Source organism: Schistocerca serialis, chromosome 5, assembly GCF_023864345.2.
Source record: "Schistocerca serialis cubense isolate TAMUIC-IGC-003099 chromosome 5, iqSchSeri2.2, whole genome shotgun sequence".
NCBI classification, from domain to species: domain Eukaryota; kingdom Metazoa; phylum Arthropoda; class Insecta; order Orthoptera; family Acrididae; genus Schistocerca; species Schistocerca serialis.
Genome location: NC_064642.1, coordinates 789,751,546 through 789,823,634, shown reverse-complemented (window position 1 = coordinate 789,823,634; position 72,089 = coordinate 789,751,546).

Below are 72,089 nucleotides of genomic sequence, written 5' to 3'. Positions count from 1 at the left end.
GAATTAATTTTTGATTCATCTTGTGCAGAATTTTATGTGAGTAAATTGCTGTAGGCTATATTTGTAGAACTATTTATATAACATGTAGACAGTTAAACCGTACTTAAAACTCCTCCCGAACAGGCCACGAAGGCCCAACAGTACTGAACGGCAGCCGTCTCATCCTCAGCGTATAGGCGTCACTGGATGCGGATATGGAGGGGCATGTGGTCAGCACACCGCTCTCCCAGTCGTATGTCAGTTTCCCAGACCGGAGCCGCTACTTTTCAATCAAGTAGCTCCTCAGTTTACCTGACAATGGCTGAGTGCACCCCGCTTGCCAACAGCACTCGGCAGATGCGGACGGTGCCCCAACCAAGTGCTAGCCAAGGCCGACAGTGCTTAACTTCGGTGATCTGACGGGAACATGTGTTACCACTGCGGCGAGGCCATTGGCTTAAACCTTGCTTTGTCGGTCGTAATATCAGTAAGCGGCTCTAAATCATCTATTCAGTCACTTAGTGACCTTACCGACACCGTAACGGAAGATAACAGAGGGAAGGCCGAGATACTGAATTCGATTGTTTGATTGTGAAAGATCCTAATACGGTTCCTTCTTTCAAACATCATACGAATCTCGAATTGGCAGACATGGAGAAATCCGGTCGCGAAATAGGAAAGCAACTACAATCGCTTAGTAGCGGAAAGGCATTAGGACCAGACGATACACCTGTAAGACTTTACTAAGATTTTCTCCCCATCTAGCAGCAGATTATCGTAGTTCATTGAAGGAACGAAGAGTACCTAGAACTGAAAAAAAACGCATCTCTTTTCGGTTTTCAAGCAGGGTCGTACGGCAGAAGGACATAATTATAGGCCTACACATCGTTGACGTCAATCTGTTGTAGAACTATGGAACATGTTTTATGCTCAACGGCCGGCCGGAGTGGCCGATCGGTTCTAGGCGCTACAGTCTGAAACCGCGCGACCGCTACGGTCGCAGGTTTGAATCCGGCCTCGGGCATGGATGTGTGTCATGTTCTTAGGCTATTTATATTTAAGTAATTCTAAGTTCTAGGGGACTGACGTCCTCAGCAATTAAGTCCCATAGTGCTCTGAGCCATTTGAACCATTTTATGCTCATCGATTACGATTTTCTTGGAGAACAGTGGCATTCTCTGTAAAACAGAGATTTTATGAAACTTGTCTCGCTCAGTTACTGCATGAGATCCATCAACTCAGATTCATTCCGTGTACCTTGACTTCAGGAAGGCATTTGACACCATCGCATTGCCTTTTAATGAAAAGAACACGAGCTTATCGAGTATCGGAACAAATTTGTGACTGGATTGACGACTTCCCTGCAGACAGAACTGAACACGTCGGTCTTGACAGAAGTAAATCGATAGACGTGGAGGTAACTGAGCCGTGCACGCCTTGCGTTTATCCCATTTATTGTTTGTCATCTTCTATTACGGTACTGCCGCCTCGTTTTCTTATTACATTTACTGGCATCACTGACTTCCTGCCTTACTTACCCGTGAGCCGCAGCAGCAGCGCGTATCGATAAGTGCACTATCGTACCATCTCTGGACCGACAGATAGTATTTCCGGGTCGTCGTGTGTCTGGTAGTCAGTTCGGTACGGACCAGCAGTGCAGTCAGGACGCAGCAGCAGTGAAGTCGGGGAGGGAGCGACGGTGAGGCGTCGACAGGCAGTGCTCGCCGACCGCTGCCGACACACATGAACTGTCCGACGGAGGGAGATTGGAGCGGCACGACCGTTCGTTGGTCGTCACATTGGCCGACGTATGCTTGGTCCTTTCTCCGTTTCCGGGCCTGGGCGGTTGGTCGGTTGGCGTGGAGCAGCGAGGAAAACTCCGCGGCGCGTAATTTGGCCGGGCCCGCTAGCAGCCTCTATGCGGTGTCGGAGTGTGACGTGCTGTTCCCATTGCTGCGAGCTTCGTGGCTCACCGATCCTGGACGCGAAAGTCGAGTTTTGACTTAATCTACCATAAAGCCAGTACTGTTCACATTGCCGCGCGGGATTAGCCGAGTGGTCTAGGGCGCTGCAGTCGTGGACTGTGTGGCTGGTCCCGGCGGAGGTTCGAGTCCTCTCTCGGGCATGGGAGTGTGTGTTTGTCTTTAGGATAATTTAGGTTAAGTGGTGTGTAAGCTTAGCACTTAAGTCCCATAAGATTTCACACACATTTGAACATTTGAACTGTTCACATTGTGTCGTTTGGGGTTCGTTGTCGGCTGTTGGGATATTCGCGCGAGCAACAGCAAGTGTTTTCAAGTTGGCAAATTTTAGCCACCTTCCGGTGGAATTTAGCTGTACTTGGTTATTTGAACTGAAGTGCACCAGCGGAATCTTCTTCCTTGTGGCCGTTAACGTTCCAGTTACCTGCCCTGGCTGTTGACGTAAATTCAGGCAGTGTATTTTCCTCATCCTGTTGTCGCTGTCCAACACGGTGTGTGGTTTGACAGCACAGTGTACCGTATAACTGGTTGTGGGAGCAAATACCTTGTACGTTTGTTCCATCGAACTTCCTGTTGTGTGCTGGTCAGGTGAAGCGGAGGTTAACTTGTCGGTGGGATCGTTGACTGACTGTCGGTTGGGTTGTCGTCGGATCGACAATGGTTGGGCCGACTGCCTGTCTCACCTAAGCGAGCGTTAGTGTTTGAATTCCAGGCCGACCCTAAGAAATTCTGAGCGCCGTTGGGTGTACTGCCTTTTCTTGTTTTTTCTTGTTGTTTGTACTTGTATGGCTTCTTGCCGATTTTTAGATTAAGGCTGTTTTGCCCTTAACGCGTCAGATGGTTTGGGCCTTCAGCCTAATTTAAGGCTGTTTTGAGTAAAGCCTTTGGCATTTTTAAAATTAATGTTATTGAGTCTTAAGTGTTGGGCCTTCAGCCGATTTTGAATTTAAGTTGTTTGCTCTTAAAGTGTCAGATTCTTTGGGTATTCAGCCTAATTAAGGAACTGTTTTAAGATAAGACTTTGCTTTTTAAATTTCTGATTTTGGTTGACCTTTAAGTTATTGGCTTTCAGCCATTTTTAAATTAAAGTGGTCTTGCCCTTAAAGCATGAGATTGTACGGCGCATTCAGCCGCTAATTAAGTTCCAAAACTAAAGCTTTGTTTTTTTTAAATATATGACAATTCTAATAATAAATACACCACATTCTTTGGTCATGACAGTAGCGTGGCTAGGCCAGTTCGATTCTAGAATGTACTGTTGCCAGATTTCCCCCTCTTCCCTGTTACATATGACCGCTGATGACCACGCAGTTGAGCGCCCTAGGAATCAAACATCATCATCATCATCATCCTATGACATGCTGCGCTTTTGCAAATTTTTCTCACTTTCTCTCCCCTCCCCCTCTCACATCACAGCCAATTGCCATATGTATGAAATGGCTGAAAATTCAAAAATGGTGGTACTTTCAAAATAACCATTTTCCTTATGTAGCCAAGTGTGGGAATTTCAAATAATGTCGTAAATTTTAAACAGATCAAGTGTACTAAGTGGAAAATAGTGAGAAACTAAAAAATTCAAAATTGGCAATTATCCTACTGCTTAAAAATCTAAGTAGATCACTTGTGCTAAGTATAGAATCCCATATGGTTGACCTGGGGTTATAAGAACAGCCTACATGGTATTCAGATTTCCTCAGCTCTGTGACATCAAAATCCAAGATGGTCGACGTGAGGGATAGTAGCCGTGGCTTCATGGTTCGTGATTTCCCAGCCGTATGACATGAGAATCCATTATGGCCATCCTATATGGCCACTGTGTTTCCCCCCATCCCATGTCATCTGAATCCAAGATGGTAGACCAGGTGATATCGGCCCAGTATGTATGGTTGTCAGACTCCACATACCTTCTAATATCAGAATCCTACCCCAAATACAACGTGTCAGGAAATTGAAAGTCTTTGATTTTCACTCCCTCGTACAACATTATGGATGTTGTAAGAATTCATTTGTTCTTAAGTCTTAAACAAACACAGCTTTCATGTTAAACAGTTATCACCTTCAGTTTGGAGCTGACTTTTCCTAAGCCCACTTGTCTAATGCCCATATTTAACATTTAAAATAATTCCTCCTCTGCTAGGCTGTTACAGGAGTATTTGTGTCTTTATTTAAACAACAACGTCGGACGGTCACTTGCCGATCTCCATATCCACTGATCATGAAGTATGCCTCTAGACAGCACAGTGCTTGCATGCATTACCCACTACAACACTGTGCCACCGCTGGTCACATGATATCCTTTATTTCCAATTACTGTTAATTTCATTCAATTAAGACTGTCATACACTCTGACAATACCCATAGATACTATACATAATTTTTATAAGTTGATCCTAATGTGGTAATCTCAGATAGTCTGTAACTCAGTGGCCTAAATCGTCGACACCCCTCTGTGTTTGCTTGTATTATGTACATTTGCTCCCAAATGTTTAATGTAAGTGTAACAGAGGTTGAGGATTGTGTATCGAGTAGCATATAGTCTTTGAGTCGTTGATAAAAATGAAAGATTCATGCAGTAAGTTAAAGCTAGTGCTGAAGCAGTCTACTATTCTGAAGGTGCACCATTGATCCAGCGAGCTTAACGTCCCAAACTGATAGGCATTGACCAACGACCATATCACTCACCATCCCAATAAGCTTTGCAATTCAACCAAAGACATTTGCACTAGATGTGATAATCACGAAGCTTTTCCCCTCCACACTACGTTCATCAAATAGTGGAGGTAAAATATTCTTCTATGACCAGGATTGTAATCAGATATCACCTTGTCTAACGCCGCTACTGAAGGGTATGTTAAAGAAATCGGTTGAAGAGAAGGATTTTTTAACTTTCCTGGCTCAGGAAACAATACTCTTGACTCCCAAACTTCACTTCAATACTGAATGGTAAATTTTAGCTGAAGTTTGACATAAGATGTGGAGTGACATGCAGGTATTTCCTTCTATCATTAATATTTTCTTTGTAGATAATTCTTATTTGATTGACAGTTATCACAATGACCCTCAGTAGTAAGCTGCCATACACATTACGGAAATTTATTTATTTACCTTGCACTTCGATATCTTTAGTATGAAGAATTGCAGATGAGGAATTTCGGCATTTTCCACTCACACCAACAACGCACACTGATCAAACTGTTTCCCGCTGACTACATTTTAACGAAGAATCAAGTGAGCAGAAAGTGACCCAACAGTGAGGCTGCTCGGTACATTCGCAGGCAGCAGGCCACACAATCAAAATGTTTTATGTGTGAAATCAATTTAATTGTATTAACTAATCATGACCGTCAAAGCAATGGACAGTGGGGTGTAAATAGGAAGTCTGTTTTCATATGCGATTTTAACTCATGCCAAATTTTTTACGTAAGTCGTAATTATTAGAAACTGACATTGTGAAAAGCTTCATGCATCTGGCATGTTCTCTTTCATTCAACCGAGCGAGGTGGCGCAGTGGTTAGACACTGGACTCGCATTCGGGAGGACGACGGTTCAATCCCGCGTCCGGCCATCCTGATTTAGGTTTTCCGTGATTTCCCTAAATCGCTCCAGGCAAATGCCGGGATGGTTCCTTTCAAAGGGCATGGGCGACTTCCTTCCCCGTCCTTCCCTAATCCGATGAGACCGATGACCTCGCTGTCTGGTTTCCTTCCCCAAAACAACCAACCAACCAATCTTTCATTCAATATGGGAATAACATTTTACTTGGAGGATAATGAGAGTACGGAATATGTTAGTATTTATAAAAGGGAACTGCACCTTAGTAACTGTACATAATGGCTTCTAACTAATTTCAGATGTTACTTTCAGCGTAGTTTGGGTCATTCTTTCTTTTTTTGTTCTCCTGAGAGTGTATGTGACGAGGGCACAACGTTGGATATGGGACATGCACAGCAGTGTCTGATGTAAGGAAAAGGAAAGAGTTCATGGATTCTATACAGGCAGGCGGCATCAGGAGCTGTCTCTGTGAAATTCACGTCACTGGTCTAGCTCCAAAGCGTCGGAGCTATTGTGCATTTATGAACCCCCCCAGCCCTGTGACCAAGCAGAGGCTACGGAAGGAAATTTATCAGTTCGAAGGCCGCCGCCACTTTAGCATTTTCTGAAGAGTGCCTTGAGCAGATAACAAACTTACACATCCCTAAAGAAACACGGCTTGCAAAAAAATAAGAGCTAAGTTTCGGGCGCCGTTATTGGCATTGTGACGTCATGAAGACGGACCACAATCGGTACCTTTTCTGAGAAAGGAGGACAAATCGGAAAGTCGTTGGCGTTTTAACTTGACACGCTTTCTTAGTGGGATTCGTGTGCAACAATGAATCACGCCATTGGCCAGCTGAGTGCTCTTACGCAGTGTTTGGTGGGCATGTACTGTTTGGCAGGAAGAGGAGGCTGTACAATTTAGCTAGAATACATGGAGTTGGTTGTTCGTCAGGGGCGTGGATGGATCGAGGAGTTCATACAGAGCCCGAGAGGCGTGGATCTGATACAAATCTTAGCAGACGATCGGGATCCACTGTTCAAGCTCGCAGAATCATTCTACTGGAAAGACAAAGGCACGACAGCATCGTTCTGCATACCTCATGCTGAATATTTACGGTGAGCATTATTAACAGCACTAGCATCACAGGACAAATCTTGGTCAGCTTTTGCAGAGATCGCTGTGGTTATCTGTCTCAGAGCCAACATGGCTCTAGTATATGAATGCGTTGCAAAATCTGTTAGATCAACAGTCACTGTACTCGTTGTAATAAAAGCTCGTGACTAATTTTAGAACATCATCTGTATCTAAAGGACCTTCAAGTAATGCTGAAGACCAGCAAGTTTGATTACAATCACTCACCTGCCGCACAGTTTGTAAAATCAGCTGAGGTTGTTTCATAGTCATATGCGTTTAATATGTGTTTTTAACTGAATAAACTAATGTGTTCATTTAAAACTCATTTTTATGAACATTTTCCATTAATACGAAATTTAAAACTATGCAGTTCTCTACTTTACTATCTACAGTTGGGGCCATATATTCTTCGCGTGAGTCATTCCGTTGTGTACAATAATTTCATCTTGGGCCTTGAACGTACAGCCAGCTCTTGATTAACTTACTGTGACAGGACAAACATTTTATACACGCACAGGGTGTTACCACTATAGTCGAACGCTGGTTATATTATTCGTTAATGGCTTAAAGCTTTGTTTGCTCTGTCATTTGTTTATTAAGAACGTCGCTGGAATCGCTTGTTTAAGTTCAATTGCTTATTTCGTAGCCTTAGACCACTCAATAGACAGTTTCTTAAGGCCTTACATCTAGAGACATGAGCCAACGAACTGAGTGCTGCTTTGGAGCATTTTTATTTACGTAAGACACCAGATGGACTGACAATTAGAACATGTGTTCTGCGTTGATGTGACAGGGGATAACGCTTTATACGCTCTGCATTTATAATACAAATATGGGCAGGCAGGTGTAATGTGTCGTAGTACAGTGGAGGGAACAGACAGGACATCAGCCGCACTGAACACTGTCTCTTGATTCATTTTGAAAATTTTAATTGTTTTCAGTACAGCGTTCCCTGTCATATAGTTGCGCCGTAATATGTTAAGTGAAATAAACTGTAAAAGTATTTTGATACACACAGAATTAAATTATGTTAGTTAACGTGCTTGAAAATAGAAGTATTTTTTATCACCGCTTATGTTTTGAGTGCAAAACGGGATTTTTAATTACTATTTTTTCTTAACTATTTGTCACACAAATCAATAGATGCTCCACGGAGATCAAAAGACAGGTCTTAAGCAACAAATAATATTTTTCTGGCCAGCTGTCATGTAAGTATTAAATTTGGGAGAGAATTTTTCAGAAGATGTGGCTGCAGTGTTTTGTTATGTAGCTGTGAAACTTAGTTACCAATTAAACAGGATGTAAATGGTTAAAAGTAATTGAGGTGTGGATCTGAAGAAGTATGCAAAAAGTCGGACGATTGTGTCCCCAGATCAGTACTTGAACAAGTGACTTGATCATCACCAGAGCAAAGTGGCCTCACAGCACGTCACACCGGATTCGTGAGCACGATATTGGAAGGAAAGGTTTTAGAGAAGAAATGAACAGTAAGACTACGGAATAATCATCAGTTATCATGTCATTATTTGTGAAAATACGCTAAAATCAAACCATCAGCACAGGACAGTCGAGTATGGTTGCAGCGACAAGGTCTAGCTTTTAGAAGATGATGACAAATGGTTATGCGTAATTATGTTTTCTTTGTTCCTATTAAGGCCTGGTAGTATTTCTATATGTCAAATGAAATTTATTCATAACAATAAACGGATGGTAAGAAATTTGGCGTTTTATTCTTGTTTATCGGTGGGTTTTCTGCGTATCGACTTGCGAGTTAAATAAGGATTATGAGATTTACAGACTCATACTTCAGCAGTTAGGTACCTAAATATGCACACTCTTCGCAATTGATACTTTTGATATCGATAACGGAACCTCACGACAGCCATCGTGGAGATGGTTGGGCGGGAGATACTTGAAGGAGTCGACCCCCTAAGAGGCTGGCGGTTAACTCTGGTAAAGCAGCAGAACTTGTTAATTACGTCTGTCTGGCTGTGTGTGAGTAATAGGCCGGGGCCCAGGAGACCAGGCAACATTGCCTAACGAGTTGCCGGCAGTTGTGACAGCACAGAGGGAGCGGCGGCGCCTAACACTCTGCGCGCTGCCATCCCGCAGAACACACAGCCGCACGGTGGGCGCGGCTCTGGCGTCGGGCGCCGTTTCCAGGCTGCATGCCGAACACGGACGTCGTTAACTAACAAATGTGCTGCAAGTAGTGAGTGAAACAGTCTTTGGGTAGATTTTAGATTACTGAACATTAAACCACATCAAAACGATCGTAACAGAACGCCTTCAGCAGTTAATTATTTGTACTTCAGAATCTAAATATGTTTCCAATATGAAATATAGCCGGCCGGTGTGGCCAAACCGTTCTAGGCGCTTCAGTCTGAAGCCGCACGACCACTACCGTCGCAGGTTCGAATCCTGCGTCGGGCATGGACGTGTGTGTTGTCCTTAGGTTAGTTAGGTTTAAGTAGTTCTAAGTTCTAGGGGGCTAATGACCTCAAATGTTAAGTCCCATAGTGCTCAGAGCCATTTGTACCATTTTTTATGAAATGCATTGATGTGATTTACGTTCTAGTGTTGAAACTGCAAAGTGAATACTCCAAAGCACTTTAATCTAAAATAAGAAGAGTAAAATAATATAAAATTGAAGAGAAACAGAAACGAGTGATTGATTACTTCGTAAGTTAATTTGCGGTGATTTTTGTAGCTGAGGCTTTGTGGCTCAAGTATAACGATTAACTAAGAGGTAGATTTTTGTAACTTAATTCGTATTCTTAAGTATGAATTCTTATAGGCAGCATTTGCACTAAATGCACTAGGGGAATTCAATACATAATGCAACACACTTCCTTTCATCGCCAGTTTCGCTGGAAAAATGTAGAATTTGCTGTGGGACGTGGCGAAATATTCCCGCTTCAGTCCCTATAGTTACAAGAGTATCTGATAGTCGGTGACGCTGTACGTAGCCTTCACAATAGTGTCTTCATCAGGAAGGAAGGAAGATTGGGTTTAATGTCCTGTCGACATTGAAGGCACTAGAGACGGGCGTTTGCAATAGAGGTGCGTTCCAATCTGAGATCTGTCATTGAGTTTCTTTTGGCAGAAAACCACAGCATTGCATATATTCAGAGACGCTTACAGAGTACCTATGAAGAACTGGCAAGGACCAAAAGCACGGTGAGTCGTTGGCTGAAGCGTCTGCCATCATTACAAGGTCACGCAAACCTATGCTATCTGCCGCGAGCCTGCCGGCCGCACACAGTTGTGACTTGTAGAGTTGGAAGGTACGGACACACTCATTCGAGGTGATCGACAGATGACAAACACTTTACTGCTCAAATGGACGTTTGTATTAGTAGTTCTGACACACTCGTTTTCCAATTCGGGTACTGGAAGGTGGGGCCCAATGGGTTCCTCACCACATAACAGAAGAGCTTTATGAGCTCGATGACAATGTTTGGTCTACCCCAGTCACAGGCTATGAAACGTGGGTTCATCACTTCGAACCGGAGACAAAACGGGAATACAAACACTGGTGCCACAGCACCTCCCTTCTGAAGAAAAATTTCGAAGCTTCACCCTCAGCCAGTAAAGCTATGGCGACGGTGTTCTGGGACTCTAAAGGTGTTCTTTTGTTTGATGTCCTCCATTATGGTGCCGACGATGAATTTAGAAGTGTATGGTGCTACCCTCGGGAAACTGAAGAATGGACTTCAGAGTGTCTTGTCGCCACAAAAATGCAAAACGAACTTCTTCTCCACGACACCGCAAGGCTTCACAAGCCTGCGCATATGAGAGGAGCTGGCCAACTTCTTTGGACTGTTCTTCGTCATCCATCCCACAGCTCAGATCTCGCACCTTCAGACTTCCATCCGTTTTCCCTGACGGAGCGTGCAATCTGAGGGATCCTCTACGTGAATGGTTGCGAAGTTATTGGTGTAGCACGACGTTGTCCAGGCCGTCGGCCAGTAGATTAGAACGATGGGGGAATACAGGCCCTACCAGTAAGGTGGTGTAAGACCGTCGCACAGAAAGGAGATTATGTTGCAAACTGTCTTTAGTAGCCGGAAGAGTAGGGAGTAATATGATTACTGGATCGTGAATAAAACCAACATGCTTTCAGAATTTTTTTTTTTAGTTGTTGAACGGCCCTCATACGTTCTGTTTCAGATTATGTTATCAGTTAAATTTCAGGCGAGTTGGTACTGGAGCAGAGAAGTTGACAGTTGGGAAATAATTGGAGGTGGTTACGAGTTCCGTCATTTGCCTTACAAATAACGGAAGTCTGCCGAAAACCATGATCGATTTCGGCTTATTGGAACTATTTTTGATTTGTTTGTAGTACTGATTTGAAACCTGTAGTGTTGTGTAGTGTGGCTTAAGTTCTACTACTGCATAGACTATGACGTGGTGACCACGGACTAAACTGTCGATTTTCGCTGTTTTCTCAGCTCTCATTCGTTGGTCGTAGCATGGTATTACATGCTAGCATTGCCATTCCTTGCCTTTGATAGGCCAAAACAATGAGATAGTGACGCCACTGCAGTTTGACAACAACTGCTGTCGTCAGTAGTCAGTCTTTAGTGAGGAGTCACAGGGGAAAATCACTGAGAGGGAGATCCCGGCCTGAACTGAAGCCTGTCCGCTGCTCAGGATATTTACCTTTACAGCATTAGTTCAAATGACTCTAAGCACTATAGGACTTAAGAGCTGAGGACATCAGTCCCCTAAACTTAGAACAACTTAAACCTAACTACCCTAAAGACATCACACACATCTCTGCCCGAGTCAGGATTCTAACCTGCGACCGTAGCAACAGCGTGGTTCCGGACTGAAGCACCTAGAACCGCTCGGCCACCACGGCCGGCCTTTACAGCATTATTCAGCTATTATTGCATCGGTGTGTTCGTGGTTTGCATTCAGATGATAAGAAAGAATGACCAAGTAATGTGTGTGAATACATAGCATCGGGCAATAGTGCATACGGCATTTTACAATAGTTCACCAGTATTAATGGGAAACTGTCTAGTAGGGTATATTAGTGCTTGTATCAGCAATCACGTAACGCGTAGTATCAAGTACTTCACCGTGGATAAGAAACTGGTGACCCTCAACCCCCGCCAAAAAAATAAATAAATAAATAAAAAATAAAAAAATTACGTACTTGTAAAAACGACGACATGAGATCTTCTGAAAGAAGTGGACATTAGAAGACGCAAGATGAGAAAACTGTGTATTAGTGACGTATGCCCGGTGTTTACATCTCAACCTGCAGCTACCCAGTGAGCAGTTACAACGAGACATTCGCTCACGTGATTGAAATGTTACACAATTTATACAATATTGTTCCACGTCAAATATAAAAATAAAATGTTTGTGTGTGTGTGTGTGTGTGTGTGTGTGTGTGTGGGTGGGTGGGTGGGTGGGTGGGTGTGGATTAAAAAGTGAATCACTACCCATATCAAGGAATATGCTTTGGACTCTTAGTATTAAGAAACTTATCAAATGAATAAATTTTCAGAATGTGGTTGCCCACAGCTCGTGAATCTGTAAAAATCATCGTGTTTACTGTCAAGAGCTTCTGCTAAAATGTCTTCATTGAACTATCAGTGTCGGTCAACAGACAGTCATCAGATTCATAAAAACAATTACATAAATGGAAATACCGTGTGGCTAGGGCCTGCCGTCGGGTAGACCGTTCGCTTGGTGCAAGTCTTTCGAGTTGACGCCACTTCGGTGACTTGCGTGTCGATGGGGATGAAATGATGATAATAAACATAACACCCAGCCCCAGCCGGGAATCTAACCCCGGCCGGTAGGTATGACATTCTGTCGCGCTGACCACCCAGCTACCAGGGTCGGACTAAACATTTACATCAGACTAGGCCTTATAAAATCGACGTTGTCACACAGTAAAATCGTTGAATTCATCGCTGTTGTCACATAGTAACAGAAATTACATCGATAATCATCCAATGTGCGAAAGAGTTCACTTAAACACGCTATATCAATCGTCAGTATTAACGCTGTAAGTGAAGGCATTCTACATATTACCGACAGCGCAGCTGTTCAATAAAGAAATTGTATGAGCAGCTATTGGCGGTGGATCATGACGTTCTTCAAGTATCAGAATCAGGTAGTTTTACGTTTTTCGTGAAATAATTAACAGCCGCCGTTTGTTACGTAGAGAAAGATCTAGTTGGAAACTAACTGGGCGTCAGAGACGTCAAATTGTAAGCAGGCAATAAAACGTATTAGATGTCGGATCCTGCCCAATCGTCTCATATAGGGTGCTTAAAGGATGCTGCTTCGCAGCACATTAATGGTTTTTATTACAACAAAGTAGATTGACAATACTTAACTTTGTTTTACAAGAACGTGTAGGAAGCGATGGGTGACATACAAACCATCAGTGTCCTTTGCTATATACAATGTTCATGCAAGTTTGTCTCACAGTTTGTGGATCACTAATAACGGCTATCGTAGTGCTCCCTTCTAAGGCGTGGTTTCTGCTAGTGTCCGTTTTATACTGCCCATCTAACTGCCCACCCGAGACTGGCAGGAGCTATACGCTCATCTTCTCTTCGTGTATATTGTGCTCCTGTCGTGGTACCGTCCTAGCCAGGGGGCTATCGGGTGACGTCGCCTCACAGCCTTCTCTACTCTTGCGTTCTTCATCTTCGTGCCGTCGCTTGTCGATACGCCGGAATATTAGACCTACCTTCGCACCCAAACCACTCCCCTTAAAGCACTACAAAAAATGGCAATTGGAGTCGATATGAGGATACTTGATTTTGAGTTGAAGATAATTTTATGGTAGAACGTTTCCAGAACAGTGAAGTACGCGTTAGTTTGCTGTTGTCTACAATCTCAGCAGTATTAACAAATGAGTTTTGATTTGCAGGACTAAAAATACTAGCAGTTAACGGAAAGCTGGTCGTGCCCTTTACTATATTTATAAACTACAAGAATAGGCAGAGACATCGTCTACTTGTGCTGCTTTCGATTGCAGGGTGATACTTTGTAGTGGGCGCTGGTGTGTAGGATAGCGAACGTTACTGATACGAGGACAGAAAGCAGCCTGTGACTACATATAACCAATGCCAACCACACTAACGCCTATTCACATAACATAAAAGCCTCTTTTACAGGCGAGCAACACCCACGGTACACCGTTACATTATACAGTGCACTAGCACGAAATGTTAATCCATCTCTGCACATTCACCCTTCAATACGACCTTTATTTTCCAATAACAGGCGACTTAGCGGCGATCTTGATTGTCACCATTTTGGCTATTAGGAAACGTGTTTCATTTCGAAAATCACCTCACTGTTATTCTGAAAATTTATTTACTGCCGTATGTCGTCGATGAGTGGGAGACGAAAAAGGGGTGAGTCCAGCCATTTAATTGGAAATGTTTTACTTTCAGTCGCGTACAATAGTACCTTTCATTCCTGAAGTACAGGATCCGTGTGTTAAGTATGCCTGTTGAGTCACGGTGGCAGTAACGGTCCTGTATATTGCAGTATTATGTTCATGTTGTGTTGGTTGTTGTTGTTGGGAAAAGGGAGAGTGTAGAACCAGTTGCCGGCAGCCCACTCCTCCCGAAGAGCATTAACGGGGCCGCTGAGCTTAACTTCCTCATCGTGATGGACGTATTACCATCGAACAGCATAACATATCCTCCCTTCAGTGGACGCTGTGGAGAGTTCGGAATTTATTCCAGGACACTGGCGCAGAGACTAGTATTTTGGAACTTCAAGGTACCTCCTTTCCTCTCTTTGACGTCAAAATACTGGAGCTGAAAATTTCCTCCGCCACCAGGAAGCGAACCAGCTTACCTCCGAGTCGAGCACCTACCGTACAGGCGTGCGTTACCGATCTTGTTTCTTCATCCGACAAAAGAGGAGGAAGACATTGGCTATCAGTCCAGGAGGATACGAAGGGGGCGAGTAAAATTTCATAGATCAAAGAAGCAGTATATGTGACTTTGTCCTGTTCAGTATAAGAACACGCCTTCGATAGATTTCTTTTATTCTTCGTCGTGACAGCATCAAGAAACCTATTAGGAGTTTTCTCCAGTGACGGTCTGCCCCTTACGAGGAAAATTTACACTGCGCAAGAAAAGTATCACTTTTTCGACGGCCCTTCATTGACTTCCAAAGGGTCGCAGAAATTTCAAATTTGGTCAGAGGGCGATTAAAATGTTTCTCTGTAATGATGAAAAAGCATGACGCCCTTCGAAGTCACCCTACGGCTCGGAGACACTTCAAAGCGAAAGTTCATGTGAGCTGTAAGGTGGTTGATGCTATCACATTGGCGTCAGATCCCACCATAATTCTGACGAACGCCATCGTGGGCGTGTCACACGATGGGAAGGAGTAACGCACCCTCTTACCCACGTTTCAACGCTTCTTTTGACTTCTGTTGCGATGGGGATGTTAACGAGACCTAGCGTTGAAATGACACGGTTTTCTTATGGGTGGCCGAGGAAGCACTACAGACACACCTCCGCTCAGAATCGACATGAAAAGTCGTCAGGAGGTGGCATAAAAGGCGTCAATGAAACCACCCCTCCCCCTGGGGAAAACACATTTCACGATGGGAAATGACAGTTGGCAGTGTGACGAGCCACAGGATGACGTTTCTGACAGCGTTCGAGGCTGCTAACACCCCGAGGACAATTGAAACTTTCTCCAAGGGCACCGTAGGGCTCCAACCCCACTGAATGTGATTTGACCTTTTTGGAGAAGAATGGGACCGCAGTTCTTGCTCTGATACACACGCTGGAACTACTAGGAACCGCTGAAAACCATTTGACGAAATTTAAACGTGTTCCGAATCAGCAAAGTGTGTTTGTACTTTTTCAGCTTTCCTGTTTCGCGACCTCCTACGGAGTGACATGTGCGTGAATGAAAAGGCAAAGTGTTCCACTGTGTCCCCCCAGTTGCTGAACAGTTAAAATTCTCCCAATGACTTTGACACTTATTCAACTGAGTGGTGCCTCACAATTGCCGTAGTGCCTGAGGGGGATTCACTTTTCAGCATGCCCACGTATAATTGATAAAAGTAACACAAAAACATTCCAACACTACGTTGATCGACGCCCAATGTAGGACTCAGGCACTACTCAATCACTACAATATCAATTATAATAGCTTCCTATTCATCTAAGTGCTGGTTGACAGCCTGCCCGGTTAGCCGTGCGGTCTAATGCACGGCTTCCTGGATTGGGAAAGAGCGCCTGATCCGCGGCACGAATCCACCCGGTGGACTTGTGTCGAGGTCCGGTGAGTCGACCAGTCTGTGGATGGATTTCGGCGGTTTTCCATCTGCCTCGACAAATATGAGCTGGTTCCCCTTATTCCGCCTCAGCTACGCTATGTCGGCGATTGCTGCTTAAACACGTTCTCCACGTGCGTGTACACCACCATTACTCCACCACGCAAACATAGGGGTTACACTCGTCTGATGTTCCTGGGGGGGGGGGGGGGGGGGGAGGGGGGGTTCACTGGAGGCTTAACGCACAATAACACTGAAAGACTGGTTCGGTGTGGGGCGGCGGAGGGGTGAAGTGGACTGCGGTAGTCGTTGTGGGGTTGTGGACCACCGCTGTAGCGGCGGGGACGGAGCCTCTCCGTCGTTTCTAGTCCCCCAGTTTACATACAATACAATACCAAACTGACTGATTGAACATTAAGTTGAGCATTCCACATTAACCCTGTCAGAAACGGGCATTAGACAATTAGCTCCAAATTTGTTTGTAGGACAGCCACAGCTGTTTTCTAACACACTCATGGTAAACAAATTGGCCACAGTTGTAAAATGCTGTAATTGACCAAAGTTTTACACTACCACAATTCCAGGGTCTTGGGTCTATCAACAGGTGTATCTGAAGTCTAGCAGTAACAAGACTTCGTTTCCATGCCAAAACAACCAGTATGCAAACATCCACCGCAGGTGGACCGTCATAATAGCATCCCAAACAGTGGATGCTACTATGGCGGTCCACCGGCGGTGGATGTTTGCATACTGGTTGTTTTGGCAATGACATGAGGTCCTGCTACTACTAGATTTCAGATACATCATACGATGGGGCTAAGATTTCTAAACCGTGGTAGCATTTAGCGACTTCTGTCGTGTAAGACTTTGGCCACGAAACACATTTTACAACTGGGTTAGATCTCTTTACCGTGAACATTCATCAACTCCAAACTGTTGAACTTAACACTCCAACACCTCAATCACTGTGACGCGATGCTCTTAACAAGATACAAGTCTGCAATCTATTTGACTCACATTTAAACTAACAGAAGCTAAAAGAAATCTTTAGAGGAAACAGAATATAAGGGTGTACTTCTGCAGCATGAGCCGTGAAAAGAGAACATTAACTCAATGTTTATAGGGAGTCATCTCTTCGGAATATGGGGATGGACTACATTTTGTTCTAGTCTACAGACAAATTCCCCTCTTTCTATTTCTTTTTGTGTGTAGCAAATCAAATGGCTGTAGTGTTTCACTAAAAAACTGCTATTTAATCGTGAGAAATACATGTCTTATAGCGGAAGAGTGAGAAAATGAGACTTTCAGTCGCAGTGAGGTACAACACAGAAGACTTTAAGTATGTTTACCATGAGCTGTCGATATGTCTGATTATTTACTTAATCCTACTAGGGTGTTTATTTTACACATGCGCTTAGGATGTTCGGGTCAAAAAAGACCCTTTTCAGTTTCTGTAGGTATACTCAACAGATTGGTGTACTGAAACCATAAATAAAGTTATGTTTTACATAGTTTAATGTGTTAATCATTCAAACTGCATAACAGGACAGTACAAGAACACAATAATTGAATATCATAATTATCTGTGTGTCGACCTTACTAATCTACCCCAAGCGTTTGCTAACAGTTTTTACACGTGTATGTAAAATGTTCCTTGCAAGTGAATTTCATACCCTCAACATACTTCAATGAACTTGTGTTATGTATTTTTCACATAGACGACAACTGCCTATCTTCTTTATCTCTACAACAACAAAGAGGCACACAACACTTCACAATGAATTCATGACCACCATTTTGGAAGGAAAAGTTTTAAAGAATAGATTAAGCGTAACCATATTTGTCTGTCTTGTGATGATTGTTTGATTTCAGCGTATTATTGCAAATAATCAAAGAATACTGATGACTATTCCGTGGTCTTACTCTTAATCTCTTCTCTAAAACCTTTCGTTTTAACATGGTGGTCATAAATTCGTTGTGAGTGTTGTGTGGCCTCTTTCCTGTGGCAATGATCAAGTCACTTGTTCTTCTTGTTATCTGAAGTTCATGTACCTGTTTGAGGACCTAATCGTTCGACCTTTTATCTCCTCATGTTATTTCCAACACGCTTCTTCATATCCACACCTCAGGTACTTCCAGCCATTATTTACTATTTATTAGTTAAAGCCTAAAAAAACGACTATCCACGTTGGTTTGTAGAATATATGAGTCTGGCGACATACCATCTGACTTTCGGAAAAGCATCATCCACACAATTCGGAAGACGGCAAGAGCTGACAAGTGCGAGAATTATCGCACAATCAGCTTAACAGCTCATGCATCGAAGTTGCTTACAAGAATAATATACAGAAGAATGGAAAAGAAAAATGAGAATGCGCTAGGTGACGATCAGTTTGGCTTTAGGAAAAGTAAGGGGACGAGAGAGGCAATTCTGACGTTACGGGTAATAATGGAAGCAAGGCTAAAGAAAAATCAAGACACTTTCATAGGATTTGTCGACCTGCAAAAAGCGTTCGACAATATAAAATGGTGAGAGCTGTTCGAGATTCTGAAAAAAGTAGGGGTAAGCTATAGGGAGAGACTATGTATACAATATGTACAACAACCAAGAGGGAATAATAAGAGTGGACGATCAAGAACGAAGTGCTCGTATTAAGAAGGGTGTAAGACAAGGCTGTAGCCTTTCGCCCTTACTCTTCAATCTGTACATCGAGGAAGCAATGATGGAAATAAAAGAAAGGTTCAGGAGTGGAATCAAAATACAAGGTGAAAGGATATCAATGATACGATTCGCTGAGGCATTGCTATCCTGAGTGAAAGTGAAGAAGAATTAAATGATCTCCTGAACGGAAAGAACAGTCTAATTAGTACACAGTATGGTTTGAGAGTAAACCGGAGAAAGAGGAAGGTAATGGGAAGTAGTAGAAATGAGAACAGCGAGAAACTTAACATCAGGATTGATGGTCACGAAGTCAATGAAGTTAAGGAATAGGCAGTAAAATAACCAATGATGGACGGAGCAAGGAGGACATCAAAAGCAGACTCGCTATGGCAAAAAAGGCATTTCTGGCCAAGAGAAGTCTACTAATATCAAATACCGGCCTTAATTTGAGGAAGAAATTTCTGAGGATGTACGTCTGGAGTACAGCATTGTGTGGTAGTGAAACATGGACTGTGGGAAAACCGGAACAGAAGAGAATCGAAGTATTTGAGATGTGGTGCTATAGACGAATGTTGAAAATTAGGTAGACTGATAAGGTAAGGAATGAGGAGGTTCTACGCAGAATCGGAGAGGAAAGGAATATGTGGAAAACACTGATAAGGAGAAGGGACAGGATGATAGGACATCTGCTAAGACATGAGGGAATGACTTCCATGGTACTAGAGGGAGCTGTAGAGGGCAAAAACTGTAGAGGAAGACAGAGATTGGAATACGTCAAGCAAACAATTGAGAACGTAGGTTGCAAGTGCTACTCTGAGATGAAGAGGTTTGCACAGGAAAGGAATTCGTGGCGGGCCGCATCAAACCAGTCAGTAGACTGATGACCCAAAAAAAAAAAGTTAAAGCCTGTTCGGCGACGGCAGTTAGTCTTCAGATGACCGTGGTGCATCTGTTCACTTGAGTGACAAGCTGCAGGGAAAAAAAAGTAATTAAAAATCCGGTTCTGCACTCAAAACATAAACTGCGGTTAGCAGGTACTGATATTTTACAACACATTAAATAACATAATTTAGTTCTGTAAATATTAAAATAGTTTTTTAGTCCATTTCATTAAAGATATTACGGCGAAACTATACAATAGGGAGCACTGTCTTGAAAATAACTAACGTTTCCAAACGAATGGAATCAAGAGTCAATGTTCAGTGCTGCTATTGTCCTGTCTGTCCCTCCTCTGTATTACGGCACATTACATCCGCCAGCCCATATTTGTACTACTGATTCCGAACTTGTAATGCGTCTAGCTGTCCTTGCCACATCAATGCAGAACACATATTTCAACTGCCCACCCACATGATATATTATGCAGGTGTCCCTGCACAGAAGCAGCACCCAGTTCATTGATTCATATTTGCAGACGTGAGGCCGTAAGAAACTGTCTAGTGAGTGGGCTAAGGTTCCCCATGCTACAAAATAAGCAGTTGAACTTAAACATGGGATTCTCGTGACTTTCTTAATACCCAAACGACATAACAAACAAAGCTGTTAAGTATTAACGTATGATATAACCAGCTTTCAACTACAATTGCAAAACACTTAGTGTATTTAAAATGCTTACCCTGACACAGGAAGTTATCAAGAGCTGGATATACGTTTAAGATAAAGATGAAATTACTGGACACAACGGAATGAGTAACGCAAAAATTTTGTGGCCCTAGCTGTGGGTCGTAAAATGGAGAAATGTATAATGTTAAATTTCATATATGTGTGACGATGTTCACAAAAATAAGTTTTAAGTGAACATATTAATCTATTCAGTTAAAACTACCCATTAAACGCATCTCGTTATGAAAGAACCTCAACTGATATTACAAAATGTGCAGTAGGTGAATGATACCACATGAATCTGCTGGTTTTCATCATTACGTGAAGGTAAATGAGAACATGTCCTTTAGATGCAACTGATGTTCTAAAATTACTCACAAGCTTTCATTACAAGGAAACTGTTGACCCGTCAGATTTCGGAACGCACACATATACCAGAGCTATGTTGGACTTGAGACAGATAACCATAATGATCTGAGCAAATGCTGACCTAAGTTTGTTCTGTGATGCCAGTGCTGTTATTAATGCTCACCATATGTACGTGCAGCACGAGATCTGCAGAAAGATAATGCCGTGCCTGCATGTTTGAAGTACAGTGATTATGCCAACATGAACTGTGGATCCCGATCGACTGCTAAGATTTGTATCAGACCCACACCTCCCTGTCTCTATATGAGCTCCTGGACCCATCCACGCCTCTGTCCAACAACCAACTCCCTGTATTCTAGGTGAATTGTACAGCCTGCTCTTCTCTTCCTTCCGAACAGAGGATGCCCACCTAAGACTGAATAAGAACACTCAGCTGTCCAATGGCGTGATTCATTGTTGCACAATAATCCCACCAAGAAAGCGTGTCAAGTTAAAATGATAATTACTTTCCGGTTCGGCCTTATTTCTAAAAAATAACTACCGCATCTGGTTCGTCTTCACGATGTCATAAATATTTTTATCAGTCACACATTTTCGTGCCTAACGACTACATCAGACGTCTTTTGAAAGTAAAATAACTGCCCCGAAGCTAGGCTCTTATTTTTATGCAAGCAGTGTTTCTTCAGTAAAGTGTAAGTTTTTTTTTATCAGCTCAAGGCACTCTTCATAAAACGGGAAAGTGGTGGCCGCCCACTGATTTTCCTTCCCTGGCTTCTACTTGGCCACATGGCTGGTGGGTGGTTCATAAATGCACAACAGCTCCAATGCCTTGCAGCTCGCCCAGCGAGGTGTCTCAGCGGACACCACTTGAGGCTGCGTGACTGTGTAGAAGCCAGAATCTGCTTTTCGTCATTACATTACACACTAATCTGCCTGCCCCATATCCTGCGTGCTGCTCTCTTCACACATCAACTCTCAAAGCTGCAAAAAAGAAAAGAAGACCCAAACTATGTTCAATGAAAGATTTGAAGTTAGTTAGAAACCAGTCACTATAGTCCTGTTCCCTTTTATAAATACTAACATATTCGGCCCCCTCATTGTCCTCTAAGTAGAATGTTATTCTCGTATTAAACTGAAGGAACATACCAGATGAGTTGAAGCTTTTCGGAATATCAGTTTCTAATAATTAGGATGTACATAAAATACTTGGTATGAATTACAATCGCATATGAAAACAGATTTCTAATTTACGCTTCAGTCTTAATTGCTCTGAGGGATATGAATAATTAATATAATTACACTGACTGCACACATCAAAAATATTAACTGTGTGTGGTGCTGTCTACCTATGTACCGTGCAGCCACGCTGTTGCGGAACTTCCTGCTAACTCCTCCTTAAAAACTAGTCAGCGGGAAACAGTTTGCTCAGAGTGCATTGTGGGTGTGAGTAAAAAATATCGAAGTTCCTCGTTTGAATATTGTGTAAAGCACATGAGAATTATGTACAGATATGTCGATGATATTTGAGAATGCCACAAAAGGTCATCTGTTTGTCTTCCTCTTTGCTGTGCAGTTCACCATCATCTTGTCTAGTATTCCCACAGATCCTTTCTCAGCGCTGTACTTCGAAGTAATTTGACGTTTTCCCTTGGTACCATTGCTGACTTTCCCATCGTGGTGTAGAATGGTTGCACAATAGCACATTTATTTTTCTTTGAGACATATGATACAAGCCTTGAGTCATTTTCAAAGAAAATGTTGATCTGTGATTACGAATACCTCTGGTCTGCAATAGTTTTAGTGGGGTGGAAGACTTGGTTTTTCGTACAGTTCCAGTCTTTGTGATATTTTTCTTCATCTGCATTTCTTCTACCCCTAGGAGGTGAAAAATCGTCACAGGTAATTTTTATGTCGTTTCAAGTAACAAGACGAGTCAGTTACAGCCCTTAGACCTTGGTTCTTTTCGGGGGCACTACCTAGTTATTTTACAGTATGTTGCTGAATATTCCGTACATAACTTGTTTCATTGTCACAAAATACTCGAAACTTGATGCCATACTTTTCCGGTTTACTTGGCACGTACTGACGGAAAGAATAGTTTCCCCTGAAAGTAACAACTTTCTCGTCTGCTGTAGCAAGCACATCAGGTTTGTATAATTTAGGTAATATCGGTACCTATTTCTCCCACAAATCCCTTATAGTTGAAAACTTCTATTGTTGATGTGTTTGTAGTATACTCTCACGGTCATCACATCACTTAAATCTTTATATCTGTTTTACTGTTTCAGGTGACACTGTAGCTCTGAAAACTGGGCGACCTTTGTATTCATCGCACAGACGTTCATGAGACTCATTATCTGACTTACAAACTCCTGCTAACAACAACAGATCTATGTAAGCATCTATATCAAGAAAATCCAATTTCTCCGTTTATCTGCACACAAACGCGTTCCTTCAGCATTACAATGGGTGATTATAATGTTTTAGATTGATAGAGGAAGGAACAATCTGATAGCTGCGTATTCATTTCTAACGCCAGAAGAAGTTCTGAAGTCAGGTGAAGTATATTACATGCTGCATGCCGTCCCAGCTGAGGTACGAGTTCTGTCTTCCATTCAATTGATTTTTCCTTTGATATAATTGCACTGCTTACCATTTGTTGTTCTGGTGTATCACCTGCACCTTCTAGTGAAGATGAAGAGCTTCATTCCGAAATCTGATCTTCATTCTCTGAAACCACTTCACCAATATCAGATATGTTCTTCAATATGAGTTTCATCAACTTGCACACAGGCCTTTATCTTGTGAGAAAATCCTTGCAAAATATAGGAATGTTAAAGGTAGAACCTAGTGACCTGACTAGAAGTGAATCACTTCACAAACTGATTTGGTTAAAGGAAAAAACAGTGACCCGCACTCCCGCTTTCCTTCCTTCCAAAGAAACAGACATTCCATTGTTCGAAACAACAATGATCTTGCTTCTTCATCCCCACCTTATGGGACCAATGCACGTTCCACACACGGTAAATTCAATATTGTCAGAATTTGGTGTAAGGCCCTAATAGCTTGAGAAGTACTACACTACTGGCCATTAAAATTAGTACGCTGCGAAGATGACGTGCTACATACGCGAAAGTTAACCGACAGGAAGAAGATGCTGTGATATGCAAATGATTAGCTTTTCAGAACATTCACACAAGGTTGGCGCCGGTGGCGACACCTACAACGTGCTGGCATGAGGAAAGTTTCCAACCGATTTCTCACACACAAACAGCAGTTGACCGGCCTTGCCTGGTGAAACGTTGCTGTGATGCCTCGTGTAAGGACGGGAAATGCGTACCATCAAGTTCCCGACTTTGATAAAGGTCGGATTGTAGCCTATCGCGATTGCGGTTTTTCGTATAGACATTACTGCTAGCGTCGGCCGATATCGAATGACTGTTAGCAGAATATGGAATCGGTGGGTTCAGGAGGGTAATACGGAACGCTGTGCTCGATCCCAACGGCCTCGTATCACCAGCAGTCGAGATGACAGGCAGCTTATCCGCATGCCTGTAACAGATCGTGCAGCCACGTCTCGATTCCTGAGTCAACAGATGGGGTCGTCTGCAAGACAACAACCACCTGCAACCACCTGCAAGAACAGTTCGACGACGTTTGCAGCAGCATGGACAATCGGCTCAGAGTCGATGGCTGCGGTTACCCTTGACGCTGCATCACAGACAGGAGAGCCTGCGATGGTGTACTCAACGACGACGAACATAGGTACATGAATGGCAAAACGTGGCTGTACCCTTCATTCGATCCCTGCGATTTCAGCAGGATAATGCACGACCGCATGTTGCAGGTCCTGTATTGACCTTTCTGGATACAGAAAATGTTCGACTGCTGCCCTGGCCTGCACATTCTCCAGATCTCTCACCAATTGAAAACGTCTGGTCAATGGTGGCCGAGCAACTGGCTCGTCACAATACGCCAGTCACTGCTCTTGATGAACTGTGGTATCGTGTTGAAGCTGCATGGGCAGCTGTACCTGTACACGCCATCCAAGCTCTGTTTGACGCAATGCCCAGGCGTATCAAGGCCGTTATTAGGGACAGACGTGGTGTTCTGGGTACTGATTTCTCAGGGTCTATGCACCCAAAATGCGTGAAACTGTAATCACATGTGAACTGTAGCATAATATATTTGTCCAATGGGTACCCGTTTATCATCTACATTTCTTCTTGGTGTAGCAATTTTAATAGCCAGTAGTGTATTACTGTGTGTTCCAAACAGAAGCTCCAAAATAATTTTTTTGTGTCAGAATACACTTCCCTAATGGACAAACAATGTTAATGAAGGCAAAGTATGAAAACATAATATTTTCAAAATTATTAACAATCGAAAATCCTTGTGGGCCGAAAATAGACCCGAACATCAAACGAGGTATAACTAGTGAACACGTTGTATTTTTAAGGGTCTCTCACAACGGATGTGAGAGAAGGCTGGTAGGAAAGCCGTCAGGTGGACCGCGGAACAAGTGGAGTCACTGGACAGAGTTCCGCGAAGCAGTGGGGCGCCTCCCCAGAGCCGTCTACAGCCTACAGCCTACAGCAGTGGCGTGGAGTGGAGTGAGGGCCGCAAGACATGGGTTAGGGCGCGATGGGCACGGGTAGGGGCGACTGACGGCAACCGCACCGCCAGCAACTGCTTGCCGCATTCCGGGCTGACCGCGCCGCGCGTTCCTCGGCCCTGGCGGAAGCGGCCGTTCTGCTGCTGCTGCAGCTGCTCCGCTCAAGCAGCGCGTTACGCGAGACAGGCGGAAATGGACAAGTGGTCGCACACTCACGGCTCAGAATTTACTTCATGATTTTTTGTTTTATGCACAGTAAGCCGTAGTCCAAAGCATATTGTCAGGGCATACATTGTTGTTGCAAAACTGGATTGTTTGTTCCCTTCTTCTCTCTACGCAATGTCACTAACCAGGCGTCGCATGTATATGCATAAAAAGTTGGTCTTGTTGGGCGTTATTTAACTTTGGTAGCGCTATCTGATACTTTGTAGCCTTTGTAGACGTCTCCAGCATTACACGAGGCGCTAATTGAGACTCGTAAAGCACGTGAGGTGCGGCGCAGGGCAGCGCGCGTGTTTCTGACTGCACAGGTTCAAGTGGAATCGCACGAATTGGGACGCAACGCGATGTAGACGCGATCGCGCCGGCGCGAGATCGCGTGGCGTTGTGGTTGTGGCACGGTTTCTCGCGCCGCGAGTCACGCGAGTGCTGACGTAGGAGTGAGGCGGGGGCCGGAAAGACAGTCCTGCCATATGCTTTCGCCGTTTAAGCGCTCCATCTCTTTTCGTTAGTACATAATAGTTTTGAGTTACATATTACTGTATAGTTTTTCATGTTGCTTATTCTTTTGTCAAGAATTGCTTATTCTTTGGTCAAGAAAAATGCACAAATGGTTCAAATGGTTCTGAGCACTATGGGACATAACTTCTGAGGTCATCAGTCCCCTAGATCTTAGAACTAACCTAAGGACATCACACACATCCATGCCCGAGGCAGGATTCCAACCTGCAAACGTAGCGGTCGCGCGGTTCCAGACTGTAGCGCCTAGAACCGCTCGGCCACTCCGGCCGGCAACAATGCACAGTTGAATAACTTGTAAGCCATTATATCTTCTGCCTCCCCATTGTTTTCTGTTCGTAAGAAGGAACAGACGATTCATCGTGAGGGTGTGAATAAGGAAGTAAGGAATATTACAAAATCATGTGACCTAGAAGTAACGCAGTTAAATAAAACAAGGATATCTACTTGCTGCCTGTTATGTTGATGTACCTCTACAATCTGTTGCAAAAGTCGAGAGGCATAATTTCCATACGTATGACCCCTTTGTGCTCCTGGTAAAAAGCGTCCAGGATATGAAGTATTATTAATTGGACATGGTTGTATTAAGAGACATTATACTACGTACATATGGAGGGCTTATTTCAATAGTGGTACAAGTCCACTTTTGTTCATTCTGAGATACAGAGTCATAAAGTTAAATGAGAGCTGAAAAATCTGCAGTTGAGATACCAGAAATATTCAAGCATATGGCTTCCTGCTAGAGATGAACCTTTCTTTCTGTTTGCTTGGACCATTAATGTCAGAAGTAGAGATGGGGGATCCGCTCCTGAACTAATTCATAGAGTTGAATCTTTCAAAGGAGTGAACAATCAGTGATTCAGAAAAAAAGAACGGTAGCTCCAAACGTTTCCCACAGCAGAGAGAGAGAGAGAGAGAGACGGAGCATATCAGTGGGGCCTCTGCTGGTCAGAGCACAGTCCACGCCACACAACACAGCCAGCGCCGGCCTCTGCCCTGCTTCTGTCTTGGCTGCCTGCATTGTGCAGTGCCCCATTGGATTTTGTGTTTCACATATGCCGTGCCCTCTCTGTGCTTCCTCTGCCGCGTACAGTGTCTGGCGCAGCTTAACTTAGCTAGCACTCCGTCGGCGATCGTTTCAGTCGCACGTCCTGCCCTCTGTGCAGTAGATGCGAGCAACAGGACAGAGAGCCTCCTAGCGGAGAACATAAGAACTACTTGCAACAACCTGCTCGCAAGAGAACGGACGATTCGTCTCGGAGCGGGTGAGTGGTGGCCGCTCACCGCTCCCCCCACCCTCGGAACTCGCCCGCTCAACGCTCACCCCACCGTTCTCGACTCTAGCCAGAGCGTTGAGCAAAGCAACTCAGGTGTCACTCTGGTCTCTGCGCTCTCAGCTCACGCAGTAATACAGCTCGCGGCTCGACCTGCTTGTCTCAGTGCCTCTGCATCGGAGCTCGTCTTTACTGGATACTGTTCTTCGTAGTAATACCGATTTGTATATTACATAATTATGTTGTGCATACATCATTTGTTTTTATTTTATTTTTATTTGTTTATACTGATCAGATGAGGTTCTTGATGGCTCCTCTTACTATAGGATTTTTTATTATGGACACACGAATTTACACTTTAATTACGAGCGAACCAATAAACGTATCGCAAAATGTGATACACCAATATTTTCCTTGTTTTATTCTGAGTAAGGCTATATGCAGCACTTTGGTCTTACAGTCAAATTTATATTTTTTTCTAATTGTAGTACGGATTTTGCGATTTTGGGCGTCTTCAGAAGGAAATGTTCACTTTAAAAATATATGGCTTGGGATGTATTTGTACGAGGTTAATGAAATTTTAATACCTTATAGCAAAATACATTGTTAATGTAAATCTCAATTTACAACATTTTCCAATCACCCAAAAAACCACGATAGTGCAAAATAAATCGATAGTCAAAAACTTTGTCATATCGTGGAAATTTCAATAAACAATACAAAATTCTTACTCATTATCTGTGTTACTTCAAAATAGTATCAAATCAGATCAAAATACAGCTATAGTACTGGAATAAACCAAGTTTAAAGGGCAATGTGCCTTCCATTTATTTTCTATTGTGAATGAGTCGTGAGTCATGAAAAAGACCTAGTTCATTTCAGGGAGTGAACAGTTCTGATCCAATCTCTGAAAAGAACAGTTTTGCCCATCTCTAGTCAGAAGCATTATAGACAGAAAAGCAGAGGTTGAAATAAGCTCTTCATATGGACATCACATTTCCACTGCAAGCTAGAAACAGTCGGGAAGACTTCACGAACAAGCGTTTTAATAGGTTAGTCGTGACGAGAAAAAGCATTTCAGTGGTTGCATGCACACTATCAACATTAATAAACTAATTATACAAGAGACTACATAAATGAAGGAATTGTCGGTTTGCCGGCCGAGCGGTTCTAGGCGCTACAGTCTGGAACCGCGCGACCGCTACGGTCGCAGGTTCGAATCCTGCCTCGGGCATGGATGTGTGTGATGTCCTTAGGTTAGTTAGGTTTAAGTAGTTCTAAGTTCTAGAGGACTAATGACCTCAGAAGTTAAGTCCCATAGTGCTCAGAGCCATTTGAACCAAATGGTCGGTGTTATTCAGAAAGTGTGAGTATCCTGAAAGAGTGCAGTCACTTGATATATTTCAAATGGCTCTAAGCATTATGGGACATCTGAAGTCATCAGTCCCCTAGACTTAGAAGTACTTAAATCTAACTAGCCTAAGGACATCACACACATCCATGCCCGAGGCTGGATTCGAACCTGTGACCGTAGCAGCAGCGCGGTTCCGGCTAAAGCGCCTGGAACAGCTCGGCCACAGCGACCGGCTGATATATTTCATTTGTTGAAATGTATTGCTAACAAAGGCAGATCTGCTTTCATAACAATGTGTTTCGAACGTCGTGAAGTCCCGCTCACAAGGCACACATGGCTAGCTACCGCATTCCTGTCATGCGCATTATTCTCAGCTGATGACAATACACTGACCATTGTGTTGTGCTACAGATCAATTGTTTATTTTTCTCCATAAGAACTGTTTTATTCGCGAATTGCACACTGTCAGTGTGGCAAGCCGTAGCGGAGTAACCAGCATCTGACATGTACGTACGTGCCATTCTGCCTGAAGGAAACGATCGTCATTATTTTAATACTGCTCAGATGAGGAGAAAGAATGAAATCCTTTGGTAAGTTTCAACTGCAGTCGCTTAGTGTTAAAACCACTTTGGGCTGCGAGGATGCAACCAAAATTCCAACAGAATTGCCAATTTATTTTGGTGTGATTTGTTAACCTTTTCTCATTCGAAGAAGCATCACCATTTATGAGTAACGACCACATTTCTCTTGTTGGCATATTTAATTGTACATCCTCTGCCAAAACAAAGTAAATTTGCACCAACTCATCTTGCAGCCGCTATTGCGACAGTATTCTGAAATACAGTGCCTCATTAAGCAGGTAATTGATGACCAGAGGCGTGAATACCTTAAGAAAAACCTAATTGTGTCGATTTGCAGTAGGATAAGAGAAGAAATTTCATGTTTATTTTCATACTAGGAACTCTTGTTTCACTAGCTGTCGATAACTCTTAAAAAATTACAGTCACTGGAGAGAAAAAAAATAAAAATGACAACTAATAAGACTACTAATATATCGCAACAGGTAAGGAAGTTAGATGTGTTTACTAACAGGAAAAATACTCTCGTCCTTGTGTGCTATCATTCGACAAAATCTCGTTTCAGTGTCTCGAGAGGTCTAGGGAATATGAAGGTTCTTGTGAATATTTCATTCTCGAAAGCGTGCGATCGGGAGTGAGCGATCTACAGACGATCCATTTTTTCGAGATCGGAGACAGATAGAGACCGCCTCCTAAGTTTAAAGAAGAATTTCACGTATTAGCTAAGTTTCATACGCAGCAACATATGATGTAATATGCACCAAACGCATAATCATAGCGACCCCTATTTTTCATTGCAAACTTTTCGAATTTTTCAAGGCGTCTTACTAAAATGTGTATGTCACAATACGTATGACTATAAGCGAAATGATGGTTACTCCGCCACGAGTCTGACATATAACGCTAAAAGCAAGGAAAAAATCAAATATTTTTACTGAGCAGTTTCTGTAAAAAGATGTGAGAATGAACACTGTGCGCGCTTCGTTTCTGGCAGCGCAAAACGTCGCTAACCGGCGCGTGCAAAGCACGTGTGCGCCTCTCAATATGCGTTGGAATAGCGCGTCGGGCTCTATTGTCGTGTCACGTCACACGTGCTGTACGCGTCTCAATTTGCGTTTAGCCTTCGGACATGAAACGCTGGGCAAAGAAACATGCCTCAATCTGTCGACACACAGACCGTGCATCCGGACGTCAACGTTGAGCAAGTCGAGTACACGCTGCTGTAGAACGCACGGAAGCGGTAAGAATTGTTGATACGGTACGTGTGTCTCAACGTGCAGTGGCAGTTGTCGGCTGTTCAAAATGGGCTCTGAGCATTATGGGACTTAATTTCTAAGGTCATCAGCCCCCTAGAACTTAGATCTACTTACACCTAACTAACCTAAGGACATCACACACATCCATGCCCGAGGCAGGATTCGAACCTGCGACCGTAGCGATAGCGCGGTTCCAGACTGTAGCGCCTAGAACCGCTCGGCCACCCCGGCCGGCTTGTCGGCTGTATATGGCTCGCTAATTACATTGTTTGCTTACAGAGTGGACGGGTGTAAAGTTCTTACGCCAGTTCTATTAAAACGCGCATTTCCTCCTTTGTCGATACGCTACTCACGTTTTTCATAGCACACATAAATAAAAAGTCCAATAGCTGTTAAAACGCTATAAGGCAAAAAGGAAAGTACCATGCCCAGTCAATATGTACCTTAAAAATAGTGCGATAGAAATTTACACTAGTCCTCCACATAAGATAAAAATTATTTCATCATTCCCATACTTTTTAAAACTCTAATTTCATTCTTACTTGATCACTGTTCCTATTGAGTAGCAGAACCTCTACACCTTAGAACAACTTAGAACAAGAATGTGTAAAATGTCTTCCTGCAAATAGTGCTAGCTGTCTTCTAGATTAAGCCAATCGTAGAAACTCACTCTTCAGAAAGAGCGCATTTATATTTATAAAAGACCGATTATTATAGAATATGCTGTTACTAAGGTTATAAGAAAGTATGAGAACCTATTAGAATACGCGAAGGTTAGTAAAAAAGTGTTTGGATCAGGTGTGACGCGAACAGCAATATATCTCCTTTAACGTTAGCAGTCTGCGACTTCTCTGTTTATACTTCACCAGCCACGAATGCCCATACTTTGCATCTTACCATGTTCTTAAAGATTTAATCGAAGACATTTATTAAATGACATTTAATTATAAAAATTGTACCAAGAACAATGCGTTTTCCGTGGTTCCTCCAGGTGGCGTTGCCTTGAAATGGCATACTTCCACAATAAGCAACTCACAAAAAATCTTTAAATAACAATACGTTTCCCATCATTTTATTACAACAAGTCGTAGATTCAATGACGAGTTTTCGTGAGATCCTTAATTTGCTAGTGCTTAGAAACGGCTTACATACATTTGGGCTTCAACTGAAATCCGATATGTCATTACGCAACTCTGTGCTGAAGAGAGACGGTGTGCACGTGATGTTTTACGATATCACTGGCCAACGTTTAACCACGCGTTCAGAATATCTGACATGTTAGATATTGTGAACTACATCAAATGTATTCGCTGTTGGGAACATGGGCAACCATCAGCTGTATAATGGAAAATTTGTGTCGGACCGGGACTCGAACCCGGCTTTCCCGCTTATCGAGAGTGCTCGTCTTCCCCTTTGGCTGTCCGACTAAGTCTCACGGCCAGACCCAAACTTCTATACGTCGTCAACTATGTGTTTACAACCTGTCTCCGTACATCCATTTTGTATATTCCCGTACCGGCGAGACATTATACTTGCAATTCGGTCCACCCGGTCTCAGTGGATAAATACACTGTTTCAGTGCCTGTGTTATTCCGAATTACGATGCAACGATCCTTCGGACAAGCGTGCACATTCGCAACTGCGAATACATTTCAGTACATCGTAATCCGGAATGGCACAGGCGCTGCAGTATCGTGTTAGATATTGCTTGGAATGTTCGGAGAAACACCTCAACGTGCTTTTTTCGTGCTATGACGTTGGAAACACGGCACGCTCAAACTCAACGTTCAGATGCACTGTCCGTGCCTCGGCAGCCCAAGAACACGGCCTAATGACTTAAGTACCGGCCGTGAAAGCTCGCATTGTACGATATATTATACTGATATGATCACGTTGCGAAAATTAATATCAGTAATTTGGTTCTTCACCATTATTGTGACATCCCAATTAAGCATGTGCACTTTTGGTCATCAAAATTTAGTACCATGAAAGAGGGATAGAATAATAGTTTTAATTCGTATATCTATGTATAACAAATATTTCAGTGCCGTTGTACAAAGTTTGTATTAGCAAAGATTGTACGTGGGGGAGTTGGAAAATAAGTTTCCCCTGTCGACTGTGGTCAGAGTTGTGTGAGAGAGGAAAGAAGAGAGAATGAGACATTAACGCTAAGACGTATCTTTATTTTTCTACATAATTTTCAAGTACATTGAGACATTTGTAATACCGCTTTATAGGCTTCAAAAAGTCTTCCAGGAAAAAATCAGGGCGTTGCATACGGAACAAACCCCGAACGGCTTGTTTGACGTCAGCATTGCTGCCACAGCTCCTTCCGTCGAGAGTCTTCTTCAAAGCAGGAAACAGATGGAAGTCACTTGGTGCGAGATCGGGACTGTAACACGCTCCCAACTAAGAGCTGCAATATGGTTTTGCGTTGCCGTCGCCGTGTGTGGTCTCGTATTGTCATCCAACAGCAGAACGCCAGATCTTAGAAGGCTACACCACTTTTTCAGAATCACCTCTTTCAATTTCGACAGAGTGGCACAGTTCAGCGCAGCATTAATGGCTGCATCCTCCAGAAAGTCCAGCAGCAAAACTCCTCTGGCGTCCCAGAAAACGGTGAGTAGCACTTTATCTGCAGACGGAGTGCTTTTGAACTTGTTTCGGACAGGTGATGACGGATGTTTCCACTCCATGAATTTTCGATTCTAGCGTGTAAGAGTGGACCCACGTTTCATCGCCCTTCACAATCCGAAACAGAAGGTCATTGTCAGATTCTTGGTAACGCACGAGCTGTTCCAGGCTGAACGTGCGCGTTCACCTGCCGTGTCGTCTTTCGCTGATGTCGCACAACTCTGTCCACAGTCCACAGGGGAAATTTATTTTCCAACTCAACCTCGTACAAGAGAGTTTTTCATTCAGTAATGGAAATTGAAATTTAGTTGTTTTTGAGGAGATCGTGGTACACCGTATACAAGAAGCTTATACGTTTGCTAGGACAGCGCCAGTCTATTTAGACTGGGCTAGTTATTCCACGCTGTTGCTCCTCTCGTAGGTGAGGAAACCATTACTGTGGTGCGAACAGGATCTCAGAGGCCGGAAAGGAGAGACATGTAGGTCACTCAGCCGTGTAGGATTACAAAGCTAAGTCTCGTATCTTCAGTAAGGACATACATTTGTTTGCAGTAAGATAAGTATCGACACGGACTGCGCGACTAAGTCAGAGTACCAGGGACTGCCAGAACGGCGGCTACTGTTGTAGGTGCCTTTGAGGCGGCAACTGAAGCCGAGTTTCTGACGTCATAGCGTGGAATAGCACTTCTGGCAGTCTTTCTGAAAGTGCTGAACAATATCTATCATGTCAGATATTCTGAACATGTGTCTGAACGTAACCTGCACGACATCTCCCTTCAGTACATAGTTGTGAAGTGTCATTTTGGCATTCAGTTGGCTGGTTGGTTGATTGGGGGGAGGGGACCATAGAGCGAAGTCGTCGCTCCCATCGGATTAGGGAAGGATGGAAGGAGGTCGGCCGTGCCATTTCATAATATCTGCATTTACCTGAAGCGATTTAGGGAACTCATGGAAAACCTAAATAAAGATGGCGGAAGGCGGATTCGAACCGTCGTTCTCCCGAATGCGAGTCCAGTGTGCTAACCACTGCGCCACATCGCTTTTTTTTTTTTCGAAAGAAAACAAATACTCCAATTATACTGGTTTCTCCTTCCAGTAAACAAAAATTAGCTCCTTCGTCTTGATGGCGAAGAAGCAATCTTTTGGAACAATAAACCGTTTCTCAAAGCCAATATCAAATTTCATTTTCCTTTAAGAAGAAATTATTAGGAATAAATAAGGAAAAGTTTTTTTTTTCAATTTTTTTTTTCATAAAGTCGTCGTGCGACTTGTAGTTAAAGACCAGTTCTTACAGGAGCGCCTGAAGTGCCTCCGCCTACAGCAGGCCAGCTCGTCTAAACGTGTCTTCTCATTGGGTAGGCGTGGAATCTGGGTAGCAGATCTTTTCAGTTCGGTTCGGTTAATACAGTTTTCAGCTTCTCAGGGCTTGGACGTTCCAGCTACGAGGTGGGTCATCGAAGGTGCTCCGTAAGAAATTGAAAAATATTGCTTATAGCGTGGGTTGCGTATCAGGACGCACAGTCGTTCGTTGAGATAAGTCCAATATCCTAGCGTAGACTTGTCGCCAGAAGTAAAAAGATAACGGATCGTGTGGCAACAGATCCAATTCACAGAGTGAGTTTTGGCGGACGGGTAGAAAGTCTTATCGGGGTACAAAAGCATGTGGACGTCGATCTGAGCTGGTGTCTGTCGAGTAAGAGACGGCAAAATTCGCCGCGCAAGTGTCCAGGCGTCGAACGCTGTGCCACAGTGGAACCGGTGGACGTCCGTGTCATCCACTCCACAGTGGGTGCAGAGGGATGAATCGGCGAGATGGATGCGGTGTAGACGATGTCGGTTAACTTGTTTGCCATTCACAGTGATGTACCACGCGGATTGAACGTCTGATTCGAGAAAACGCGCATGGATCGCCTTCCATACGTGTCGCCACACGTACTGTGGATACTTACGTTCGATGGGGTTGGACGGGCGGCACTGTTGTAATAATTCGGAGACTATTTTCGTGAGGTACAAATGTGTAAGTGGTAAGTACCGGTAGACATAACTGAACTCCAGGAAGAATCGTTGGATGTAATAAAAGGGATTTGGAATGGTCGATACCAGAACTGGCGCGGACAAGGAGGCCGGGGCGAAGTTGTGAAGCAGGAAGCTAGTAAGGCTCTGCGGGCAACGATGCCAAAGTTTTAGTTGGGAGCTGACGTAAAGTGCCTTGACACGAGTCGGCACGTGGATGAGTCCCACCCCGCCACGATCTCGTGGCAGTGCAAGGGATTCATATTGCTCCTTGGATAATATCCCCGAGCTGACGAAGGAGCCGAAAGCCATCAACAGTCGTCGCGCCAGGAGATTTGGAACTGGTAGTACTTGAGCCACGTGTGGTATACGAGAAGCATGATACATGTTCACCTATTGCACGCGTTGGATAACGTCGAGAGCTCGTAGCCGGTGATCTGCGAGATTTGCTCTGATTGTCTGTAGCAAGCGTCTACCATTGATAGTCTCTGATCGGCGCAGATCTGCTGCGAAATCAAGTCCAAGACATTGTATGGTGGCGGCGACACTAAGGGGGGCAACGCATCTCTCCGGCAAGCCCTCACCAATGAGCAGGCCTTGGATTTTGACACGTTGAGGCAGCTCCCCGACGCTTCGCCGTAAGTCGCCACCCATGTCAGTGCTGCTCGTACTTCATCTTCACTGCGCAGATACATTACTATGTCGTCTGCATCGGCTGTACAACAAAAACGTTGGCCGCGCACAGCCAAAGCTTCCAAACGTTGGCGCATGCCCTGGAGCAGGGGTTCCAAGGCGAAAGCATACAAAATCGTGGAAAGAGGGCAGCCACATATCGTGCGATGACCAGGGGCGCTGTTAGGCGACCATTGTACATGCTTTTAGAGGTTGCACTACTCAACAGGCGCATAACCACTGTGAGAATACCGACAGGAAATCCTATTTGCTCAAGAACTGTCGTTAAATAGAAGTGGTCAACACGGTCGAAAGCATGGCTAAAGTCCAGTGAAGCCAAGGCTCCAGGGAGACGTTGACAATGCGCCAATGCTATCATGTCTCTGTTACGGCAAAGGGCCGTACGGATGTTGTTGTCGCCTCCTAGGGAAGTCTGGTCGCAGGATGTGACGTAACGTGCGACCTTCTGGAGTCGGCCGGCCGTAGTGGCTGAGCGGTTCTAGGCGCTACAGTCGTGAACCGCGCGACCGCTACGTTCGCAGATTCGAATCCTGCCTCGGGCATGGATGTGTGTGATGTCCTTAGGTTGGTTAGTTTTAAGTAGTTCTAAGTTCTAGGGGACCGATGACCATAGCAGTTAAGTCCCATAGTGCCCAGAGCTATTTGAACCATTTTGAACCTTCTTGAGTCGCGATGCCAATAGCCGTGTGAATATTTTCATGTCGCTGGTGAGCAAAGTAATTGGTCGATAGTCCTGGACCCTCGATAACCCGTGCAGTCTGTGTACGGGAATAATATTTCCATCTAGAAAGGCGCTCGGGACCACTGTCATCGGTGATATCAGCTCTTGTGCGATTGCCGTCCACGTGGAAGCCAACAAATAGTGAAAACTTTTATAAAATTCGATGGGTATACCGTCAGGTCCAGGAGATCTGTTATCGGAACCCACCTTGATAGCATCTACCACTTCATCTATGGTTACGTCGTCTTGGAGATCATGCACTGCATTCTTCGGAAGAGTGTTCGTAGTAAGCTGAGCGACTTCTGTAATCAGTGCTGCAGAATGCGGTACGGCTGCGTATAGCCCGGCAAAATGAGAATGGAGAGCACGACCGATGCTTTGTTGTGTGTCGTGCCGGCGCACTTCCACATCGGTGAGTATTTGGATCAGAGCTCTTCGTCGTCGTTGTCTTTCCTGAAGGAGGTGGTACATCGACGGATGTTCTTGAGGGATACGATTAGAAGCACGAGAACGGACTACAGTTTCTTCCAAGTAATGCCACATGATCAAGGAGATCTGCACCTTCGTGCGATGGACCATCGACTGCCAGGCTGGCGAGAAAGGCATCGTCACGTAGAATGGTGTAGTAGAAGTGCAGGGTATTAGTTTGCCACGCCTTAAATTCCTTTCCATATCAGTGTCTTCCTGAGGGTCGGCTTTGCACAGGAGAGCCACCATGATAAGGTGGAGCCATAGGCTTCTCGACGACGGTGGCAGCGTGCCCACGCTTCTTCGACCATACGGCGACAGTCTGAGGAGGTCAGGTGAGCGACATTGAGTTTCCACAGACCACGACTATGCCACACTCGCTGTCGGGCGAGAGTGACGTCACAGAGGTACGCATCATGATGTGAAAAGGGCAAGGGCCAGACTTCTGCATGAGGTGTGCCATCAGCAAGGGAGCGGGTAACGTAGATGCGATCTATGCGGCTTGACGAGTGAGAGGTGTAGAATGTATAACCCGGTTGAATTCCGTGGAGCTTCTTCCAAGTGTCAACAAGTCGTAGACGGTCGATGACCACTGAGAGAGATGCACAAGGTGAATGTCGCTGGAGTTGGTCCGCGGGCTCTTGTGTCGAGTTAAAAATCCCCACCGAGTACCAAATCGTCCTGCGGACCTGTGAAGAGGGGTGTGACGCTTTCGGCAAAAAAAGTTTGGCGGTCATGACGGCGGCCAGTTCCGGACGGAGCGTACATATTAATAATACGCACGCCGTACAATGTGAAGGCCATACCTCGCGCAGTGGGGAGGTAGATGACGTCCTCTGCAGGGAGTCCGTCGCGTAGCAGGATGGCGACGCCGCTACCGGTGTCGGATGCGGGGGGAACATTCGCGTTGTATCCGGTGGGAACTAGGAAGTCAGCCACATACACCTGTTGTAAGAGTGCTATATCAACACCCGCAGAGTATATAGTGTCTCGGAACATGGCCAGTTTGTGTGGGGCACGAATGGTGGCAAGATTGATCGTGGCTATACGATATTGCTGTGTACGGCCATCCTCAGTATTTGTCGAACGTGCGGTAGAAGTAGCCGGCAGGTGGAGACCCGCCGGTGGTGGCGCAGTGGTGATAATTACTGGCGGGGCGCCAGCCCCAGTGTCGCCGTGGTGGACTCCTGTGCAGACACGCTGGCAGTCTGTTCCACTTCTTCTTCAACGTCATCGGCCTAGGAAGCTGACGACGTGGACATGTGACGGACAAGTACTTCCGGAACGGGTGTTGTGGATTCCGCAACATGAGTGGCAGGGGGACCGCCGTCATCATTCGTTGACAACGGCGAGGACACGTCCTGGACTGGGAGCGTAGGCGTCACAGGAGGGGCGCCTGTTGCTGCCGCATCGCGTGACTGGACGCAATGTTGGAGATCACCGTCAGACATCAGGTCGACATCTCACGGGGCCGTCTGAGAAAGGGCGTCTTCGGAAGGCGTTCGTCGTCGTTTCCTGTGTTTGCGGGGCGACCGCTGTTTTCTGATGTGGCCTTCTGAATCAGAATGTAGTCGCCCGTCGTCTGACGCCGAACCTGTCTGGACAAAGGCAGACGTCGGCCCGACACCGAGGTCGACGTCCACGGCTCCAACAGGAACATCGGTTTCGGTCTGCAACCCGGACAGTCCTGAAGCGAGCACTGGAGGCGATGCCGTGCTTGTGTCGTCTGCACGTTGTGCTGCGGCGGGTGGCGTTGACGATGCTGCTGGCGCAATCGGGAGTGGCACGACGGGGTCCTGTGCAACCTTGGCGTAGGTTATGGGTGAGGTTCAAACGGTTCAAATGGCTCTGAGCACTATGGGACCTAACATCTATGGTCATCAGTCCCCTAGAACGTAGAACTACTTAAACCTAACTAACCTAAGAACAGCACACAACACCCAGTCATCACGAGGCAGGGAAAATCCCTGACCCCGCCGGGAATCAAACCCGTGAACCCGGGCACAGGAAGCGAGAATGCTACCGCACGACCACCAGCTGCGGACTATGGGTAAGGACGTGACCATCGAAGCCTGGATCTGTTCACGTAACGGCGTCTGTATTAAACGGCGGTGTAAGCATTCGGAACGTACATGTCCCTCCTGGCAACATCCTGGCTGTCCATCGTACATGACGATGGCCCTCACACCGCCAATCAGCAGGTAAGATGGGACATGTTTCGTCAGCTCAATTTTTATTTGCTGGACGCCATTTAGTACGGGGTAGGTGGTATATGTTTGCCACTTCCCCGCGACGTGACCCAAGACGGTGCCATATGGTTAGAAAGCGGCGATGACCACATCCTGAGGCACTTCGAACGGGAGCTCAAACACCCGCAATGTCCGGAGACCGAATCCAGCATGGGCGACTGTCACAGCACCCATATGTGTTTAAATTTTAGTCCGGTAGCATGAAGGTGAATTATGTCAGTGCAAATTTCCTCCGTCGACATCTTGATGTAGACAACACTTCCAGTGATGGAAAAGTGTATATCGATTACGTCCTGGGGGTTCAAACGTAGATCCTGTCGGATGAACTGTTCGACTTCGAAAGCTCTGGGTCGTGGATTTTCGGCCTGAAACGTTACTTTGATCGTTGCACGGCGGTACGAGTGCGCCATGGAGTACGTTAGTACTAGACTCGATAGACACAAACACCGCGACGCGGAAGTAAACACCGCCGAGAGCGGAGCGTCGGACGGCGCGCGGAGCAGCTCCGCACGCTAGCACGGCTGAGAGCCGACTGACTCGCTCGGTGGCAGTCAGTTGAAGACCATATGTTATATGCCGTTTCTGAGCTCAAGAAAATTGAGTATCTCTTGAAAACACTTGGTTAATTGTACGATTCGTTGTTATAAAATGACGAGAAACATAACACTCTAGGAAAAAGAACTATTCTAACTTACGTATTGTCAGAGTATGCCATCTGAAGGCAACGGCACATTGAGGATCCGTCAAAAACGCATTGTTCTTGGTACAGTTTTTATGATTAAATTTCAGTTAGCCACATAGCTATGATTAAAGTTATAAGGAGATGGTAACATGCTAGGATTAACTATCTTAAACTTTTGACCGGTTTAGCGAGCCAGCACTGTAGCACGGTAGCTCAGCGTGTTCGATCAGAGGGTTAGCTGCCCTCTGTGATAAAAATCTGTAATAAAAGTAACTGAGTGAATGGATCGTCAATGAACCTGAACGGATATCACGGTACGTCCGCAACGAACACCAAGGAACAAAAGGTGTCCCAAAAAATAAATAAAAAAAGGAAGCGTTGTGGGTAGAGTTACAGATTCGTAACGCAAAGTGTGATGTCGTGGTGGTTCCCGTCCCATTATATCTAATTCTTTTTTCTTACATTCGCGTTATTAGTAGGTTTTCATACTTTTTTATTAGTTTAGTACATGATATAATATTCGATATTATGCAAATATAACTGCACTCTTTTTGAGGAGTGTGTTTGTGCGAATGGTTTAATGTACAAGACAGCTTTCACTACTTGTAGTAAGAGACTTTGTCCCTTTTTCTTTTAAGCTTCGTAATTCACATGTTGTAAAGTTTCTACTACGGACTAGGAATAGTCATCAAGTAAGAACGACCTCAGGGTTTTACTAAAAAGTAAGAATTATGAAATAATTTTTATCTTCCGTGGAGAACTATTTTAAATTTATATCGCACTATTCGCAATGGAACCTATGCAAGCAGATGTCCTTATTGACTGGACATGGTACATTCCTTTTCGCCTTATGACAGGTCCATGGATATTGAAGTTTTTATTTATGTATACTACAGACACAACAACGTGAATAGCCTATGGACAGTGGAGGAAACTTTCGTTTTAGTAGAGCTAAAGTAGGACTTTTACGAGCGTCTATTTGGTAAACAGTGTAATTTATGAAACACAAACATCCCAGAATTGCCACTGGAGCGTGTTGCAATAGCGAATACCATGTTAGGGCATATGTACTGTACCGAAAAGTAGTATCGTTTCTGAGCGTTCAGCACCACGTCAAACTCGGCACGCTCAACGTTCTTAAGGGAGGCGCGTCCACTCTGGAGCGGCCGGTGACGACAGCGGCCACGTCTCTGGCACCACGTTCTCTTTTTAGTAGGGTCTCGGTTCTACGAACAGCCTCAACCATGGACGTATCGGTATATGGAAGCTCCCAGGAGAACTAAAGCCAGGTTGAAATCGTCAACGTACTATGGCCCGAGTTTTTGTCTTTATGATATGGGACACCACTGGATACCCAAAACGATCACCTATCTTTCACAAGGTCGTTAATTTGGACAACGGGCAGTACTTTTTACGATGTGTTAAATGGATGACTGAGCCGTTTCGTCGAGGTCTTTCAACAAGACAACGGAAGACCGCGTGTAGCCCTTGTAATCCTGACCTACTCCGATACTGAAGGCAATCGGCTGTAGCCCTGGGATTGATATTTGTCGTGAACTAATATTTAATTGAAAAATGATCTTCAGAATTACTTTATTAGGCAAATGTCGTGGATTTCATTGTTAAGTAAATAAAAGAAACAATACTTAATAAGTAACAAAAAGTGAGAGTAGCCGAGAAATTAATGCACCACATATGTTTCATCTACACTCTCTATTTTTCCACCTAAACTTCGCCCCGTTCCATTTTCTTCCTCCAGCGAGACACACAGGCTGTATGCCCTGTCGGTGCCATTCCTTGTTCCGGTAACGAAGACATTTCATCACTATGCAAATCATCTCTTCGTCATCCTCAAAATATCTTTCACAAATGGCATCTTTTAATGGTCGTAACAAGTGGAAGTCTGACGTATGCTGCAGTATCAATGGTGCTGCCTCTTGGCATCACGAATGAGAACATTAGAAAACTACGTCTCGTCAGGCGTGACAGCTCTGGATGGCCTTCCGAAACGCTGCAGATGTTGGGCCTCTGCCGAAACGCCTTTCTGTAATAGCCTCATCCTCTTTGCCCATTAACTGATTGTAACTTTCTCGGCTGCAGAAGCTCCATAAACTGCACACAAATATCTGTGAGTTTTCCCAAGAGTTTCTTTCTCCGCAGTGAGAAATTCAATGACGATACGCTGTTTGTAACGCACGTCACTTAAAGACGCCATTTTGAAAAAAAAATGCTACTGCTGCTACACCATCTGTCGGAGGGGTCGGAAAATTTGTATATGGTATCAGGAAACTTCATATAATACATAACTAAAGTTTTGCATTCGTGCAGCTTTACTAGCTGAGGAGAAATATGTTGTGCTTTAGTTTCAGGGCAACGCTCGTACATACTCTGCATGTTACTCACACTAAACCTACATCTTCTCGGAGGTCATTACCAAGATGAGATTTACTGTGGAAATCATGAGCACATAGATCCTTTCCCTGGGGCGTGTGGGACATAATTTCTAGACTTTTGTACCATTGTAAGCCGTGGTTCTACGTTGATACTGAGACATTCAGAAACTCAAGATGCCTGGACATACTCCTGTATAGGACAAAGAGACGTGCCACTAAGGCGCTTCTTGAAGGAATGCCAGAGTATGCGTGAAAGTCACGTATTTGTTCCTCTGATGAACATCAACAATCTACATCCTTGCCTTTGACCGGATGCACGGCGTGTCCAGTCGGTTTTCCTAAAACAGAATCCCGTATTTCAGCAATGGTTGAAAACTTGTCAGAACGTCTTGTGTGGGAAGTCGCAGCATACAATGAGTGAGTCAGGAATTTCCAAATTAGTGGCTAATACTAGAATTTGTCAACGTGTAACACTTATATCGATTAGGTGTAGATTTATATTATGTAACTGAATATCTGCAATTTATGAAGTGTTTATTCTGTGTTGTTTAAACTCCTTGATCCGTGGCAAGAAGATTAAGAGTTTTGTAATGTGTATATGAAAAAAAGCAAAAGAATATGTTGAAACGATGAATTATTATGATAGGAATATGTTCATAAAAAGAAAATGTTTATTAAAAGCTGGTTCATGCTTATGGAAATTGTATTTGTAACATGTAAAAGCTGTAGGGAAGCCCCTCCGTAACGTATGTAGCATGGCGCGATGTAGAAGGTGGGTTTCGCGGGCGAACTGAACGGCTCCTTTGTGTGAACGACACGCAGTATGTGGCTTGCCTTAGCACGGTACGTATCGACGGCGCTAAGAGAGGCAACTGGAAACTGTTTATAAAGAATTTGCCTTGGATGTGGATTTGGCTATTACTTGGTATTCACGGAATAATAGAACGGCTCTGATCTGTTGAAAATCCTACGCCAAGAAAAGATTTTGTAGAGCATTCGTACATCAAGAACCGTGAGTACAGTTAGCCGCCATGTCGCCTGCCACCAATCTTCGCAACCTTCATACATTGACTTACGTAATGTATATGGAAATAGACCAGTTAGTTTGTGTGTTGCTTCAATTATAACCATACAAAACCTGTATTCATTTCTGGAAGCATATTTTCAATCCTCATGACGAACCTACGCATGTTCCTCGCCTAAGTTCAAATGGTCCAAATGGCTCTGAGCACTATGGGACTTAACTTCTGAGGTCATCAGTCCCCTAGAACGTAGAACTACTTAAACCTAATTAACCTAAGGAGATCACACACATACATGCCCGAGGCAGGATTCGAGCCTGCGACCGTAGCGGTTGCGCGGTTCCAGACTGTAGCGCCTAGAACCACTCGGCCACTCCGGCCGGCTTTCTAAAGTATCCTTAGTTTATTATAAAATATAGTTTTGTTAGAAGTGAAGTTATGCTCTTTTTAAAAAATTGTGTGGTTCCATTTTTTGAAGTTAATTAAGCCCACTATTGTATTTTATTGTCTTGCAAAGTAATTTATGAACTACTCCAAGTGAAGTGAATGATCAGCTTTTTGAATTAGTCTTTAGTACAGTAATAATCAAAGATCGTTGACTTATGAAAGTATACTAGTTTATCTGTCCCTATCATATTCTCCACCTATTAGGAAAAAAGTGAAATATTACTAAGGAAAAGTGATATTTGTAGAGGAGCTTAAACAGTGTATTTATGATGTTATTAATCTTTATTTGTGTTTTTCATTGCAGTCAAGATAAAAGCCCCTCATGTCCAGATTAAGTTGTGCACTTTACCCAGTAACTTTCAGTATTTCATTAAGGAATGCTCTTGAGTGTGGCTGTCGTTAGTATGAGCTTGGTGCAAATCTACTCCCCATAATTTACTGCTGCTACACACAGTACAGAGTGCATTGTGTCATTTTGTACCCTGTTTGCTATTCAAAAGGGAAATCTCAACAAAAATAAATTCAATAACCAATATTTAATTTTCTCAAATATATATTTCCAAATTAATGTGTCTAATTGCGCTGGCAACTGCTCATGTTTTTCGTTCATTTACCACTTGCATTAACTCTGAAGGTTAAAGTCCGTTAGATTTTTCTGTTAATTTCACCAAATTCGAAATTATAGTCCGATACCTTTCTCCATTAGACACACGCGTGGTCAGTAATAGAAATCCTTTCAGATGGTAACATTCGCGTGCTTCACGGCAAGTTAGTGTCCGACATGCCATGCCTTTCCTGCACAGCAAAGCGTAATTCGAGTACACATGTCTTCTACTAGGTGCTGATAAGCGCTTGTGCTACCAGGAGTTTATTCTTCACAAACGACAGAAAAGTTAATCGATTTACCAGAAATGATGAATACGGTAGGAACTGTAAGATACCTTTTTAAAGCTAAGTTCAAAAGACATTAGCAGGATTGACTAAAAATCATGCCAGTTCAGGAGTTTCATTCCATAAAGTGGCTGAAATAAACTTTCGCATCAATGACCAACATTAGCACTACGGAGAATACCATGTGGTAGGACGTTCGACGTCATAAACAGCTGTATCTGAAAAAAGGGATATCAGTTCTTGTGCAAATATTTATTTGGTAATTTACTTGTTTACTCTGCCAATGTTGCGGCTCTTGGGTTCTGACTTATATCTAACTGGTCACCTTTCGTTTCACAGTGAAGAAATGTGTGCTATTAAATAACTATTCCCAAATTGCAGTGAGAGTGTGTAATGTTACTTCATAATAACGACATCGCAAAATCAAAATTTATGATGATGATTAAACGGGAAACAGAGCAGAATTACAGAAAAAGAAGAGAATAAAGGTAAAAAGTATGTAATGCTATGTGAGGTTTATATTGACTAAATTAGAGGAAAAATAGAAGTTTAGAAGCTTTCATTATTTCAAAAGATAAATTGCGAGTGTATTTCTACTTTATTTCGTTTCTTTTTTAAAGAGTAGTTGTTACTTGCGGCTCATTTCGTAGTTGTTTGCTTTCATAATAGATGAAGTTCGACTTAGACACATGTTTTACGAGCTAGGATGGAGGAAGGCAAAGTAGTCAACAATGGAAGACTAAATGTGTTATTATGTGCAACACCGGAATGTTCAAATGTTCAAATGTATGTGAAATCTTATGGGACTTAACTGCTAAGGTCATCAGTCCCTAAGCTTACACACTACTTAACCTAAATCATCCTAAGGACAAACACACACACCTATGCCCGAGGGAGGACTCGAATCTCTGCCGGGACCAACCCTACAGTCTATGACTGTAGCGCCTTAGACCGCTCGAACACCGGAATGCTACGACTAGATACTTTAGGCGTTCGACTAATGACTTGATGAACTAGAACTGACCTTTGGCAATGTCTACGTCTCCATAGGGAGGAACAGAACAAGAAAAGTGTACTGCTGTCTTACTATAGTTTGCAGAGGACAACATACAGGGTGGCCGGAAATTCCCGTTTGAGACATCTGGGACTTGTTGAGGGGAGTGAGTACATCGTATTTTGAATAGGAACCCATGTCCCGAAACGTCATCCAACGAGACTACCGAGCGTCAAAGTTATAGGCACGGGGGTCTGCAAATGTACGTATACACGGGGTGATTCCATGATGATGTTACAGACTTTCTAGGATGATGGAGAATGATAAATGTATTAATGTGAAGTAAGGATCCCTGTACCGGAAACGAAAGAGTCGAACGTTATAAACGAAAACCTTAACAGCTATGAACACTTGCTCAGTAAAGGAGTTGTGGTTCACAGTAGCAAAGATGAACGAATGGTCATAGCTCCTCAGGTATGCAATTTAGAGCCCACGTTTACTGGAGGTTTTTTCTCGTTTTTGTCCACACTACCACCACTGAAAGTTACCTACCCTACACACTTCGCAGCACAAGAACTGGTGCATGTATTCAACTGTCAGAGGTATCAGAACGGTTTTCGTTTATAACTTTCGATTGGTTCGTTTCCGGTGCAAGGATCCATACTTCAAATTAATGCATTTATTGTTCTCCATAATCCTAGAAAGTCTGTAATATCATCATGGAATCACCCCGTGTATACGTACATTTACAGACACCCGCGCCTATAACTTTGACGCTCTGTAGTCTCGTTGGATGACGTTTCGGGACGTGGGTTCCTGTTCAAAATAAGATGTACTCACTCCCCTCTACAAGTCCTAGGAGTCTGTAACGGGAATTTCCAAACACCCTGTATATAAATTATGTATTAGAATTTTAAGCATGGCTGCAGCAGCAACTGTGCAAGTATAATATAAGGAATAAAAACAGCCACCGGTTTCGGAAGGTAGTAATCAAAAGCTGTTGACCTAGGTATCAACCTGTTTTTACGTTTGTGCTTTAATTACGACTAAGCCTGTTGACCGCACATCATGATCAGTACGTAAAACGTAATGACACTTCTGAAGAAGCATCATTTATATTTGTTGAAACTAGGTCAAGAGCTTTTGACTACTACCTTCCGTAATTGGTGGCTGTTTTTATTTCATATATTTCGTAAGGAAATGAGTTTTCCGTATTGGAGGCTCAAAAATGAAAGCGAGGTATTACACGAGGAAATGGCTTTCATTTTAGCCAAACATGAAACCCGATACTGAAGCTGCTCCAGACGCATCGACATCAGAACAAAAATTTCGAAAGATTGAGGTCCTCCACTCGCATCCCGCAAGCGAGCAACAACCACTACTTTGGCTGGAGCGTCGCACTCTCCACACGTGAGACAGGAGTTTTGGTGTGTGATGGCAAGTATATGCACCACATCTTCCGGTTCGCTAGCTAGAGTATCCTGATAATGGCACATTAACCAGTAGAAAATTTGTTCCAGATCTACTATACAGTCTGGCTGCATGCACAAGAGACGAATATGGTAGTCATGCCTGAAATTGATTTTGTGCATGAGCGTGGAGGAACAACAAAAATTTTGAACCACACTATATGTATGGGACCTATGCTGCAGATGAGGTAGTGTTCATTGGTCTAGCCATCGAATTCATTTTTGATAAGATGGAGGTGGGTAAAATATGAGCGTTCACTGAGTAATGTAATACATTTTTTGATCAGGGTGCCAGGAGGTGCCATATTAAAACTTGACCGAGCTGTTTCAAATGATTTATTCTACAGAGCTTCGTTCACCTCTGCCTGCGTCACAGGCCCCGAAATGCTGAGGAAGTACCCCCAGCGGCCTGTGCAACGCAATGCTGTGTCGTGCCTGTCTGTTCAACAGCTGCAGAGTTACAATTACGTCAGGATGGCTGCGCAAGCAGCCAACTCAGCAGCCACCATTCCCATTGACGCCATGCTGCTCAGCCAGGAGCTGTAGGCTGGTCCTGCTGCTGCTTCTTCCTCGGCTAGCGTAGCCGGAAATGCGGCGGCAACGACCACCCCAGTTCTGGCATCCGAACCTGCGGACCCTCACCACGGAATTCTCCAGTGTGTGTCGGGAGCTGAGACGACTGTCCATTGTAGCAACCTGATGGGTGGTCTGCCCTGGCTGGCTGCAGACCCCACGTTGGCCTAAGAGGGTCGAACCAACAACCCACCGTGGACTGGGACGCTGTCGCCCCATCTGTTGCTGTGTGTAGCCTGGCAGTGTGACACGGGCCGCCGCCCAGGAGAGCTGCCACACTTGAATCCCCGTGTTGGCCTCAGAAGGTCGAACCAGTGACACTCCATGAACTGGGACGCTGGCGCCCCATCTGCTGCCATGTGTCACTGGTAGTGTGACACGCTCCGCCATCTAAGAGGGCTGGCACCTTGAATGAATCTCGTTAGAAAGTAACGCCTATTTATACTCAGCTGCGCACCTGTGTTCCGCTAACGCATCGCTCCGAGTCACGTATGCCCCACCTCCCCGTTTGCGCCAGTGGTCCCCTTCTGCCTATAGCTTGCGACATGCGAACCGTTGCATTTATGTTTTTCAGCAGTTCGATGGCCCCTGTGGCCTCCATTCCACTTCGCAACCGCTGGTCAGCGTAACTTACTGCTATCCGGCCTGCACCTGGCTGTAACTTGTGCTCAGAATATCGCACAAAACTAACGTTCCCTATCCTAAACGGTGGTTCCGCTACAGGTTTGTTATGGAACATCGTGGAATATTCCAGCTTTGGCCCCTGTAGTTTCAAAAGGTTCTGATAGGTGGCGGCGCCTCCAAAATGGCATCTGTAACGAAGTTGCGTTCGAAGCACAGATCTATCCCTGAGTTTCTTTTTGGAGGCTAATCTGATAATCGCAGATATTCACAGGTGCTTGCAGAATGTCCCCAGAGACCTGGCAGTGAACAAAAGGACAGCAAGTTGCTGCGTGAAGCGTCTGTCAATGGTCACAACGAGGTCACGCAAAGCTCTTCGATCTCCCACCTGCCGGCCAACAGCACACAACTGTAACTCCTACAGAGTTGGAACTTGCGACTGTTCTCAGTCGAAGTGATCGACGTATCACAGTCAAACACGTCACTGCTCAACTGAACGTCTGTGTTGGGAGTGCTGACACTCTCGTCCACCTGTTGGGGGTACTGAAAGGTGTGTGCCCGCTGGGTTCCTCGCAGCCGAACAGAAAATGATAAAGAGCGATGAAGGACCATTTGCATTCGTGTTAGGAGGAGATCGTGACAATTTTTGTCGAACATCGTCACTGGTGATGAAGTATTAGTTCATCAATTCGAACCGGGTACAAAACTGCAATCCGTGGAGTGGTGCCATACCACCTGTCCGATGAAAAAGTTGAAAGTCGCACCCAGGGCCGGCGCAAGCCCAAGTGCCACCCCGTGCGAGCTGCTAAATTGCCGCCCCCCCTTTTTTTTACGAAACGTTTGTGGAATTTATTTAAATAAATCTGTAGGAAATATCAGCAATCAATCGCCATTTTTATTTTTACTTTTCAGAACTACCTAGGTTTCGGCCACTGCGTGGCCAGTCTCAAAGCTTTTAATATGTGCTTACATATAGTGTGTGGGTAGTATTGTCAAACAAAGGTACCGGTCAGAGTTAAATTGTTGTTCGTGCAGGCGGAGAGAGGTGTTTCATGGTTCAAAACCCAAAACGTCTGACTATCACTCAGAAACGGATAGCAAAAAGTTTCAAAAATACGTCGAAATGCAACTTACGCCAGATTTATTAGCAAAGTCTTTATCCATTGTAATTACTCACAGCGTATTTACCCATTCGGAATACTTCTACCCATTGTAGCTGTTGGACGTGTTTGGCTGTAGAATCGTTCAACCATTTTTTTTTCCGTAATGCGGGAAGAATAAAACACTCGGAAACTGTCATTGATGGGCTTAGCAAAATTGTTTCAGGCTTAGCACGTAACCGCAGTATCGAACATTCTATTCGAATTTCCAAATTAGATTTCGTCTTCTTGAAAATTAGTTGTGAGTAAACGCACGGCGCGTAACAGGCTGGCGGCACTCCACTCATAAGAATACTGGAGTGTACGCCAGACTGCTTCCCCCTCTCTGTTCCTCCGGCGTAAACACGACGGTGCTGCCACAGTGGCGAGGGAAGAAATTAGACCTCCTCCCTCCGTAGGCAGGTAGCCGACGCGCCATGCCACAGTTCCCGAGTTCCCGAAGACACTCCCTCCGATGTTTGGTTTCGAATCCCCTCTTGGGCATGAAAGTTGAGTATGTCGTTATAATTTTTTTTTTTTTTTTTAAAGGGGGGTGGAGGGCGGCAGATTTACCGTGCCTCAGAAGGTGCCGCCCCGTACGTTTCGCGCGTGCCTTGCGCCGGCCCTGGTCGCACCCTCAGCCGGTTGAGTCATGACGACGACGGTAATGGATGAGGGGAGGTCACTGATGCAGCAAGACGTTGCCTCCGACTTCGACCAGTAGAGCGGGACCATGCGGGCATACAGGCTCTGGAAGTACGGTGGCGCAAGGCCGTCGCACTGAGCGAGATACATTGAAAAATAGTGTTACGTAGCCAAAAGAATGGTCAATAATAAGGTGTAATGGAATCTTGAGCAAAACTAATCTGCCTGCCTAAAAAATGTGTTGCATTACTCACTGAACTCCCTTCATAAAACTGTTGTAGAGAATATTCAAAGCACATTGAGATGGTCAAGCCAGCTTACATCATGCACTACGGATGTGGGTCATGTAAGTTGATTTGCCTGTCTTAAGGTGCATGAAATATTTTTCAAGACAGTTTTCTTTTGGCAATCTGGAATTAAAAAAGTTACGTTTATTAAAAGACCCTGTTCCACATCCAATGAAAAATAGTTATTGTACATATTTTTAATAAAGGAGGGGATGTAAAGAATTTCGTCTATACGGCAGCAAACAAACATTGCGCTCACTGTAAATGCACAGTGGAGAGGTTAAACGAGCAATCTAAGGTGACTGAGCGGGACGTGGGCAGAGGGCGGCTTCTGCAGGAGCGGACGTCCGCCGTTCATACGCCAGTTGGGCGCGCCTCAGGAATCCCAATGTTGCGACTGCCACTTCACGCGCCGCCTCACAGCAATGGCGCCGAGTTTCGCGCTCTGCTGGGCTCCCGGCATGCACCGCGCGCCGCCTGGGGTGGGCAGTGCGGGCGCAGCATGGGCAGTGCGGCGGCGCCCAGGCGGCTGCGGCGGGGTCGCCTGCCCACGCGGTGCCACACACAGCGCGCTTCACGGTAGCGTCGCCGCCGAACCGCCAAATCGGATTATCGAAAGGATATTCCGCGCTCATAATGGCAAGATTACCGTGAGTTCTTCTTTTATAGTGTACAAGTTTTTCACTCATCCCATGTAGGCTTTCACGGCCGGCGTCTTCATCAGTAAATACATCCGGGCTAAGTTGCCGTTGTCGATCTGTAGAACTTCTTCTCCCTGACGTTTCGTTCTCAACTACGGAGAACATCTTCCGAGGTGAGTCGACGACTGGCTGTTAGTATAACCCTACGCTACTGCGCACGGTATTTATTAAAGCCTGTACTATGGTAAGTTAACGGACTTCACCTTATAAGAAAGGACTTTGGTATATATGTTGACCGCGTGTACCTGAATGGAGGCAAAATCAGACTTTCACCCACTCAGTAACAACAATGATACGTCAAGCAAGTCTGAAGTGTAACTACACGTTAGGACAGACAAGAAACAACGCATCAGATGCTACCAAATTGTTAATAATACGGTCGCTAGCCTAATTAGGCATTAACTGAGTTTCTTCCCAGTACAAGTTGAAGTACGTTCATACAAAACAACACGTAATAACACTGCACACTATGGTAAATTTTAGAACCAGAAAATTTACTGAACCAATGATTTCACTTTCTGTACTAATATGGACAAGCCATAAATACACAACAATACACTATAATGTTTACTGCAAACTTCGTACTTTCTACCGATCTGATTAAAATCGGGCATAGGTTACCCTAGAAATAGCACTTTCGAAACACACATACAATATCAATTTTGAAAAAGGTAAAACACTAATAAATTTTGGTTTTTATATTGACTTTAACTTTGCTGGTCAAATCAGTTCAGTACACTTCAGAATTTAAATGAATAGAAAAGAAAAAGGGGGGGGGGGGGCCCTGAAACTGTTATGATCACTGTATTGATACTATTAACTATTGAAAGCATTAAGCACTCAAGATTTCCAATATATGAATTACTACTCTTTTTATCATATTTCCTGCTCATTTAACTACCATTATTTTTGTTTCAAATTTATTAAACTTCATTACTAAACCAATTCCAACATTATCTTCCAACTTTGCCAGACCTATATTATTTGTCTATTATTTCATTAACAACAAAGTTCTTTAAACATCATTCTAACATAGCGAGGTCTGCAGGTAATTATTATTAACATAAATTTTAATTCTTCATCTCGGGACACTCGGATTGCACAACATGTGGAAAGGACCCTGTCTAGGTTAGTGATGAGGATAATTAAATGATAGGACAGTTCTGGTAAAAGTTGTTATTGAACAGTCAGGAAAAAAAGTAACACTGGTCCACACGAATACAGTACTAAAAGTTCAACCTGTTCGTATCGAAGCGGCGGTTGGCGGGCGGCGAGATGACGAGGCACAGAGCACACATACAAGCACAGCTATGGCTCTTAATGTATCGGCACTTTACTTCTTCATAGCGTCGCAATATTTTTCCATTTAGTGCCAATGGAATACTGCCATGCTGTATAGGCGTCGGAAACGGCACATCCGAGGCTCAACGAAATCACATTTTCCAGGAGAGCCTCCTCGATCCAGAACGTGTTACTCAGACCGATGCTCAACTCCGACTACTACTGCTGAGCCCGTTATGCCGTGCCGCGCCCGCGTGCGTTTTCCCGCGCTCGCCTGCCATCCACCTTTTACCGCTCCCCTACAGACAGGGTATTCACCAAAGGTTTTGCATTCTACATATGCTAATACATTGCCTACGTATGGACCAGGCGCATACTTACAACTTTAACATCTTACAACAGTTTCAACATTACTTATATTTCCATTTTGTTATAATATTGCTTGCAATTTGACATAAACATTAATATTCACATCGAAAATTGTTTACAGTTTCCTTAACATAATGACATGAAAAGAAAAAAAGAAATGAAATCAGAACATCGCTTACACTAATTTATCGAAAATCAGAAGAAAAAATTATTATATGTACAGTTGTTGTTGTTACACTAGGAGCTGGGGCCGCCGCTTATATGGAGATCGTAGAGGGCGCCACTGCACGTCACGCGGCGTCGATGTGTAGCTATCTCTGGCTATCGTCTGTTCTCTCGATTGCAGGCAATCGATTGTCACGTGATTGATGCAACGTCGACCGCCATATCTTGTCCAATTTTAATCCTTCTTCTTTACGATTAAAATTGTATTGATGTTTGTGGATTTCAATTGCCTCTCTATACATACGTGTATAATAATGCGACGTCCTCGCTAGCACGCTTGTCTCACCAAATTTTATTTCGTGATCTCCATCCTTAAAACATGTTCCGCTACTGCCGATTTGTCGATATGTCCCAAGCGACAGTTTCTTTTGTGCTCCGTCAACCGTGTATTGATGCTTCTTTTTGTAGTTCCTATGTAAACCCTGCAACAACTACACGGAATTTTATATACCCCTGGGGTGGCTAGGGGGTGACGAGCATCTTTTGTTGATCTTAGGCGTTCACTAATTTTCTTAGTGGGTCTGAAAATAGTCTCCACCTGAAACTTGGCTAGTACTTTCCCAATGCGATCCGTGATGTTATGGATGAACGGAAGAAACACTTTTCCAGCTGATGGTTGTTGCTGTCTCCTATTTTTAGGCATTTTTCTACTTGGGTGAAGTGCTCGGTTAATCTCGTTTTTCGTATAACCATTTTTCGCAAAAGCCACTCGTAAATGATTTAGTTCTTCTTTTATTGGCCCTATCCACTAGTGTTTTTATGACCCCCCTCTTTTGCCTATGGTGGTGGTTTGAGTTCTTATGGAGGTAGCGATCAGTATGTGTACCTTTCCTGTAGACCTTATGGCCTAAGGTCCCATCCGCCCGTTTCATAACTGATACATCCAAAAAGTTAAGTTGTCCATTCTTCTCTTTCTCCATAGTAAATTTGATATTTGGTTTGATGCTACTTAAGTGCACCAGTAAATCATTCAAGTCTTCTTCCTCATGATTCCATATTACAAAGGTATCATCCACATACCGATACCACTTCGAGGGGCTTTTTTTGGCCGACTGCAGTGCTTGATGTTCAAAATATTCCATGAATAAATTCGCATTTGCGGGGCTTAGGGGGCTTCCCATGGCTACCCCATCAATCTGATCATAAAATTCACCATTGTACTGAAAATAGGTCGAAGATAGACAGTGTTGGAACAAGGCCACTGTATCAGTAGGGAACATATCGGCTATATGAGAGAGCGCTTCATCAACTGGAACCATAGTGAACAAAGACACTATATCAATACTGATAAGGATGTCATTAGGACCGACAGTAATTTCCCTCAATTTCTCAATGAAGTGAAGAGAGTTTTTAATATGACTCTCAGTTTTGCCTATGTAAGGTTGTAACAAAGAGGCAAGGTGTCTGGCTAGTTCTTGGGTAGGAGCTCCAATTACGCTGACTATCGGTCTCAAAGGAACATCAGGCTTATGTATCTTTGGTAATCCATATAATCTCGGAGGATAAGCCTCCGTTTTACAAAGATACTTTTTAACTTCTGTAGGAATGGAAGACTGTTTTATAAGACGATTGGTGGCATTCAGCACATTTGTTGTGGGATCCTTTTTCAACTTCTTGTATGCGCTGGGTTCCAGGAGATCACTGATCTTGTGATAATCCTCAGTATTCATTAAAACAGTAACGTTTCCCTTGTCAGCGGCTACTATAATAACATTCTTGTCTGCATTGATCTCCCGCAATGCCTTCCTTTCCCCTTGAGACAGATTGCTGCTGGGTGGCTTAGCTTTACGTAATATCCTGGAGGTTTCCATCCTAATTTTATCAGCAGAATATGATGGTAACTGACGAATTCCTGCCTCTATATCAGCAATAATGTCCTCCATAGGAACCTTGGATGGAGTGATTGCAAAATTCCCTCCTTTAGACAGAACAGAAAGGACGTGCGGTCGCGCCCCCTGCGATCTCCATATAAGCGGCGGCCCCAGCTCCTAGCAGCCAGTCGTCGACTCACCTCGGAATATGTTCTCCGCAGTTGAAAACGAAACGTCAGGGAGAAGAAGTTCTACAGATCAACCACGGCAACTTAGCCCGGAAGTGTTTACTGATGAAGCTTTTCACTGATTTCTTCTCCCACATACGGCTATATCGCATATACACTGAAGCGCCAAAGAAAGCGGTACAGGCATGAGTATTCAGATACAGGGATATGTAAACAGGCGGAATACGGCGCTGTGTACGGCACTGCCTATCTCTGTCGTAGTAGTTGGATCGGTTACTGCTGCTACAAGACAGCTTATGAAGATTTAAGTGAGTCTGAACGTGGTGTTAGAGTCGGCGCACGAGCGATGGGGCACAGCATCTCCGAGGTAGCGATGAAGTGGGAATTTTGCCATACGACCATTTCACGAGTGTACCGTGAATATCACAAATCCGTTAACACAACAAATCTCCGCTGCGGCCGGAGAAAGATCCTGCAAGAACGGGACCAACGACAACTGAAGACGATCGTTCAACGTTACAAGTGCAGCCCTTCCGCAAATTGCTACAGATTTTAGTGCTGGGACAGCAACAAGCGTAAGTGAGCGAACCATTCAACGAAACATCATCGATATGGGCTTTCGAAGCCGAAGGCGCACTTGTGTACCCTTGATGACTGCACGCCAAATAATTTTACGCCTCGCCTGGGCCGGTCAACAGTGACACTGGAATACTGATGCCTGGAAACATGTTGCCTGGTCGAACCACTCTCGTTTCAAACTGTATCGAGCGGATGGACTGTATGGGTACGGAGACAACTTCATGAATCCATGGATCCTGCATGTCAGCAGGGGACTGGTGGGGGCTCTGTAATAGTGTGGGGCGTGTGCAGTTGTATGAGACCCCCGATGCGTCTAGTTACGGCTCTGACAGGTAGCACGTACGTACGCATCCTCTGTGATCACCTGCATCCATTCACGTCCATTGTCCATTCCGACGGACTTGGACAATGCCAGTAGGACAATGTGATACGCCACATGTCCAGAACTGCTACAGAGTGGCTCCAGGAACACTCTTCCGAGTTTAAGCACTTCCGCTGGTCACCAACCTCTCTAGACATGAACATTATTGAGCATATATCGGATGTCTTGTAACATGCTGTTCAGAAGAGAACCCCCACACCCCTCGTACACTCTCTGATTTATGGACAACCCTGCAGGATTCATTGTGTCAGTTCTCTGCAGGACTACAACAGACAGCAGTCAAGTCCATGCCACGTCATGTTGCTGGACGTGGGGGCCCTACATGAAATTAGGTAGTATACCACTGTCTTTAGCTCATCAGTGTGCTACACACACATATATTTCTCATTCTTTGCTGTTTTACAGCATACGACTCGAGAGCGCACTTTATTTGTGGTATTCACCTGTTTGTCATCGTGTTAGTTTCAGAAAAACGGTGACAAATATATTTTCTGCTGTGCTCATTCTCGCAACCTGGTTGGCACACTCAGCAGCACAAGTAAGAGAGAAATTGCATTTCATAAATATGAACTACACTAAGTCAACTAAATACGCAAAGAAATGTTACTCATCCCTAGGGGTGGTTAGGGTTTCGCACTCCCATAGTACTTCTGCATGAAAAAAATGAGTCCCGTGTGTATCAAATCTGGTTGAAGTAGCTCCAAGCGTCTCTGAGTTACGCGTTTTGACCCCCCTCCCCCCCCCCCCCCCACCGCCCTCCAGACACATACCTAGGGACAACGTCACAAGGGTGTCACCAACAGGCTAGTGAAGCCCAAAAAGTATGGATTCGTCGTTATCGAATACTTTTATATGTTACAGCTTGTTATTCCGAATCCCACACCAGGTGTGGTAGGTAGAGGTTTATATACAGATAATTTAATTTTTATTTTCTATACAAATAATGAGATACATGTATGTAAAATTTTGTTCAAATTACTAATTAAGTCAGGTTGAAATTGAATGTATGAAAGCTCAATACAAATAATACAGCAAGAAACAGAGACCAGCTATCACAATGTCAACAAGCATAAACGATGGTGGTGTAGCAAGAAGAACTATGAGGAAGTGGGTAAGGACATGGCTTCTAGATCCACATAGCTTCCCAGAATCTATATAAATTATCTGAATAATCTTCAATATACGTATAACAATCTGCTATAATAGAAGAATACATACACCGAGGTGATGAAACGCATATCATAGCGATGTGAACATATACAGTTGGTGGTAGTATCACGTATACAAAGTGTAGAAGGATAGTGCATTCGCGGAGCTATCGTATGTGCACAGGTGATTCACTTGAAAATATGTCCGACGTGATTCTGGACGCACGACGAGAATTAACAGACTTGGTAGCTTGAGCTAGATGCATGGGACATTACATTTCGAAAATAGATAGGGAATTCAATATTCCAAGGTCCACAGTGTTAAGAATGTGCCGAGGACATCAAGTATCAATCATTACAACTCATCAGGACTATCGGAGTGTCTGACGACCCTCTCTTAACGACTAAGAGCAGCAGCGTTTGCATCGAGTTGTCAGTGCTAACAGAGGAGCAACACTGAGTGAAATAGCCGCAGAAATCAATGTGGGACATATGGCGGACGTATCCATTAGGACACTGCGATGGAATATGGCGTTAATAAGCTATGGCAGGGGGCGACCGAGTCGAGTACCTTTGCTAACAGCACAACATCGCCTGCAGCTCCGTTCCTGGACTTTTGTCCATATCGGTTGGACCATAGACGACTGGAAGTCCGCGGTCCAGTCAGGTGGTTCCGATTTCATTAAGTAAGAGCTGATGGTACGGTTCAAGAATGGCACAGACCCCACATAGCCATGGACCCATATTATTAACAGTGCACTATGAAAGCTGGTGGTGGTTCCATAATAGCGTGGGCTGTGTTCTCTGGTGCAACTGAACCGGTGGTTATGTTCTACTACTTGGAAAACACTAGCAGCCATTCATGGACTTTATCAGAATGAGATTTTCACTCTGCAGCGGAGTGTGCACTGATATGAAACTTCCTGGCAGATAAAACTGTGTGCCGGGCCGAGACTCGAACTCGGGACCTTGCCTTTCGGGGACAAGTGCTCTATCAATCGAGCTACCCAAGCACGACTCACGCCCTTCCTCACAGCTTTACTTCTGCCAGTACCTCTTCTCCTACCTTCCAAACTTTATAGAAGCTCTCCTGCAGAACTAGCACTCCTGAAAAAAGGATATTGCGGAGACATGAGTTACCCACAGCCTGGGGGATGTTTCCAGAACGAGATTTTCACTCTGCAGTGGAGTGTGCGCTCATATGAAACTTCCTGGCACATTAAAACTGTGCCCCTAACCGAGACTCGAGTTCGAGTCTCGGCCTGGCACACAGTTTTAATCTGCCAAGAAGTTTCATGGACTTTATGTTCCCAACAACGATGGAATTTTTATGGATGACAATATGCCCTGTTACCGGACTGCAATTGTTCGTGATTGGATTGAGAACATTCTGGACGATTAGAGCGAATGATTTGACCGTTCAGTTCGGCCGACATGAATCCCATCGAATATTTTTGGGACATAATCGAGAAGTCAGTTAGTGCACAAACTTTTGAACGGCATGTCTTTCGCAGCTACAGAAGGCCATAGAGGCAGCATGAGTCAGTGTTTCTGCAGGGGACTCCTAACAGCTTGTTGACTAGGTGCCATGTCGAGCTACTGCCCTACACAAGGCAAAAGGAGGTCCGACGAGATATTAGGAGCTATTCCAGGACTTTGTCACCTCAGTGTAAGTTTATTTATCTCAATGATCGTTACTTAACATTAAAATATTCGTTGTACTGAAAAACTATATTCATCATGTGATGTAATGTATAAATTACTATTCTGGAATCTTGATGGGAATGGGGGATCGTGAACGGAATCTCAACGATGATCATGAATCCATTCATGTCGTTTATTCATATTTAATTTGTGATGATATAAAATACCATAAAATACATACGAATTAAAACAAGACTGGTTCCCGGTAATAGTTCATCTCAGAACAACTGGTATGTGAGAGAGGAACATACTAGCAGCAAAATAATAGTTTCCGTGCACAGGCACCGAGACTACTACGAGCATTACTGGATTTCTGGGACGACGAAAGTATATAAAAATCGTGCATTCGGACACTTTTCATAGAATCATTCAGCACGAACACCCTGCTTCGGAGCAAATTTCTAGCCTTAGCAAAATTCGATCATCTGTCCCTGTTGTATATAATTAAATAACTAGTTCGAAAGATGACGTTATTCTACTATTAGTGCTATGGATATCGGTGGATTGTCAGAGGGTCACGTGGCTGAACATCAGAAAACAGTTAAAACTCTAGATACAGTAATTCAGGTGTAACCTATTATTTGAATAAGCAAAGTCTTCTTTCATGGTTAATATTTCATACAAAGTAGCTCCGACCGGGGTATACGTTACCCAACAATCTCACAAAGGGGTGTGGGTTCAGAATTCTTAAATCCAGTAACACAAAGATGGCTGTAGTTAGCGAACTCGCGTGAAGCGCATTGATTCGCAATAATTATTCCTCGATTCTGACAAACGGTTTGTAGCAGTAATCTTGTCTAAACGACTGCTTTTGTATAGTCGGTGCTCGTGACTGTAGAGGGGGAAAGCTCCTCAAAGAAGCTAATCGTGCCCTTGCCAACTTTGCGAAAAAACCCTTTGTCTCCTAAAAATACTCAAATGTGTGTGACATCTTATGGGACTTAACTGCTAAGGTCATCAGTCCCTAAGCTTACACACACGGCTAATCCCGCGCTGCCTTTGGCTCCTGGTAGCCTCTCCGTCCACGCACTAAAATTTGGGTATTGGCAAACAGGCAAACAGACGTTAGCAGACACGCTACCCTTCGTCGAAAGAATAGACGCAAATTCATTTTAGCACACTTGAGTTCCCAAGTCAAGCAAGAGGTTAAGTGTAGAAATGAACACTTGTTCACTACACCATTAATTCAATTTGATTTACACACCGGATGGGGAAGAATAGGTGCAATGCTGAAACACATTGACACATTTCTCCTTCCTCGAGGTCTGCTACAGACATGTTAACTACCATCGAAGGGATCTAATAGAACCCTCTCACAGCGGTTTAGGAGACGTGTAACATACGTAAATTAATATATTTTTATATTACGCTACTTGAAAATTACTAAGGAGCAATTGACACTGGCTACGGAACAACTGCCACCTGTTACTGAGCAACCGAAAATTCCTATGGAACAGCCAGCGAATGAAAGTAAAAGAAAACACAGAGGGCGGGACGTGTTCTGCAGCGAAGCCTATCAAGGAGCTCCCTGTATGCATTCGACAGTTCGTGCAGTACTGTGTTTGAAGAAGGTTGTTGTGGAACCGATTAATGCGACGGCCCTGTGATACAAAAACATATCTCCTACACATCATCTGAGTGTTTACTACCGCGGACGAGCAGTTGGACGGCTCGAAGCCGGTCGAAGTGTTACTACTGTGGTCACATAACGGGTGTGTCCAAAAGGGTCATCTAGCGACTAAAAAGGCCGCTGTAGTTGGAAATGATATGCGAATGTACGCCGGTGGTAGCAGATGGACCAATACACCGCAAGAGGATCAATACGTCGTCCTAGTGGTCAAAAGGAACAGACACCTCACTCCTAGGCTGATCTCTGTAGAGCTTTCAACCGCTACCGTTACACGTGTCTCCGGCAGAACCACTTGGCGGATATTAAACAAGGCTTGTTTGTGTGGACGGAAGCCAGTTGATAGCATCACACTTCAACCACGCCATCGTCGAGAAAGTGTTCGCTAGTGTATGGAGCACGTCGGTTGTTAGATGTGTTCAGCAACAGTGGTCCAGAGTGACGTCTCCGACAAACCCCACTTCGCTGGGCCAAGTGGTTCTGGCCACCGGTTAGCGTATAAAATGAGGGTAACACGGTACAGGCGACAGAAAGTTAATGAACGTCATCGATATATTTGAGATGCCGTAGGTCCCGACATTTTGTTCATGGATGGCAATGACCGTCCACACAGGGCCACTGAGGTATAGAACACACCAGAAAGTGAATGATTTCAACGTATGAAATGGACCGCGTACTCCTCGGATCTAAACGCCTGGGATAATTTTAGTATAAATGTTTCTTTACGACCATCCCCTTCCGAACTGTGCAAGAACAGAAAACCGCCTTCACAGAGGTGTGGGAGAATATCCCCCAAGAACTCCTTAACCGTTTGATAGCCAGCATGAATAACAGGTGCAAAATGTGCATTGTTGCCCGAGGAGGGCATAGTACTTACTGAGGGTACATTATCGACCTTTATGTTGGGGGTCTGACCAATGTCAAACGAACGTTATTTATGTCTGTTATCCTGTTTTCCCATGTGGTGTTATACCTACCGTTTTTCGTTATAAATATACCACTCCACCTCGATTGCGTGTGTACTGAGTTTCATGTCGTCCATCACTGCCCGTGAATATTCTTGTGCAACAACTCCCTGATCCTCAGCAGTTGTCAAGAAGTATATACATGGATTACAATACGTTCAGACTTCGCAGATAGCTGTGATCGAAATCGTAAGATTTATGCAGAGAGCCCATTTGAACGTTCGCATTAAGTGACTGCATATTTATATTTATTTGCAAAGTATATAGATCCCACAGTATAGTATCCCTGATAATGGCAATGCAGGCTTTTTCAATTCCACTCTTCCTGAATCTGCCATTCGAAATACCGCTATAATACAATTTCGTGAGTCCACTTCATTTTCGTGATTGGCAATGTAGTTCATATTAAAAAAACAAAACAAAAAAAAACTTTTTATTGTTCTTTGATATCGTTGCAACCATTTACTGCCCAAGATACCTGACGAGGTACAGAGTACGATTGTGACTATCTGGAGCATATATATCTACATTTCGCAAGCAACCATATGGAGCTTGTGTTTGTGTGTGTGAGGCAGGAACAGAGTTCAACAGTATCTACCTGCAGCCTTCCTCTCCCCGTTCCATTCTCAAACTGCAATCGCTAAGACAGCTGGAATAGCTTCGTTGACCCAGACTTTATCTAATTTCGCCTTAGCAGTCGTCACATGACACTAAAGGAAACTGGTTAATGCGTGATTGTTTTTACATGTGAGCTTACGAAATATTGTACGATTTCTAACGAGGGTTTTGTAACCGACAAATTTCGTGGATGAATGACACTACAGCATGACATTTCCAATAAATTTGAAAGTGTTATCTGCTTTTCGCACCACCAGATAGATGTTCCGCATTAAATTTCTCTGGAGAGGTATTCTTAGATACTTGAAGTGTGACTCGTGATAATATATTGAGTCGGTAGCAATCTACAGCTCCCTCCAGTACCATGGAAGTTGTTCCCTATCCCTTTTTCTTGTCTGTGTTTCCTATATATTCCTATCCTTGCCGATTCTGCGGAGCACTTCGTCATTCCTTACCTTATCAGTTCACTTTATTTTCTAAGTTCTTCGGTAGCACTATATCTCAAATGCTCCGATTCTCTTCCGGTTTTCTCACAGTCCTTGTTTCATTATCATATAGTGCCGTGCTGAAAACGAGCATTCTCGGAAATTTCCTTCTCAAGTTAAAGCCTATGTTGAGAAGCGACGAATACCCTTTCTGACAGTGCTAGTCTACTTTTATGACCTGCTTGCTATGTCCATCATATGTTGTTTTGCTCAACAATAATTAGAATAACTTAACTTCATCTACTTAGCGATCACCATTTCTGATGTTAAGTTCTTGCTGTTCTCATTTCTGCTATTTCTCGGTACTTTCATCTTACTGTGATTTACTCTCAATCGGTACTCTGTATTCCTTAAACTGTTCGTTAAATTCAACAGGTCATGTAGTTCTTCTTCACTTCCTCAGCAGCGAATCTTATCATTGACATCCTTTCGCCTTGAGTCTTCCATTCTTAGTTCTTGTACAGATTGTGTATTACCCGTCTTTGCCTATAAGATCTATAAAAGGGACAGATGTTCGACAGACATAGAAACAAGAAAGATAAATGTAAGGAACCCTTGGGTAAAAGAAGAAATACTGCAGTTGATAGACGGAAGAAGGACACACAAAGATCCTATGAGAAAAACAACAATGCAGATACATAAATAAATGAAATAGATAACGCGTGGAAGCTAAGGCTATATGGTTGCAGGAAGAATGTGATGAAATCGACAAAGGAGTGATCATGTAGAAAAGACCGGATCACCATACAGAATACTCAAACCAACGTTCGATGACATTTAGGAAATATACCATCCACACAATTTCAAGGATATCAAGAGCAGATAAGTGCGAGATCTATCGCACAACTATCTTAACAGACCATGCATCCAAGGTGCTGACAAGAGCAATATACAAAAGAAAGGAAAGGGAATTTATAACGCTCAGTTTGGCTTTAGGAAAGGTAAAGGCACCTGAGAAGCTGTTCTGACGTTGAATTTGACAATATAAGCAAACATGAAGGAAAACCAGTAGTTAGAAAGAGCGTTCGGCTATGTAAAATGAGGTATGATTATCGAAATTCAGGGAAAAAGCAAAAGTAAGCTATTCAGAAAGACGGTGATACAGTACAAACAATGACAAAGAAGGAACAATAAGATTGGATAAGCAAGAACGAAGTGCTCGGAGTTAAAAGTATGTAAGGCAGGGATGCAATATTTCTCTATTACTATTCAGGCTCTATAGCGAAGAAAGAATGATGGAAATAAAATAGAGGTTTAACGGTCGGGTTAAAATTCCCTGTGAAAGGACATCAATGATAAGATTCGCTGATGACATTGTTACCTTTAGTGAAAGAGAAGAAGAGTTACAAGATTTGTTGAAAGAAATGAACAGCCTAATTAATATAGAATGAACCAGAAAAAGACAATAATACTAAGGTGTGGGAATAGCGAAAAACTTAACATCAAAATTGGTGATCACGAAGTACATGAAGTTAAGAAATTCTGTTATCAGGGAAGCAAAATTATCCTCGACGTACGAAGCAAGTGGGACACAAAAAGCAGAGTATCATAGTTAAAGAGGGTATTCCTGGAGAAGAAAGAAATTTCTGGGGATGTACATTGGGAACACAGTATAGTATCTTGATGAATCACTGTCAATGGGAAATCCGGAACAGAAGAGAATCGAAGCGTTTGAGACATGGTGCGACAAAACAAGGTCAAATATCCACTCAGCTAATAAATTAAGAAAGAGGATGATCTCCACAGAATCGGCGAAGAAAGAAAAACATGAAAAACACTGACAAGAAGAAGGAACATCATGACAGGAAAAGTGTTACGACTTCAGGGAATAACATCCGTGTTACTATAGGGAGGTATAGATGGTGAAAACCGCAGGGAAAAATATCGCAACGTATCCAAAAAATAATTAAGGAAGTAGGGTGCAAGAACTACCCTTAATCGAAGAAGTTGGCGCTGGACAGGAATTCGTGCCGGGCCGCGTCATGTGGTCAGAAGAATGAGGAATCAGAGCAGAAAAACATCTATATGACTACTCTGCAAATCGCACTTAATTGCCTGGCAGAAGGTTTGCCGAACCAACTTCAAAATATTTCTCTAACGTTCTATTCTCTAACAGCGCGAAGGAAAAACGGGCCTTTAAATTTTTCTGTCCAAGCTCTAATTTTTTATTTTATGATAATGATCATTTCTCCCTATGCAGGTGGGCATCGACAAAACATTTCCGCATTCGGAGAAGAAAGTTCGAGATTGAAATTTTGTGAAAAGATCCTACTGCAACGGAAAACGCCTTGGCTTTAATGATTGCGGCTCCAAATCGCGCCTCATATCAATGACAGTCTTTCCCCACGTCGCGTTAGTACAAAGCCACCTGCCATTCTTTGAACTTTTTCGACGTCCACCGTGAATCCCGTCTGATGCGGATCCCCCACACTCCAGAACAGGACGGCCAAGTGTAACATAGGCAGTCTCTTTAGCATACCTGTTGCAATTGCTAAGTGTTCCGCCAATAAATCGCAGTTTTTTATTACATTTCCCCAGAACATTAACCAGGTGATCATTCCAGTTTCAGTTATTCGTGATAGCGTTCCCTAAACAATTAGTTGAATTCACATCCTTTAGATTTCTGTATTTAATCGTACAACCGAATTGTAGCGGATTGATTCAAATGGCTCTGTGCACTATGGGACTAAACATCTGAGGTCATCAGTCCCCTAGAACTTAGAACTACTTACACCTAACTAACCTAAGGACATCCATGCCCGAGGCAGAATTCGAACCTGCGACCGCAGCGGTCACGCGGTTCCAGACTGTAGCACCTAGAACCGCTCGTCCATATCGGCCGGCAATTGTAACGGATTCATTTTAGTACTAATGACTTCGCCCTTTATATTACTCAGGGTCGAGTGACATTTTTCCTGTTAGCCGAGAGCGCTAACGCGCTGCTTCCTGGATCGGGTAGGCACGCCGGCCCCGGATCGAATCCGCCCAGCGGATTAACGACGAGGGCCTGTGTGCCAGCCAGCCTGGATGTGGTTTTTAGGTGGTTTTTTGAATCCCGCTAGGTGAATACTAGATTGGTCCCCACGTCCCGCCTCAGTTACACGACTCGCAGAGATTTGAAACGCGTTCTCACTATTTCATGATTTACGCTAGATGCAGACACCTGGGGTACACTGATTATGGCCCGGGGGGTTTAGTGTGGCGGCAGGAAGGGCATCCGGCCTCCCCTTCAAATTAACCTTGCCAAATACGATTGAAACCACGCCGACCCTGCGTACTGCGGGACTAAGGCGTTGTAACGTCCCCTTAGAAAAATTATTGAATTACTGTGCTGATAAATCTCTTACATTATTTGCTTTTCTAACAGCTGAGCAGAACTGAACGTACTCAGACATTTCGCTCTTTACCTATTCTAATCAACACTAAACTGACACACAATATTTTTAGTGCAACGCAATCTGACTTACAAAAATCCCTGCAAAAGAATGGCCCTGACTAACATTAGGGGACTGATGACCATAGATGTTAAGTCCCATAGTGCTCAGAGCCAGCCAGCCACTAACATTACCTATACCTTTCACAAATCACTTACCTCACAAAAATCTTCGTTACTCGAACTACTGAAATACAGCGAGCGCCACTATTGCCCGCTAAATAAAAGATTCAAACTATTCAAGGCACTAACTACTGATAGACATAGTTAGCAAATGAAAGATTTTGATAGAGAACAAACAATGTATTTACCTTAATTGTGTTCAAAAGTCATAACATATATAGCAGTTCATGGCATCCATTCTTACAAATGTACTGTTTCTGATGGACACACGTCCAGATCATCAGTTCTCAAAAATCCGCCATCTCACTTCCCCACATCCACCGCTGCTGGCGGCTCACTCCAACTGCGCAACGCTACGCGCTGTTAACAGCCAACAGCCCAACACTACAATAGCGAAAACTACAACAATGCCACCCAGCCACAGACCGCACACAGCACAGCCAGTTATTTTCATACAGACCGCTACATGGCGTTACCAATATAAAAACCTAAACAGCCTACTTACAGCGTAAGCAAAAAAAGAAGAAGTGACATTTTTCACATCATGGAGGTATCTTGTCTGAATTACTTTGCAACTAGTTTTGATTGATTGCTTTTTGACATGGCAAATCTACAATCTAATAGGATAAGTCGAATATATAACTTACGAACAGCAGTAAGCTTATAACGTTTCCCTGGGAAACGCCAGATAAAACTTTTGTTTGAGACTATGTCCTTCTGTCAGTCACTACGTCCTATGATCATTCTAACAGAAAATCTCGAATCCATTCACAAAACTGAGATGATTCTCCATCAGCAGACAGCTTGATTGGAAACTGCTTGTGAGGAACAGCATCAAAAGCCTTCTGGAAAACCGGAAATATGGATTCAATTTGAGATTCCTTGTCGATAGAACTAATTACTTCATGTGAATGAAGAGACAGTTGCGTCACACGAACGATATTTTCTAATTTCACAAGCTGCGACATCGTCTCGAAAAAACACAGTGACCCGTATATGTAATAAGTTTCCTTTAATTTACGTCTATAGTCACAATCTTTTTGTTTAACAGATTACCGGTTTCGGTTATTAATGACCATCTTCAGATCTGTTTCATAAAAACGAAGTCCTAATGTACTGTTTAAAACAGTAGTACTACTGACTACATGACTCGTGCTTGTGATGTGATTTATATGTATTTGACGACGCTGGTGCTAATTCTGCATTTAACATTTGTCGATGCCACTATGGCTGCAGTACATTAGGACTTTGTTTTTCTGAAACAGATGTGATGATGGTCATTGAAGACTGAAACCGGTAATCTGTTGAACAAAAAGATTGTGACCATAGACGTAAATTAAAGGACACATGTATTTTCTAAGTCCGAACTGACTGTTTGTCAATAAATAGTTTTCTTCCAGGTTATTCATTGTGTTCGAACGCAGTACCGCTATTATAAAATTCGTACTCCTTGTGCTTTGCAATATTTGAAGAGAGTAGCGTGAACCACGTGTTTCTTGGAGCCATATTGTCCGCTACGAGTCTTGCCTGTTCAATAACGGGTCGTCCCAAGACAGCGTTGATTTTGTTGTAATGTTCATCTTACTTTCCTGGTATGTGGCGAAGAGAATTGCCGTAATAAGATAAGTGGCAACAAAATGTTTTGTTCGTGGAAGAATACACGTGATATAAGCTTACTTTTCAGACAGCCATCAATCGGATATTAGTTCTGATAAGTTTGTAGGAAATGGACGAAGAGAATATGGAGGCTTTGCATATAATGTACCATCATAAGTTTCCAATACTGTGTTGGTACAATTTAAGAAACTTGCTCGTATAGTGAACCTTAAATAAGTACTTCAACATAATGTTTAAAAAGGATGTGGTCAATCTTTTAAGTCATTCTTTACAAACGTTATGAATTAAATAATTAATATGCGTTACAATACGGCAGCGGCAAAGCGTTATAGAAAGTGGAGCACAGACGAATAAAATTCAGAGTAACGGTATATCTATATGGGGATCATGGATTAAATGAATGTGCACGCATGTAAATCATTGTAAATCAACAGTTAAGAGACAATCGAAAAATAAAAATAAAAATTCAAATGGGGATAGAAAAATTTTTGGCAGCAGAAGAGACGTTTTCCAACGACTTTAGAAGAGCGTATTCTTACATTTGAAAAGATGATGTTGCGTTTATCCATACCTGACATAAGAAGATTTGCTTTCAATATTTCAGAAACAAACGGATTGCCCAATAGTTTCAATGCGGAAGAAGTCGGGCACGCAAAAAGTGGGATAAAGGTGTTCATCCAAGAAATATCACCGAATACGGGGATGATGAAGGTTCCAACAAAAACTTTAGGGTCTATCCAAGGAGCCTGTGGGCTGACGAGTAGCATGTTCGGCGAGTTGTGCGAGAAAGATCGAATGGAAAAAAATGATTAGATGCATGAAACCCAAAATGTGGATTCACGGAAAGTGTGTAGGGGTGGGGAAAAAGGGGGAAAATTTTATATTTTAATGCCTGAAAATAACGATGTATGAAATAACATACGGAATATTTTCTTAAATTTAGTGTAATACGTAACCTTATGGTCAGGGATGTCATTTATAAAGTTGCTACAACACATGCACCCACTGGTACAAGTTGGGAAACCAGATTCTTAATTTCTACCACTTACAGATGTTTAGAAAAGTAAGTGTAGTGTGTTGTGTTTATTTCTCTCAGATTTCCCATTATTTAAATCAGACAGCAAGAGCTACATCCCACAGTTGAAGATGGCATTGCTGACATAATTTTGTAACTTACTGTTTAGGCTATAATAAATACAAGGTCGTGCTGAAAATTAATGCCTCCGAACTTTTTATTCTGTTCTCAATATTGGCTCAGCTACTATGTGTCATGCGTATTACTCGGTCGACTTTCCCGCTTCGCTGACGCTACTTGCAAATCTATGGCGTTGGACGGCTCCGAATTGTAGCGTGAAACATGGCGGTGTCTAACTTAACTATGTGGGTGATGAAAGAAACAGCGTGCTGTAATCGAGACTTTGACCACAGAAGAGTTCGTCCACACATGGAACACCCTCCACTTTACCATGACACAAGAGCGCTGTGACATTTGCATCAATCTGACGCCTCGGGTTCACTGACATCGATCATGCCCCGTACAGTCCCGACTTGGCTCCGCCCGATTTCCATCTATTTCCGTATTTAAGAAGCACTTTCGAGGACTTCATTTTGATAGTGATGAAATGGTGCAAGCAAAGGTGAGGTTCTGTCTTCATCAACAAAGTCAAACATTCCACAGCGATGGTATCACCAAACTGACTTCTCGTTGGGAGTGAAGAGGTCGTCGCCACAAAACTTTCGAGTAGACAGAGTAATGGTAGGTACTGGCTTCTGTGTTAGCTTTTTGTACTGCACTGCTACAAAAATTGCTGATGTGGAAGAAGAATGCAAACAGGAAGTGATGAATAATTGCTGCTATGATTCAGTGTATCATTGTGCCTCCAGTTACATTGCAGGGACGACCTGCGCCATCCTGCGACCACGAAAGTTTCAAATCACTTACGTGTACTTCGTTTTTTGTGTCTCACCACATTTTTTATTCCTTTTTCTGGTGCATCTGTTTTTACAACTGTCGCAATTGAATCATTTCTCTTTTGTGGACTAGCTGCTTCTGTAACATCCTGCGGCAGCCGTGTTAGCTGCAATGGCCAAGCTGTTGTGTTGTACTGTCGGACAGAGCCACAGGTGTTCAACTCGGCGGTGGCGTTCATAAAGCAGGCGGTCATTTGTACCGCAGCTGAGAGCACGGCCGTAGCAATTTCGTAATTGCTTTTACTCGGTTGTGCAAATGAAGACTGATCCCCCAGAGGTTTCGCAAATGGAATTGGACGAGTGAGACATAGGTCGAAATTTTCGCGTTATTTCTAATATATGGATTGATGTGGTGAACAGAGCCCCAAAGGAAAACCACATGTTACTCGATGATCGCACTGGCACAAGAAGGATTACTCGATAGCTAATACGTTGATTATAAGAGTACATTATTTCACCGGAGTTTAGAAGACATTAAAATAAGAGGATAAGAACGAGCAGGACTCTCGAAGCGATAGTTCCGCGCAAACTTAATTATGTAAATAGTTAAGTTCGTCCATCTCGGGAATCGAAAATATGGACGATATTTGCCTGGTATCGATATCCATGCTGACATGAAAACGGTCCTGCGAATTCCAAGAATCTCGAGAATGTTTTAGGTCCAAGTTCCAATTTTTATGCAGTTTCGCATTCTCTATTGGAATTTTTCATTTATTTACAAATTTTGGAGTTATATTAACATGCTATGATAACTGGCAATTGCAGATGAGCTGGGTTAGTCTGCTCTTGTTCTTGTTTTGATTACTGGTAAGATTTGATGGAAGTCTTCAGAGAAAGAAACAGCACAGCCAGTCTTAGGGCTACTGCTGTTACACAAATGTCGAATTGTCCTGCGGAAAGTTTCATTGACATTAGATAGGGTATTGGAACCTCACGCCAAACAATGTGATCCTGCATCAATTACAGCACTACTTTGCTCTGAGCTACCGTACACGTTGCAGCCATATACTGTCAGCGTTGTAGCGGGAGCCCATATTCCAACGAGAACTAGATGGCAAACGCATTGTTTTCACAATGCCAGGTGACCTCATTTCATCGTATTTCATTCGGTTAGCACAAAATATATCTAATTGTGTACATAAACCTCTACCGTCAATCACTTTACCTATTACTGAAAATCAGACCAACGTTTGTACAGTAGTTGCTGAGATTTTTCGCAGATTACGAATTCAAGGTACGTTTGTAATGGGAAAGAAATATTTTTTGTGTCATATTATTGCAGGGTGACAATTTTCGGATTATTTTTTCATTTACTTGTAGTGTGAAACCTTGCTTCTTGTCGAATTTCATGCTCCTAGATCGAAGGGACGTACCCTTTAGATTTTGATAATGAGTTTGGGAGTATCAGAATATGTGACATAAATAGCCGTACCTTTTGATTACTTTGACATAGAAAGTTACATTTTTAACGCCACCAAGAAAGCGTAAACGTTAGTATTTGATATAGATTAGAGCTTCATACGACTACCCGTTGCTGAGAAAATGCCGTCGTACGAGACGGACACACAGACAATCGGATAACAAATATGAAAGGAAACTTCTGCTTCGTGTGACATAACTACATATTTAAAAAATTGGAGTTTTTCCTTTACTTTCAGCATGAAACCTTGCTTCTTGCTATACTTAATGATTCTACGTCAATGGGAAGTACACTGTAGGTTTTAATGAGTGAATCTGCGAGTATCTAAACGTTACATAAATGGCCGTATGTTTTGATTGCACTGACTTACAAGCTTAAATTTTTCACACCGACAGGAGACTGTAGACCACAGTACGTGACATAAATTCGAACTTAATGCGTTTGTTCGTTGTTGAGAGAAAGATGTCTTAACAGAGGGACAGACAGATAATAGGAAAATTAACCAAAAAATATGTTTTTCGTGTGATACAATTATAAATTAACATTTTCGGATTTTTCACTTTGCCTTTACTGTGAAACCTTGCTTATTTCAGAATTTAATGATTCTAGGTCAACGAAAAGTACCCTTTAGTTTTCGTGAGTGAGTTAGCGAGTGTCAAAATTTGTGACATAAATGACCAATCTTCTGATTGATTCAACTTATAAGCTTAAAATTCGTATACCACCAACGATTGATAGATCTCACTATGTGACTAAAGTTTGAACTTGATACGTCGACACATTTCCGAGGAAAGGGGGTCTTAATCGTTGGACAGACAACAAAGTGATCCTATGAGGAATCTGTTTTCACCGATTGAGTCACGAAACCTAGGAAAGGCTGGAGTTAATATCTCAGTCAACTACTTTTAACGTTTCCTATTCAAATAATAACGAACTTTTCAAGCGGAAAACGCCTACGCCACAAATAGAGAAGATTGGCTTTCAATGGAAATGGTTTCCCTAAAAAGTCCGATATTCTGTCTCACAACTTTCACATACTAATATCAGTTAAAGTGTTCCCCGCAGTGTTGAACTATTAACAATTCCACATGAACTGTTGAAACTATAGTAGGCGGACGTAAGAAGAGAAGG